Source organism: Micromys minutus (genome assembly GCF_963924665.1).
Source record: "Micromys minutus genome assembly, chromosome: 6".
In the NCBI taxonomy this organism is placed as follows: domain Eukaryota; kingdom Metazoa; phylum Chordata; class Mammalia; order Rodentia; family Muridae; genus Micromys; species Micromys minutus.
Genome location: NC_137975.1, coordinates 34,311,401 through 34,383,489, shown reverse-complemented (window position 1 = coordinate 34,383,489; position 72,089 = coordinate 34,311,401). Strand labels below are relative to the sequence as shown.

Here is a 72,089-nt window from a genome sequence, read left to right as displayed (position 1 = left end):
TCTTGATACTCATACGATATGAAATAGGCTCATACAAACTACACTCACTGCTGGCTACAGTTCTTTCTCTCCTGCCTCCTTTTATCCAACTTGCGCCTTCCCAGCCTCTAGTGATTGCTGTTTTCCTACATCCACGCTCATGTTTGTGAGACTGTGCACACGGTGCATGTTTTCTGTGTCTGGTGTCGGATGTTAACGCAGAGAAGGAAACTGAGTCTCTGTTAGTGACGTCCCAAGCCATCAAGGAAAAAGTTTCAGAGCCCAGATAGAAAATAGAACTGTTGACTATTGAGCAAATGTTCCTTCATCGGTGCCCAGCTCTCTCCCTAGGCATTTGGGAGCCACTAAAGAGCTTTGTTGCACAGGCCTTTGGATGACCTGCCTGGATTGCTTTTAGGGCAGAGGACTGAAGTAAACAGAATGAACATTTCAACTCGGGCAGCAGTTCAGAAGGATGCCCAGGAGAGAAGTAACAGCAGGCTGATTCTCAACTATTGAGAAAATAGCCTGCAACTAAAGTGCAATAGCCTGCAAGTGAAGTGGAAACATCTAGATTCTTCGGAAAGGCAGTTATGTCAAATGATGGTTTGCTGAAGCGCACAGGTGAGAGGATGTTTTCTTGAAAGAAGACACAGGTGGAAGGGCGTTTTGCTATAGCAAACATGTGAAAGGACCCGCGATGAAGGAGTAAGAATATGACCTCAAGACAGTGGGAGTGAGAGAGGAACGTTGAGCATTGATTTGGTTTGCTCTGCCACGGAGAGAAGCTAGCCGAAAAACTGCTCATGAGGTTCTTGCACCAGCTTCTCACTTCTGTGGCCTTGCCTCAGGCCAGTGGGTGAGCCGAGTGACTTCTTCAGGATTGAACTACTGCTGCTGGTTCCTGTGTGGTGTCTGCCTGCCAAAAGAGGACTGGTCTCCCACTACCGAGTCACATTTGGTGTTTGCCACGGCACTGAACTGCCAAAGAAGACAAAGCTCACGCCCAAAGAACTATTGCTGAGCAGGTCCACATCTCCTATATCTTAATGACTTTTCTCTTCCACTACCTGTGCTGGGCGATGGGTTATTAAAAGTACATTGAAAAAAAACTTACGCCTACATGCAACCTAGAAGGAAGCCAATAAAACAGATTTGCAAAGCTTCAAAATATATCCCTCATACATTTATGTCAGATATTAACTTTGTAAGAAATAGCCTAATGATTTTTCACTACCCACAAGATTTGTCCAGGCTTTCATGCTAAGTAGCTACTACAAGCCAATGTTCAGTTTGGCTGTGTTACAAGAAAATGAATGCTCAGAACAAAATATGTATAAGACTGATGTGCTGCAGACGCCATCCCAAAAGGCTGCCCAGCTCCTACATCAAGCTTCAAAAAAGACAAGCCCAGGAAACAGAAAGAACACCTAGCAAAGCAATGAGTATCCTGATCCTGATCCATGCCTCAGCGAAGCTACAAACAGACATGGGTAAACGAGGCTTAAGAAGGGGTTTGGCCAAATGGGTATTTTTCTCAAACTTCAATATAATGGTAAATACTTAACTTAAAGCTCTAGAAGCAATAGCCAAGGGACTATGTTGCACGTGATACTGCAAATTACTATATTGGGAAACAAGGTAGCGTAGAGTTTGTGGTCTCTAATCATTTTGTGAGTTTCTAATTTATTACTGTAGCTTGTAGAGCTGGGAGTCAAACCCAAGTCTCCACATATACTAAGCAAGTGGATAACTCCTGACCTACATCTCCCAACCAAATCAAAGATTTTGTATGTTCATGACTTTTGTGAGCTTTTGCAGAATTCAGAAGGGTAGAGGGAAGAGAAGCTGTCAGCCTGTTGAGCAGATCCGCTGCTGGAGACTGTTTCAGAAAGAACTGAGTCTATGATGCGGTTAGTCAGGAGCAACGGCCACAGACAATAATTAATCTAGTTGTTGCTGGGGACCTAATATCCCAATGAATGATAATGACACATTACCGTAAAGCTCAGCATAGTTTTAACAAAACCAATTAGAGTTGACCAGCCCCTGGGCTTGGCCTGCTCTTGTGCACATAAACCTCATAAATAGTACTTGAGTGAGGAGAATTTCTTAACATGTGAGTTATATGTGAGTAAATGGTCCTAAGGAATTTTTATTTTATTTTTTTATAGCAGAATGCTAACCCCAAAATGAAGAATGTCACCTTGCAGACTAGGAATGAGTCAGCAAAGTAGGATTTTTAAAAGCCTTAAGAAAGGAAAAGAGGAAAAGGAAAATAGGTAAGCACACATATGAGTGCTAAGTACACTGGAAGGGAATAAATGAATGCTTTGCACTTCAACAAAGAACTTAAGATTCAATTGGAGATAAAATTAGAAACATGAATTAAGATCCCTGGTTGTGTGAAGCTTTTAAATTGAGTTCTTACCCTGCCCTGAAAATTTGTTCTTTTAAGGAATAAGATCTCTATTTCTGTGGTTGCCTCCTAGCCTAATCCACTGACTCTCAAAAAGTATGCTCCCAGTGTGTGTGTGTATGTGTGTGTGTGTGTGTGTGTGTGTGTGTGTGTGTACACAAGTGCATGCACATACTACATGAGTATGCACATGCGCAATTTCATATGTTTGAGGTGAGGCTTCTTTTCTAAATGTAAAACAACTAAATGATTTTAATTGTGTCACTCCATGAGAAAATAGTAGAGAAAGGCTTATTTGACTGAGTTAGACAGATAAACTAACCAGGGAAAGGATGATGCCAGGAACTCCACTTATGAATTAGGAAAATTAACCCTCCTCTGCATTTTATTAGAAGTTAAGTATCTCTTACAGATTTATTTTTTTAAGGCAACATGGTAGTTAAGTTATCACACTCAGAGATGCTCAACAGTAATTTAGTCCCTCATGACTGTGTGAGCCTATATTGTACTCGACAAACAAGCTAACTACAGCGTTTGAAACCACTGCCAACTGTGGCATTTGGTCACTGGCAGACAGCTCTCCCAGATACATAGCCACTGACAAGGAAAATCCAAAACACTCTCAAGTACTTTAAAGTGCCTTTCTTAGTCTTTGGTTTTTAAAGATTCATGTGGAAACTGAGGCTTAACTTAAATGAAATTGAATCTAAGAGCAAATAGGGCTCTGGTTTCATTCCAGATGTCTGGACTGTAAGAAGGAAAAGCTAAAGAAAGGGGGAAGAATAATTGCAGCCCACATTGGTCTTATTGTTCTTTTTGAACCAAGGCTTTATAAATAAATGTCAGGTGTAGGTGTGGTGTTACAACAAACGCTCTCAGAGTTTCATATTTTGTATTAAATATGTTATGTTAGGTTGTTTTACTATTAAGGAAGCTGTGCAGTCCAGAGATGCCTTTGCCACCCCATAGTAGGCTCCACAGAGCTTCCCACAGAAACTAGATTGCCCTTGGTCATGGCCCAGGCAGTAGGATATGGAGTCACACTCCGCCTCTCTTTGAATCAGCTCAGGCATGCCCTGAAAGAAGGCAGTGTGGCTTTAAACTGGCAGTAGCTGACTGGGCGGAGCCGAGAAAGGATGGCCAAGGGTGTTGAGGGACCAAGAGGAGTCATCCTGTATCACTTGAATGCATCCCAGTCTACAGAATGCTCTAAAGCTGAGCCAGAGTCTTTCACAGATGAAGTTTCACTTTGGCAATAGGTAGAGCCAGCCACGGGGACACGTAAGGATACAGTCATCTACCTGCCGAGATCTGAGAGATGCCAAGATCTGTCTGTGGCGTGGATAGCTCCAGTACGCTGAGCTGTTGTCATCTTCTCGGTTTACCCATGAGAAGCAGAACTTTCACTTAAATAGAAAAGAGAGACAGATTCCCAAAATATTGATGGGTACATTAATCTCTTGTTGAGTGTGCACAGTAGTGGGGTGGTTGACAAGAACAATGAAGAGAAACAACTGAGGGTGGCTGTGATTGAGAAAGGGCTGGTATGTTTTATTGGATGCCCAATATAGGCCAGGCCTCTCAGGAAGGGAAACTGGGGGCAGGGCTTGAAGGAGGTGACAGAATGCAAGGAAAATGAGTGAGCCCCAAACCGAGAGGAATAAGGAAAACACACACCCTGGGGCAGAATAAAACGGGGCTGATCCAGGACATAGCAAATCCGCTGATGCTGGTAAGTTGACAACAGAGGATTAGAGAGCTAAGACAGCTCACAAAGGTGCTGGGGGTGTGGGATACCAAAAAGAAGATAAGGAAACTGGCAAGCCATACTAAGTAGTGTAAGTGTGTGCTCGATCTCCCCCTCCCCCGTCTCTGTCTCTGTCTCTTTCTATCTGTCTCTGTCTCTTTCTATCTCTCTCTGTCTCTGTCTCTCTCTGTCTCTCTCTGTCTCTCTCTGTCTCTCTCTGTCTCTGTCTCTCTCTCTCTGTCTCTGTCTCTCTCTGTATCTGTCTCTCTCTCTCTCTCAGCTTTGGATAAGAAAGCATGTTCATCATTATGACAGCTAAGAAAAATACATAGGAGGGACACCCAGGACATGAGAAAGCATAAGGCGGCAGCGGGTCAAGGGCGTATTGCAAGATTCATATCCAGCTACTGCAATAATCAAGCTGGTGCTGGTGGGCGCAGAGGGCACAGAAGTCACTAATGTCAAGAAGAAAAATGTTCAGAAGTGACTGAATTCAGGTTTGGAGGGAATGGAGTACATGGAAGATAAGATAAAGCAACTAGGGTAATGAAGGGGGGGCTGAAAATTGGGGAGAGGTATGTGTATGAGTGAGGGGTTCTGCTCGATGGGATATTAAAGCACATGTCTGCACATGACATTGTTCAGGGAAGAGGAACATCATGGTGTCATAGGTAACTCTAAACACTCCTGGGGGAACTGAGAGGAGCAGTATCCCCTCCTTCATGCAGAGAAGAGCCTTTCACACAAGGCAAGCAGCAACATTGCAAATATGGGGGACGGGTAGATGAAGAGTGTACATCCTCCGTGCACACACCCCAGGTTCAAGTCACAGGACTACATATAAAATAAGATGAACAAAAAGTAGAGAAACTACTGCACATGTAGCTTTGAAGGTTGGGATTGGGAAAGAGGATGCCAAAATGTGTGGAAGAAGTCCAAGTCTGAGCCCAGGTCTGTCTGACTCAGGATGAGATGACCCCGACCAAGCACTCTTCCTCAGGCAGCTGAAGAGCATCTTAGACCCTGAAGGATCATCATCTTCTTGAGCACAATTCTGCCTCCACTGATGAGAGGCACCTGCCTGCACTTCCTTCTTATCAGTCAGAGCCACTGCCCTGATTGTTTTTCGTTTTTGTTTGTTTTGTTTTGTTTTTACCCATAGAAATAAAACAGCTTTTTTTCCCCCGATGTAAAGCATGAGCAAATTCTCCCCCAAACTGTGGGTGAAACTCTTGCTTCACTCCATTCCTTGTCTTAGCTCCTTCCTGACTAAAATGTGAACAATTCGCCAGTTCTGAGCTTTGAGCTTTGTATGAGGGAGTGTTGCTCACAGCAGTCATGCAAATTGTTTCAGAGAGCCCATCTGTCTAAGGTACCACTTGGTGGCTTTTGCAGAGTCACCCTGTTCTAGCCCCTCTCTGGCTGGCTTACTGCATCCATGTCGTCTACCATCATTTCAAAGGGTCTTCCCAGTCTTTGCTGACAAAGCTTCCCTACCCATCCCCCCTTCTTCCATCCCACCACCACCGTGTTCTTTCTTTTTTCTTCTCTTTCTTATATATATTTTTCAATCTCTAACTATAAAGCAATATTAGGTCCTAGGTCATTGTGATGATTTGTATATGTTCAGCCTAGAGAGTGACACTATTAGAAGGTGTGGCTCTGTTGGAGTAGGTGTGTCACTGTAGGTGTGGGCTTTAAGATCCTCATTCCTAGCTGCCTGGAAGTCAGTATTCTGCTAGTAAGCAGCCTTCAGATGAAGATGTAGAACTCTCAGCTCCTCCTGCACCATGCCTGCCTGGATGCTGTCAAGCTCCTGCCTTGCTGCTAATGGACTGAACCTCTAAACCTGTAAGCCAGCCCCAATTCGGTGTTGGGTGTTGTCCTTATAAGAGTTGCCTTGGTCATGGTGTCTCTTCATAGCAGTAAAAGCCCAAGGAAGACTACATATTTGAAGCATGCACAGTTTTATCACAGAACAGTTTCCGTGACAGGCATAAAAAATTGTTAATTTGGTTGTTGAAAATTTTGTCTAAGTATGGCTTTCCTTTTGCCAAGCAGGTTCAGGAATAGATTTTTATTATTCTGAGTTCCAGCCAACCCTTACTCCCGGGATCCCAGCCTACCCTTGGTTGTTCTCTTTCATTTCTCGTGTTGCTCAGTCAGTTCCGCCCACTCCTAATCATGCTCTCCAGCAATCCTGTCAAAAAATCAATTTGCAGCTTCCTCTGCTGTTAAAGCGGCTTCTGCAGCAGCTCTTCCCTTGTATGGAAGAGAGACAGGGTAGAATCAGCTCTCCTCATCCCTAACATAGGCATGACTGAATTTCTCATGCAGGTATTGTAACCAGTTTAGATAATTTGCAGAGATGACTGCAACTCAGTCAAATCTCACTGAAATGGAAATGTTCATTATAATTCCAGAAAGCTCACTGAACAATACATCCCTATATTTTCTGAGATCTTCAGCGTAGCTCTCATGAGAATGACTGAAGGTTTGTCCTTCAAGTGTCCAGGACTAGGCCTGGGACAAAGAAACCAAGAAACACTAAATATCTTACACATTAAAAGAACATTGAGTTTTAAATAGCACAGCAGCTTAATTAAAGCTAACGCTATTTAATTAAGGTTAAAGCTCTTTAATCGAGGCTAAAGCTGACACATCATTTACCTGGGAAAAGGGTGAGGATAATAGTAAGAGCTATAAATTAAATCCTAAAACTGAGAATTGGGGGGTTGTCCTCTGAAAACAGTGAAATTGAAATTAAGATGGGTAAAAATCGCTCCTTAAGAGCAGCAGCCCTGGGTCCGAGCAGTAACTTACTGAGAGTTTGAGCTTTTCGTATCCTGTGAACAGGGGCAGCTAAAGCTAGGGCTTTGAACAGTCTACAAATCAGGGATACCAAAAGGAAGCCACCGCTGCAGGGTCCTGGTGTTGCCAGCGCCCTTTCTTGAAGACTCACCCCTTGACCCTCAGAAGCCGATTCCAGTGCACCTACCTACATGCATACATACATTTAAACATGTATGCATTTGGTCACATATATGTTTAATTATTTGAGAATTCCATACAATGGACTTGACTATATTCACGTGACGACTCTTACCCCTAAATCCACCTCGATCTACCCTGCCCTGGCTACATTTGTGTCAGTTTTGTGGGCAATTAAGAGTAGTGGCAATAGACCATATTGTTCTAGGATCCCAGGTACCTCTGAACCAACAGCTGGAGGTACAATATCTCAGACCTGGCACTGAGATTATTCAGTTTTATATGTATGGATGTTCTGCCTACATGTATATCTGTGAACCAAAGAGGCCGGAGGAGAACTTCAGACTCCTGGGACTGTAGTTAGACATAGTTGTGAACTGCCTTGTGGGCGCAGGAATTGAAGTCCAGCATTCTGGAAGAGGAATCAGCACTCTTTTTTATCCATTTTTTATTGGTTATTTTATTTATTGACATTTCAAATGCTTTTCCACTTCTCAGTTTCCCCTCCACAAACTCCCCATTCCCTCCCTCCTTCCCCTGCCTTTATGAGGGTTCTCCCTCACCCTCCCACAGCACTTTTAACCACCAAGCCATCTCTTCAACCCCCAATTAATAAGATCTTATTGCTGAAATGCAGTACGAATTGGCAACAGGAGATGGAGAAGTTAAGTCAGTACTGGCCAGGAAACTTCCTTCCTGGTAGATAGTTTTTGTAAAATTGGAAGGTGTTATGCAGTCTGCTGGGGATAAAATCATTAGTAATGTTACCTGGCTTCAAACCTTGTGAACTGAAATAATGCCTAATGTAGCAATATATGTCTATGGGTTCAATAGCAGCACAGAGTTATGGAGGTAATCAACTGCCTTTTGGGTTGGATTTTTGGCAACCTATGGGTTATGGAATGAGTATAACCCACTGTGAAGTGTAACTCTAATTAAACTTGGATGTATGATAAATATAATCTATATCATTTTTATTATTATCTAATTTATACTATGAGGTTTCCATAAGGCCTTTTCAAATATTATTAGTGGCAGTTAGCACTCCTCTGTCCTACCTTGCCATTCCTCTCTCACCCAAACCTCCCTCCTCACTATTAGCACCCCATTCTTCCGTGTTTTATCCCAACCCTCTTAAGTGTCTAGTCAGCTGGGTGAATGACACTCATTCAAACTGGTGACAGGTTAGTTCACATTCTGATAGACTGTCCGATGGGCAGGAAGCTACAAGGATGGTACAAGACTCCCTCTATACCTTTAGCCCCACCCCCCATACCTTTAACCCCAATTCTAACTTGATAGTATTTTACATTTGCTATCCATTTAGGAACTACTTGATGGTAAATTGCCAACACAGTGTCTCCGCAATCCTGTCTCCTTCAGTGTGTGTTTCTCACGTATCCACACTGCTACAGTTATCAAAATCAAAAAAATTAACATTTGTCCAGGCCTATCACTTATTCTATAGACCATGTTCAGATTTTGCCAATGTCAGTAATAGCCTCTAAAGCAGCAATAAAACTTGCACATCAGGAAGCGGAGGTGAGGGATCCGTAAATGAACTGTTTGCCATGCAAGCCTGACAACCTGGGTTTGGATCCTTTCCACCCATGCAAAAGCTAGTACAGAAGTACAAGCATCTGAGACCTCTGCACCACAAGAAATGGGAGGAAGGACCAAAAGAACCTCTAGAAGATCAGAGGACAGCAATGAGGAGACCCTGATTCCAACAAGGTAGATAGATGAGTATTGTTCCCCAAAGAGTTTTCTCTAATTTCCACGCAGTTGCTGTGGCACAGGCATGCCCACGCGTGCACACATTCACTCACATATCACCCCCCCTCTCTCTCTTTCACACACACACACACACACACACACACACAATAGCTAACAGTTATTTCTCATCACTATATGGCTGGTCAAATGGGAGCAAAATACTAAATCGTTGAAAATTCTTATTTCTAGATTTGCTACCAGTGATAATGTAAAAGCACAGAAATGATTCTCTGGGCTTGAGTAGCTGAGCGAACCCTGAACAAGGATGATCCTCTCTTAGTTTTAGATCCTGGCTCAGGTCAGTTTAACAGGTTTACCTTGTCTAACCTTCACTGAGGCCAGTTTTTAATTTGGCGTTAGTCTCCCCCAAAAGAACTGCATGCTTACACATCCCAAAAAGATGGACAACTAAAGGAAGCAGTGACTGTCAGGCTCCAGAGTCACAATCATATTTGTTTTAACATAGTGCAGTAGGTAGTTAAGCTGTTCTTCTTGGGTCCTGTTGGAGTTTTAACTATTGCTGCTCTGCTTTTATAGACATCGTGTGAGTGTGGTGTGTGTGTGTGTGTGTGTGTGTGTGTGTGTGTGTAGCCTTCAAAGTAGAGAAAATTTTTCAATATCTGATCTGGTACTACCAAGCTTCCTCTTTTCCAATCAGGCACTCGTTAGACAGGCTGGCACCATACCACTTTTGTCTCCAAATATTGACAGAGACTAAGGTGTGAATACAAAGTAAGGGTAGTTGTTTGATGGAAGATGTTCATGAGCTTACGTGGGGAGAACTGCTACAAATGGAAGGTGTAGACTTGTTTACTTGAGCAAACAGCTGGGAAAGAGCTGGGAGAGAAAAAGAACAGAAGATACAAAAGAAGGAACAAGGCGGTCAGGAAGGTCATGTCAGAAGCAGAGATATGAAATGCTCAAAAAGAAAGAAAATGCCAAGACTTATTTTCAAAATGGCTGGAGGCAGCTTCTGTGCTGTTCCTATAATCTCTTTAACTAGAAATCAACTAGAAGTAACTGCTTCAAATTTTAGAAGAGCAGAGAAGAGGGCGGATTAAACTTCAAGTGTTTAAAGTTTGCCACACAGAAGAGCTAGGAAGGGCTAAGGTATAATTAAGACAAATACCAAACAAGCCAGCCAAACCGTTTAGATTTCTTCTTGTCATGTAAGTTGTGTCTAAATGATTTGTGTGATTGAATGATGGTTTTTTACTACATTTTTTATTTATTTAGCATGTTTACATGTGTGCATGTGTATGCCACTGTCACGCGCCCACGCTTCCCGCCGGTAGGAACAGGCGTGCAACAATCAAACAGATTCTTCTGCGGATAACCTTTATTGTACAGCACTCTGAGCAGGGGACTTCTTTTTTTTTTTTTTTATAGTACAGAATAGAGTTTATTCAGGTCATGGGAGAGTTAAGAGGGTAGTAGAGGCAGAGAGAGAGAGAGAAGTAGAGGAGTAGAGGCCGGCCATGAGCACGTGGGAGAGAGGGGGGAAGGGAAATGGGAGAGCAAGGCTGCAAGAGCACAAGGGCAGGAGAGGCCAAGAGAGAGAGGAGGGGTCAAGCAGCTCCTTTTATAGTGTCAGGTCACTGGGGCGGAGCATACCTGGCCACTGCTGGGTAATTGAGGGGTGGGGTATACCTGGCTGTTGCTAGGTAACTGAGAGGTGGGGTTTACAGATCCCAACATTCCCCCATTTTTGTTTAATTAAAAAGAAAAATTAGAGGCGATGGTGGACCAGGAATAGGGTCGTTGTGATCTCTTGACTGCTTCATGCTTGTTTTGGGGCGATGTTTTTAGAGTCCAGAAAAGTGGGGGTAGGGCTGTTTGTCCAGTCTTAAGAGTTGGCTGTTTTCTTGTTGTCCAGGGTCTGTGGAACCATCTGAGGATAGGCCAGAAGTAACAGGTCCAGTGGAAGCATCTGTGTCTGTGAGAGAAGGCTGAAGCATCTGTAGGTTGTTTCTCTGGAGCTGTTCTAGATGTAATAAACACCTGGACTTGACAAGATGCTGGAACACACATATGTATACATTATAGGTAGAGATTAAGTACATTTGGTTTGGAAGAAAGAAAGAAATTTTAGGAGCAGTCCTAATGCTGCCATTCCTCCCCTTTTCTTATTATAAAAAGGAGAAAAAAGGGAGGGGGAGGCCGATGGTGAAAGGGGAATAGGGGCGTCGAGTCTCATTGGCTACTTCCTGCTGTCTTGGGGCGTCGTAAGGGGGTGCAGCTGGCTTTCACCATCGGGATCCACCTGGCAGATGTTCACATCAGGCTCCTCTATGGACAGTGGCTGGTAGTCCTGTAACAGGAACTAATTAATAGTTTGATTAGAAATTTTTTGTCTGTCGTTGAAGTAGACAGAAGATTGATAAGGTTTGGAGCAAAGTACTATAATGTGTCCCGGATATTTTAAAATGACTTGCCATGCCATGAAGAGGGATAGGGGAAAGGTGTGGAGTCATGGCAACATCAGAGTCAGGGCAGCTGAATGTTGATAGTACTTACAGGGGGGACTCTGGCTGGTTTTTTACAGTAGAGCTTACCAACAACTTCTGTCTCCCACCTGGGATCTCATGGATCTTGTATGTGGTAAAAGAGCTGCAGGTGTCTCAAGAATCACCTTAAAAGGGTCCTGGTAGGGTCTAGTAATTGGATGACAATAGAAGAGTGTTTAGCAACAGACTCGGGGGTCTACCTGATAAGCTGGTAAAGGAAACATGTTTGTGTTAATAGGTTGACTGGATAGAAGCAGAGGGGTTGCTAGCAAGCTTGGGTTCAGGCAAATGGGGGGAGCAAAGGAAATAGAGGCTCCCAACTTAGCTAGATCTCTTCTCTAATAAAGGGACAGGACATGTTGGCACTACCAAAAGGAATGACTGAGAGGTGCACTCCTAAAAATGTAAGTAAGTGCTGGAATCTGGTGAGGAAGGTAAGGTGTCTTCTTACCCGACAATAGGAAAATGGGAGGGAGAAGTAGGTCCCCAAAACTCCGTCAGGACCGAGTAAGTGGCCCCAGTGCCCAAGAGGAAGGAGATGGGCTGCTCACATACCATGATAGCTACCCGTGGCTTCCTGTTCGCGATGGCAGTGGTCAGGTCAAGGGAGCCTGGACCTCTTCAGTTGTCCATAGCCAAGCCTAGAAGGCTGGAGGGTTATTTGGGCGTGATGTCCCTCTGTCTTGCGTGACACAGGGCAATCGACAGCCCAATGTTCCTCTGGATTATACTTAGGACATGGCCCCTTGGCTTGTGAGTTGCTGGAGCGAGCTATCACCCAATGACCTATTGACCACATCTGTAGCAGGGGCCTGGTGGTGTAGCTGTGGCTGGGGCTGGTCGGGAATCCTTTGCCAGCATATGGTATTTGTTTGTGTGCCTTTTTACCTTTCCCATGGTACACTTTAAAGGCCAGCACCAAGACTTCTGCCTGTGGAGTTAGGGGTTCCCAGCAGGGGACTTCTTGAGCAGGAAACTTCTCTCTGAGCCGGGGACTCCCTACCGGGTTCTACTGTCTAGGCGACCTCTCATGCGCAGTCTCCCACGTGCGATCTCTCTGCCCAGTCTCTTTCCACGTGGGACCTCCCGTAATCTCTCCTATCAGGTCTCTCTCCACGTGGTATCCGTCTGCCATCCCTCCACGTGGGGTCTCCCGCAATCTCTCCACTATCTTCCTCTCCCCCACTATCTTCCTCTCCTCCACTATCTTCCTCTCCACGTGGGGCAGAAATGCACTGCTATATATGCCTAGGAGACTCGTGTTGCTACCTGATTGGTGCACCCTCCAGTAACTCAATAGTATGCCCCGAGAGCAGGCTATGACGTATGTGGCGCATGCGCATTAAGTCTCTTGGCTGGGCAACAGCTCTGTTTGCTGAGTTCTCGGCGGGAAGCCGGCGCCATGTTTGGGTGTGGCACAAACGGCTCCCTACATGCCACCACATGTGTGCAGAGGTCAGAGAACAACTTGCAGAAATAATTTCTCTCTTTCCACCGTCTGGGTACTGGAGATCAAATAGAGTTTATCAGGCTTGGTTGCAAGCAATTTTACCCACTGAGATAAGTTGTTGTTGTTATTATTACTGTTGCTGTTGTTTGGTTTGGTTGGGTTTTGGTTTGGTTTGGTTTGGTTTGGTATGTGAGGGGGTAGTGGTTGGTTGGTTGGTTGGTTGCTTGCTTGCTTGCTTGCTTGCTTGTCTGTCTGGTTGGTTTGGTTGGTTGGTTGGTTGGTTGGTTGGTTGGCTGGCTGGCTAGTTTTGTTGTTTTTGCCATTGCTGTTGCTCTTCTCCTCCTCTTCCTTCTTGTTATTCTTATTCCTATTTCTATTCTTATTCTTCAGTGGTCTAGTTTAGGGTAAAGAAGTCCTGAACCAATGTTTAATGGGGTTTCCAGGCAGAAATGCCATAATAAAAATGTTGTTTACAAATTTAGCATCAGTTAGTAACCTATTCAAAAGGATTGCCTTTTGCAAAACACAAATGAAATTGGCTACAGCTAAATCTGTCATTTGATACATAGAAAATGTGAAACACTTGGAAAAAAAAAAAACACATGGAAAACTGCATAGTGAAATAATCTTTGTTCCCAAAGAGACAGGAGTTATAATATATTATTGACCAGGATGTTAATATTGACTTCTTCATAGCCTGAATTGGAGATAGTTCTGTCAATGTTGAACTTGTAGATTGCAGGAAATATAACTAACTCTTGAGTTTCTGCACACATTTTAGAATCCAGGCTGGTCTAAGAAATCAGCATTGTCATACAGCTGTTTCTTAAAAGAAAAATACCCAGTCCTGCTATTGTGGAACCTGAGTTCTTCTGTTCTCTCCTTTCAGCTCTTCTTACTCTACTGGTGAATGGAAAATGCTGCACAAATGAAAATAGATGTCATTCACCCAGTAGAGCAGAAAGAGTCAAAAGGAGAGAACAGAAGAACTCAGGTTCCACAACAGCGGGACTGATTATTCTTTTTAAGAAATGGCTGCTCTTATTAGAAAAATCACAGTCCTCATTTTTTTTGTGTTATTGATCTTGTTAATAAGAGAATTTAAAAACAGAAGCAGCAGACATTCCAGGATTAATAGAATTTGAGAAAAGGGAAAAGGAGGGAAAGGAAGAGAAAAAGGAGGAGGAGAAAGAGGAGGGGAGGAAGAAATCTCAGATAAGTTGAGATTTCAGCAGCTGCACTGAGGAGAAAGATGGAGATGAGAGAAGGAGAAAGCCATGTGTTTTGCAATAAAGGTCAGCAAACTGGCTCATGGCAGAAAGGGTAAATGGGTTTCAAAAGTAAGAAACCCCAAAGTGTCAGGGAAAGCATGCCTTAATACAGGGAAAGTATGCTTGGTGGTTCTGGAAAAGACACAGGAAGAAAGAAAAGAGGGCAGGAGCTACTACAGCACTGGGCGAGGGGCTCTTGGAAGGATACCTGCATTAGCTCAGCAGAAGAAACTGGTCAGGCAGTTTAGGGGCAGGGACCCTCAAAGGCAATGGTTGCAATCCCTGTCTTTAACTGGAATCTGGAAACATCCTTGTTTCTGTCCTAAAGGGGAGCTCTGTTTACCTTTTCTTTTCCTTCTCTAGCACACTGGAGAGTGTGCCATTGTCATTTTATAACATGATCATTTTCCTTGATATCTTGTCAATAAAGAAAGTTAAATAGAATACAGTCGTTTATTAACCATTTATAAGATACTCAGACATGTTCAGTATTGCTCTGTTCTAATAAATGTTAGGACAACATAAATATTGAACTGTCATTTTATAGCCTAATCCCCTGGAGTTTGATAGTGAATGAACCTTAAGCTTTTAATCGGTATTGCCCAACAGGACAAAGAGTACACAGCTGATTTTAATGAAATAATGAATACATTTTAAAAGCTAACAAAACTCAAAAATTGCTAGTAAATTTTAAAATAAAAGGGTATAGTTATTGGCTAAAAATATTCCAGGTATAAAGGATAATATGAGGTTAATTACCTTAAAACTGATACTAGTTACCTAACATAAAGTACATGGGTAAACTGAGTGTGGTGGACATGTATTTAATCTCAGCACCCAGAAGGAAAATAGATCTTTGTCTGAGGTTTAAGGGTGTGTGTCTGTGTGTGTGTGTGTGTGTGTGTGTGTGTGTGTGTCTGTGTGTGTCTGTGTAGTACTGAGTGTATATGTCTGTGTATCTGTGTGTATGTGTGTCTGTGTGTCTGTGTGTGTCTGTATAGTACTGAGTGTGTGTGTCTGTGTATCTGTGTGTGTCTGTGTGTGTCTATGTGTCTATGTGGTAGTGTGTGTGTATCTATGTGTGTGTAGTCATGTGTGTGTGTGTCTGTGTCTGTGTGTATGTAGTGGTGTCTCTGTGTGTATGTGTGTGTGTGTGTGTGTGTGTAACCATGTGTGTGTGTCTATCTGTGTGTATGTAGCAGTGTGCCTGTGTGTCTGTGTGTCTCTCTCTGTGTGTAGCGGTGTGTTTGTGTGTGTGTATGTATGTGTGTGTGGAGCTATATGTGTGTGTGTCTCTGTGTGTGTATGTAGCAGTGTGTCTGTGTGTCTCTGTGCGTAGTGGTGTGTCTGTGTATGGAGTTCACAGTTGTCAGTCATTCTTCAGGAGCTATCTACCTTAGATTGTTTTAGGCAGGATATCTCACAGGGACTGAGGCTGGCTGATCAGGTTAGACTTGCTGGGCATCGAGCCCCAGGGATGTGGCTCCTCAGCACTGCTATTACAGGTACGCCTCCCACTCTATGTGGGACCTGGGGATCAAAACTCATGTTCTCACACTTAGACGCACTTCACTAAGCTGTCTCCCCAGCTTACGTAAACATGTTTTGGGAAGTTGTCCATGAGCAAGAGACTCTTAGGGTGATGAGCCAGCCAGCAGAGAGCCACCCTACTTAGCCCATAAACCAGTGCTGGTGCCCTCAAAGAACTAAATGTTTGGGATTAAGTAAGATAAATTAAGAATGATAAATAAAGAGGAAGACTTTACAAAAGTGATCACACCATATAAATGAGCTCTTTTTTTAAACTATTCTTAGTTCATTATAACATACCCTGAGAAGCTAGAAATATCCCCCACTGAGGGCTCTGAAGCTTTTCACCCATAGTTTCTCCTATGATGAGAATAATGTCCCTAGATATCCCATTCCTCACTTCTTTCGAGGTTTAAGTTCGCTGTCTGTGTTCTTGGTACCTCAACGACAAGGAAGCTACAAATGGAGAGGGATCAAAAGCCAAGTACACCCCTACCCCAGCCTGCAACACCAGGCTTTCTTTGTAATGTTCTTATAGCAATGCTAAACTAGACCAATGCCCTGGACTTTCTACTTTCTGCAAAGCCTGAGCTCCTACCTTCTCATTCATTCTGTAAGAACAGTGTGGGAGAGGAGGGATGAGTCACGTGCTCCTGAAGAGCACCCTGCCCTGAAGGACAGAGAGGCCAAATAAGAAAAGAGGCCGGGTGACTGGCTGCCTGAACAGAATAGGAGATGGGCCTCTGGTGGTGGCTTCTACCCTTTACCAGTCCTCATGTTCGTGTTGTGTCCCCTTCTCTCTCCCAGTGCAGTAGAAATGAGATAACAAGGCTGAGCACTTTAAACATGCTAAATAAATAGCAGTGGTGTGATTAATTTTTAACAATTTAAAGCTTTATTTGTGAGTTTAAACATAAGGTGGGAGGAATCCAAGCCATCTAAAACACTCATCGGAATCTGCTCAAAGAATTTCGATTTAAATTCTTCCTCATTCCATTAGGGCTGGGACTATGTTTGCTGTCTCTCGATGTTCCAGCACATTTTACTGTGCAACCATCAAATGCATTCATTTGAAAAGCAATGATCTAATGACAAAAAATGTCATGGAAGACACCATGGCATTAAAGCCCCAGCCATAGACTTGGCTGATGTTTGAGCATGGTGACTAACTCCATCTTGCTCTAGATCTGTCGTCTAGTTGAAATGAATGATGTTGCTGGTTATCCTAGAGAGCAGCCGTGGGACGAAATGCACGGATGCGCACCAAGGGGAAAATGGAAGGTAAGGCACTGAAACTGTAGCACATCCTACTTTCTCTAAAGATGGTAAGAAGGGAAATAAGCATGTTAGCACCTCCCTTCCACAGAGCTGCTTGGAGAACTGGAAAGCAAAAAGAAATGTATGTAACCTTCTGGCAAGAAGTAGAAGACCAATAAATTACAGCTATTATTCTTTATCACCATTATTCCCGAGAGACTTTTCAAAGTAATTTCTGCCTCCTGTGAAAGGAATCTGACAGCTGTGCAAACAATGTTCAAGTTCCCTGAAATTAATAGGAAAATGTCTGGGTCTCGACTTTCAGGAGTCCATTGTGTTCTTGTTTGTCAAGTGAGAACACCATGTGCAGAAGTGAGTCAGTCCTGCTCAGGCCTCCCTGGGCTGCTATAAAGTTCGCATGATGCTAATTAGAACTCATTGCTCTTGAAGGCTCACAGCTATGTGTTTCATCAGAGTCACACGATGAAATAGATAGGGTATCTGTTTTTATGGCATGCCTTCCATTGGAAATAGTATACGAGTCGGCCTATCGCTAAAACACTTGCTGAGCAGATGCAAATATTCCCATGTGAGCTCGTCAGCCTGCACATGTTAACGTGAGTTCAGATGATCTTGTTTGAAATACATACATGAGCTACATACATGATACATACATGAACTGCAAAACTATGCTCATCTATCACGATTCTTGTCACTATTGTTGTCATCATTTTATCATTGTGCCACCTGTATGAAATATAGAAGCAGGTACTGAGATCTCTGTTTCTCAGATTGAAGCACCGAGGCATCATGAGCTGGACTGACTTCCGTGAAGTCAGCAATCCTAGTTTCTGGGGCGAGCTTCTTCCCACTCCATGCTGCGCCGCTCAAGGCCCCGAGAAAAGAAATGCCCTAAACCAACTCCCATTCTTCAAAATGACCCCAAGTAACTTACAGGGAAGACAACATCTTATTCTACAATATTTATCTCTTTTACAATTGATGATATGGAAGATAAAAACAACTTTACATCTCAGATAAAAAAAGCTTCCAAAGTCGCTAAAGGTAAAAGATTCAGATTCCATATAAGTGTGAAGGCAGCAAAAACAGCTTTGGGTCAGAAGTCTGGAACCATGGTTTCTAGATAATTTCATCTTGTAAGTTTAAATAGGTTCTTCTTATCTGTACAGTTTCTGGTTTATCATCTACCAAGCAGGGGGGATGAGCTGAATGTACTGCACAGAATATTAAAATTGTCAAATAAGAAAGTCAGCATTTGAGTCCGGGGCGATTTCCCCTTCTTTAATGGTTCTTTAACAACGTAAACACAAGTATATATCAGGATCAAAACTAAGAAAGTCTACTGTAGAATTCTTTTCGTTGTTGTTTGCTTGCTTGTTTGTCTGCTTGCATACTTGAGACAGGGTTACTCTATAAAACCCTGGCTGGCCTGGAACTCTCTCCATAGACCAAGCTGGCCTTGAACTCACAGAGATCCATCTGCCTTTGTCTCCTGAGTGCCAGACTAAAAGCAAGTGCCATCATCCCTCAGCTTACAGTAACATTCTGTATGATAAAATATATGAACATTTCTTTTACAGTAGCATTCTGTATGACAAATATATGAACATTTCTTTTACAGTAGCATTCTGTATGATAAAATATGTGAACATTTCTTTTACAGTAGCATTCTATATGATAAAATATGTGAACATTTCTTATTAACAAGCTGCAGTAAACTGTCACATTCGTAGGCATCTTAAAAACGTATCAAGTTCACAAGGAAAGACGCCTACGGCCAGTGGGAATAGCTCAGTAAGAACAGATTGAACATGGACTGAGTTCAATTTCAAGCACAAATACACAGACACCCATTTACTCAGCTAACCAAAACGTCCTTGTCACTGCCATTTTCTACGTTTAAGAAATAAATGTTCCTTTTTTGTGCTTAATTCATCCGGTGGGTCCTAGAAATAAGAGACGCGGTCAAGGTGACATCATCATTGCCCGGAAGAAGCTCCAATGCTGGGAAAGAGCCAGCCAGTCTGACCACCACCCAGCGGACATAGTGACTTCTGTTTTCTCACAGTCCTCAGGACATGTGTCTCTCTGTTTGCAGGTATGTAAGTATGTATGTATGTGTGTTTATTTCAAGGGCTTCTATTTCTGCTTAAGCAAATTTCCAGAAATCTATTTAAACCTGATTGCATCTGGCTCATGTCCCAGAAATAACCTGATTTTCCCCCTAGTATACATGCCATTTACAATAATCAAAAATTCCTTTTTAAAAAATTCAGACTCAGTAACTATAATGTTACATTTATGGTGAATTTTGATAAGTTTCTGCCAAATCTTTCCCTTATCCTAAGAGAAATAAACTGCCATATTCTAACAATCATTTTTAGCAAGACTATTATCTGAATGATAATACATCTACCATTAATGTTACCCTAAAGAAATAAAAGAAATTTCAGATGATAAAAAAAATAATCATTTATCTTTTGCTAAGAATTCCAAACAATTCACTCATTAGCCATTCTAGTCCAGTGTGCCTAACATAAGCACATTTGATGAGTGGATCAGCAAAATTATTAACACTTGGAGACATAAAGCATCACTAGCATTGCAGGATTTCCTCTTCTTCCTAGACCTGAGGCCATTTACTTCTCTACATTGTCATCATTTTGGACTATCTTATGTAACCACATAAACATGGAACACAAATATTGTTATAATTGGACATAAAAAATTATGACACCAAAAGTCCTGGCTATAAACACAATCTAAACGATAAAGCCAAAGGGCTTAGAAAAACCATAAAAAACACACTACTCTTGGGAAAGAGATTTTTTTTATTGTATGTGAATGTACCCATTTATGTATGTACCCGGTTATTGGTGCATATGTTGATCTGTCCCTGTATATAGAAATCATAAGTTGACAATGAAGCCTTTTTCAATTGACCCCACTTGTGTTGTGTTGTGTTGTGTTTGCTCTGCTCTGCTTTGCTTTGTTGAAGACAGGGTCTGTCACTGAACCTGGAGCATATCATTTGGCTGCACATTTTGGCTAGCAAGCACCAAGGCTCTTCCATGTCCACCATTCCTGGGATTGTACACATGTTATATAGCGCATGGCTTTCTGTGTAGCTTATGGGAGGTTGAAGTTGAATCCTCATACTCACAAAGCATTTACTGACTAAGCCATCTCCCTAGCCTAGTGAAAGGGTGATGAGCCACATGAGACTTACGATCTTAAGTAAGTCCATCAGCTGAGGTATCAGAGGACAGTAAAGGCCTTTGAAGTTGAGCTACTGGGAACCCAAAATGTAGTTTAGCTTTAAATTTTTGTCTTTAAATTTGTTTGTTCTGAGTTGTTTTGTATTTACTGTTTTACAGTAACAATGAACGTCACAGTGTACTTCTGCTGTTGCTTTTTATCAGATTTACGTAGTGACATTTATTTTCAAACATTTTGTGATGAAAGATATTTTTCTTTGTAATGATAAAATGTTAAATTGTTTCTAAGGGAATAAAGAACTTGAAAAAATTACTTCATAGTTTTAATAATTCTGTTAACTTAAATGTTCTCAATCTGTAGCTAACCAAGAAAAATAGTTTTTTAAACATGCCCTCCACAAAAATCTGGCCACAGTTTATGCAGTCATTTATGGTTAATTTTTAAGTAAGCAAATATTAAAGTATCTGTCTCTATACATATGTAAAACAACCATGACTGCTGTCATGTGGCTTTTCTTAAGAAAATGTAAAGAAACATCAACTCATCACACATAAAGCAATCATGGGCTAAACAAACAGCCTACTTGGTAAGCCAATAAGTTTGTTGGGGTTATTTATAGAACCAAAGGGTGACAAAAAGACATGTGTTCTATCATGAAGTCACCTAGGCAACTTATGGTAGCTACCTAATGCACAAGTTGCCCCTTTCATGACCCTTTGCTATTTGTATAGCCCCAAGAAAACAGGGAACCTCATGAAGACATCCTAAAAGCTTCTGAGCATCTGAAGAGTCAAAACCTCTTCCTCTAAACCAAGGGGATGTTAATAGGTCCCATCTGGAGAAGAATAGATAGATTACTGTTGCTCTTCTCCGAGGTGGTGACAGGCACCTACCACCTGGAAGGAACAACTGCATGACAGCTGCATTAAAATATTAACTGCCATAAACTTTGTAAAGACAAGAATTGAGGGGTGAGAAGGCAAAACTATATTTAGAAGGTCTTTAACCCACTAAATTAGACTTGTCAGGAAAACTAATGAAAGCCGGGTTTCTAGGCTACCAATATGGGGTTATTTAGAATATCTGAAACAATGTTCAGGACTCTTTTTACAGAGGCTTGGGTTTGGCTATGGATTCTTTAGACAAATCCCATGAAGCATTCTAGGTAGTCAGCAATTCCATTTTCTCTGCCTACTCTCACTTTTCAACTAAGACCAATTTGCCACCTGCTCAATCATGAAAGTGTTCATCTTTAGAAAACAGTGTGTGTGAATCTAGGACTTCCAATGTCACAGCAGAGGCAGCTCACATTTCCTTATGGCTCTAAGAAACCAGACATTCTTTTTTTTCTTTTATTGAATATTTTTTAATTTACATTTCAAGTGTTATCCCCTTTCCCAATTTTCCCTCCAGAAACCTGCTATCCCATCACCCCTCTTTCTGCTTCTATGAGGGTGCTCCCTCACCCACCCACTCTCTCCTGCCTCCCTGCCCTGACACTGCCCTACACTGGGGCACTGAGCCATGACAGGACCAAGGGCCTCTACTTCCATTGATGTCCAACAAGGCCATTCTCTGCTATACATGACTGGAGCCATGGGTCCCTTCATGAGTGCTCTTTAGTTGGTGGTTTAAACCCTGGGAGCTCCTGTGGGTCTGGTTGGTTGATATTGTTGTTCTTCCTATGGGATTGCAAATCACTTCAGCTCTTCCAGTCTTTTTTTTTTAACTTCTCCATTTGGGGACCCCATTCTCAGTTCAATGGTTGTCTGTGAGCATCCAACTCTGTATTCATCAGGCTATGGCGGAGCCTCTCAGGAGACAGCTGAATCAGGCTCCTGTCAGCATGCACTTCTTGGCATCCAGAGTATTTTCTGAAACCAGACATTCCTGGTGAACTGAAACATTTACTGTGAAAGACAATAAACTGAAATAACTACAAAATAGGCATATTTTGTTTCTTTATTTGTTTTTAAATTTTCACTGCACCTGTATTTGATCATGTTCTCAAAAGCAGCTATGGCACGCATTTTCTCCCTGGTGAGGCGAGAGGGATTCAGAGAGAAAAAGTCTTCGCTCTGGAATGATGAGGCCTACAGCACATGTAGCTTAGACCAGCAACAAAGGCTGTATGTGTTCAGAAGACTTCCTAGGATTCTGTGATCATTTTTAAATTAGTATTTTAAATATATGCATATAAAATGCCGGGGTTTTTTTATAGCCATGTGGTCATGTATCTGTCATTATAGTTTATGTTTTTTATAGTATATGTAATTCTATAGTATATATATAGTATACATAATATATACTATATAGTATCTATATAGTATATATAATATGTAATTATAGTATATATTGTTCATCTCCTCCTTCTCTGCCCCAGTCCCCTTATCCTCCTCTTTCCGGTACTCCCCCTTCTCGTAAGTCTTCCCAGCTTCTTCTTTCATGTAACATGCATCCCACCACCTGCTTTCTCCTGCCTCCTCTTTCATTATGATTTCTCCACCCTGTCATGTTCCTCTCTCAACTTTCATGACCTAGACACACATGCATACATTTAAATACAGGCTTCCTTCTTAATTGTTTTATTTATTCATATTTCAAATGCTGTCCCCTTTCCAAGTCTTCCTTCTGCAAACCTCTGTCCTCATCCTCCCTCCCCTTTGCCTCTAAAAGGGTGCTGTTCCACCCATGCACCCGCTCCCAGATCACCCTTCCACTATCCCCCTTAGGTGGGGCAACAAGCCTCTACAGGACTAAGCACCTGCCCTCCCACTGATGCTAGATAAGACTGTCCTCTGCTACATATGTATCTGGAGCCATGGGCTCCTCCATGTGTGTCCTTTGTTTGGAGGCTTAGCCCCTGGGAGCACTGTGAGGTCTGTTCTTCCTATGGGGTTGCAATCTCTTTCAGCTCCTTTTTTATGTTATTTCTTTTTTAAAAATATTTTATTGGATATTCTCTAAATACAGATTTCATATGAGAGAAAACATGTAGTATCTATCTTTCTGAATCTTATTTATTTCACTTAACATAATGATACCCAGTTCCATTTATTTCCCACAAATGTCAAAACATCATTTTTTTATGGCTGAAAGAATCCACTTGTGTGTATGTATATGTGTGTGTACTACATTTTCTTTATCCATTCATCTGTTGACAGGCACTAAACTCTTGTTACATTTCTTTATTATTTCGTTTTCTTGTAGATTCATGTACCCTCTGCTGAGACCTTGAACACCTGATACACCCCCCAACAAGTAGAATGAGAGGCATGAACCTTCACTCCTTCCTGGCTCCACTTCCTGGGAGGTATCTCTGGAGTGTACTGACTTAGAGTGTTCAATCACAGACTCAGCAGTGGTATCATTGAATCATGTGATATTTCTACTTTTAGCTTTTTGAGGCAGCTTCATTGACTTCCATAGAGACTGTATCAATTTACATGCCTAACATCGGTGTACGTGTGTTCCCTTTGCCATACATGTTCACCAGCATTAGTCATAATTTGTTTTCTTGATGAAATCTATACAAGGATCTCTTATTAAAAGTTTTGTTAGTTTGTATGAGTGTATACCTGTGTTAGTGAAGTGTATGTGTATGTGTGTTTGAGTGTGAATATGTGTATGTGTATGTGCTTGTATGTATGCATATGTGAATGTGTGTGTATGTGTGTGTGTGTGTGTGTGTGTGTGTGTGTGTGTGTGTGTGTGTGAATGTGTCTATATGTGTTTGTTCTTTGGGATTTTAATGGGGAAAAGAAAATCTCAGAAGTAGTGTATCTCAGTGTATGATCCTTCCTTCTATATAAGTATTATTTGAGCATCTCAGTATATAAACAGTCCTGAACCCCACCCCAGACCCTCTGAATCAGGGCTTAGATTTGAACCTGGAAATTCTAGTTTCTATCAATCTCTTTGATGATTCTAATTCAGTAGGTTAATGTCTAAACTCGTTGACATCCCTATAAGAATTTCAGTAACAAGCTAGAAAAAGTAATTGTGTGGAGTCTTCAATAAGTCATATACTTGATGACAAAACCAAATCAAAACAATTTCTCATTTTCCTTTTATCTGAGAGCTCATGGATGAATTCTGGCCTTGAATTGGCGAAACTGCTTTAATAATCACAAGGGATTGAAGAGAAAAACAAGAAAACTAACAAATCACCAACCAGTACTCCAAATACCTAATATGACCTTCACACACTAGAATAATCAGGTCAAAGAAATGGCTCATTTGCTTGCCTGTTTGTTCCTGGACAGGTTTGTCATAAGCTGGCTTCCATTCACCCCCTAGGTGGTAGGATTTCAGGTCTTTACCATCACTAGATTGTGTGCTGGTAGAGATGGATCCCATGCATGCTAAGATGGTGTTCTTCAGACTGGGCTGCGTCCTCCATCCAGAAAGTCTCTTTGTAAGAGTTAAGACTTTACTTTTTGTTAAGAGTCTTTGTTAAGACTCTGCAGAATGGTTACAGTGGGGATTCTACCTGTGACAGTCCAGTGACCTGCAGATCACAACTCTGCTATACCACAGAGGCTGTGGAGAACCCACTCTGTCCTTTCTGGTTCCTTTACCTTTCCTTGCAAGCTTTAACAGAGCAGCTCAGCTGTGGGCCCACATGTGTGAAGCCTCTATTTGGACTAAATTTGGCAAGCAGAATGGAACAACAATGTTAAGACTATAAATCACCTTCTATTACAATAGGGCTCCTTCTATTACAATAGAGACTTCCATATAAATTAAATTGAGCTGAGTACCAGAAATGAGGTTGTTGCTTTTAATTTTTAAAAAAATTAACAACATTCAAGACTATTTCAATTATTTGTATTTTTCTGAAGCATTTTAATAAATATTTTTATAAAGTGAATTACATGGTTTGCTTCCTGATAATCAAAAGCTCAGATTAAAGAAAGGTGCTTGGCAAGAGAAAGCAAAAGGCTCCCAGACTCCTTTAGTTATGGTTTTTATATAAGTACTCAAAAGCACTTGAAGGAGATAAAAAATTATATAATAAATCAGAAGCAAAGTTTTTGTTACTGTGTAAAGAAGTTAAAGCAATATTTACCAAAACCATAACGTAAATCACATGAAATTTAACTTAGATCATATAAGGGGAAAATATGCTGTTTATGTTTATATTCATTGTCTTTCCAGAGTTAAAGACTCGGTGTTTGCTTTTGTTTCTCTGTCATAACACAAACCGAAAGAAGGAAGATTAAAGTCAGACCTGCTGGCACAGGCCTGTGAGGCCAGCTACTCACAGTTGAAGGCACAAGTACAAGTCTAGACCTTATCGCAAAGAAACCGAGGGCTACAGGCGGAGGTTAACAACGTAGACAGACCTTCTATAGCATCCCAGCCAACTGCACACACACACACACACACACACACACACACACACACACACACACATACACACACACACACACAGGAGAGTAACCTTGAGCCTGGTGAGAGGACAAACACTGTCATCCTAGCACTCAGGAGGAATGCTGAATTTGAAGAAGACTGTGATTCTCAGGCCAAAAAACGGCTGTATATAGTAAGACATTATCCCCACAAACCTAAGACCAAAACAAAATTAAGCAAAAACCTTAATTCACGCAACTCTTGGCTCTTATAGTCAGTTTTGCTTGTTTTCCTATTTTTAGCTTTTCTTGATGAATTGCATACTGGAATAATTGTTGCTTCCAACCATTTCCTCAGCAAGGTTATGTAATTTCTCTCATTTACAGGGAAAAAAAGTGTTTTCTTCAAAGGAATAGGGGTAGTGACAAGAGATCATGCCTGAAAGTTTACCTTGAGTGCCCTCTACTCCTGGATAAAATTTAAGTCTTATTTGGCAAGTCATTCAAGAAAAGCTGTTTTCAGAGGGAGTTGAAGGTACAGAATCCTTGTCTTTCTGCCTTCTACTTCCACGTTTGTTAGGATGTAGTTTATTATGTTATGTCTATAGCAGAAGGAACGTGTAAGCACGTGTGCCCATGGAAGTCACCGCTGTCTTATCTCGCAGAACTGAAGTTAGAGGCAGTTGGGAGCCACCTGATATGGGTGATGGGAATCAACCTTCAGTCCTCTGCAAGAATATGAACTCTCGACCACTGAGCCATGTCACCAGCCTCTTTCCATATCCAAAGTAAACTCTTTGAAACAGATTCTCCATTCTCATTTCTGACCAGGCAAAACTACCCTGTGGCAGCTTGTCTGCTACATGTCCCGAAACATCAAAATGACTCATTTTACATTCCTCATAATTGATGCCACTATCTGATAACTCCCCTTTACTAAAATTTCAAAGATCATTTCCTGAAGCTTTTAAAGGCTGTTGCCAAAATGCAAATATCCAAAACTATGCTCATGATCTTACTTCAGAACCTGCTCTGTTCCTTGGCAAGTTTCTTCATGTCTTTCAGAATCTCCCATTTTAACCTTGTATCTAAACATGATTGAACACTCATGTGACCCTGATTGCTACAGATAGAGTATAAAGTATCCCTCTAAAAGATTTGTGTATTTGCAACTTCATTTCCAGCTGAGTACTATTTCATAAAGTTCCAGAAACTTTAGAAGTGTGGCCTACTTAAAGGTCATAAGTCACATGTGTGTGTTTGATGTTGGCTGCAGGTGTTTTGTCCTAGGTTTTCTTGAGTGGACACTCATATGTCACATGTTCTGGCTGCCATGATGTGCTACTGCCTAACTGCAAGTCAAGGAGCATTAGAGAAGTCTCCCTGACCATGGGCAATGGGTTTACTTCGGTCTGGATAACAGCAGTGGCTAAAACACAGAGAGAAATGACTCCTCTCCTTTAGAACCAAATACTATCCAGTAGCCTATCAGAGAGTCATGGGGGCTAATGAGCCCATCCCCAATCTATAACATAATACTGAAGAGCCCAGTTCTGTGCTGCTCTTGAGCAGGAACTCAGCATGCCGCACTCTACCACAAAACATGCTGGGCAGACATATGTTCAGCATGGAGAGGATGGAGAGACAACTGTCTTCGCAGTAAGCTTTAGTAAACATCTTTATTTATTTATTTATTTATTTTTGGTATGTCAAATACTACTGCTGCGAATAGGATTTATTTTAAGAAATGAATGACAGCTTGTACAATATGTTTGCCTCCAAGAGGAATGGGACACTTATAAGAGAGAAGGAATTAATAATGAACCTTTTCATTGTTCAATGGTTTGAATTTTTATAAGGGTTTTGGTAAGTCTCATAGTCACTAAGTAGGTTTTTTTTTGAAAGGTAGGCTTCATGACCCTTTTGACTTCTTGCTTTTATATGAAGTCAAAATATGGCAAATAATTTTCTTCAAACTATGTTTTCCAACAGAAAGGGTTCTGTGCTAGTCGTCTTTGAAAGTTTCCATAGCATTTCAGAACCACATTTGCTGGGACGAACATTTCCGATGGACTTGGTGTCATCTGGGCCTGAGAGAGATCAAATGATGAAGCAATGTTGTAGAAGTCGTTCAACATCTTCTGTGTGAACCGCGTAAAGGGGTCAGTGGAGGACACAGCAGCACTGTCTACAGGAGTCTGCTGACCAGACTGTCCCACAGCCCTACCGAAATTCCAATCTGGTCAACAATATTCATGGCTCCAAATGGGTGCTGGCTTCCTTCTTCGGCCTCCCCATCACCAGGAATCCAAACATGGCAGCACCCTGAGCGCCTCTGCGCGGACAGCAGGCACCTCCGGTTGAACACCAGGAATTCTGCAGCCACTGTCCTAATTGAACTCAAGAACCTTCAGTAAACATCTTTCAAGACAACAACAAAACCAAGTTCACCTTCTTACTAGATCAAGAAAATCCCTCTTACATTTTCTCATTAAGTCAAATTCCTACTTAATAAAAAAAACAATGTCTGCAGTAGCAAGAAGGAAAAGGCACATTAAGCAGATTTCAGGAAAAATTCACCAGGTCTACATTAATAAAGCCAGTACTATACTGAGTGCACACCAAACGTAAGCAATGAGATCTAATCTAGGTACTGACATTGAAGGAGTGGACATCTGTTCTCTCGCTGATTTTCAAGAAAGAAATGAAGGTTGGAGAGGTAAAGGCTGAGGCAGTGCTGCACTGGATAATTTTCTCTCACCCCATTAATCCACCCATGAACGCTTACGGAGTATCTGCTGTAAATAAATCCTTGTACGAAGCACTGTGCTGGGACTTCCAATTGTAGGAGGCTAGCTTGCTCCCAGCTCTGTGTCCTTCAATGTTTGATGCTCATGTATACTTCAAGACAGATGAAGGGTGAGCTGGCAGAGACCCTCCTATCTATCTGAAAAGATGAGGTGAACAGAATACAGAAGCCTGCATACATATGAAGCACAGAGGGTGGCCTAAGTTCTCAGGGTGAGCCTATTAATGAACCATGGCATATTATTGGAAACTAATTAATATTCACACTCTCGTTAGACCAGTAGCTCACTTGAGAGAAAAGTGACCTGAATTCTGCCTTTGATTTCAATCTTGGGGTCAAAGAAGAAACAAGGGCAGCAGGAAGGAAACCACTTCCAAAATAAAATATTGCAAAAAAAAAGCTAAAAGGGAATTTGCTACTGTCTTTTTCAATGGAACATGCTTCACTACAATGGGATTGTGTATGTATTAGCTCTTTATTAGAAAAAGCATTAAACATAGTAAAAGCAATCTACAGCAAACCAGTAGCCAAGATCAAACTAAATGGGGAGAAAATTGAAGCAATCCCACTAAAATAAGGAACTAGAAAAGGATGGTCACTTTCCCCCTACCTATTCAATATAGTACTGGAATTACTAGCCAGAAAAGTCAGACAGCAAAAAGAGGTCAAAAAGATACAAATTGGAAAGGAAAAATAATCCAAATATTACCATTTGCAGATGATTTGATAATATACTTAAGTGACCCCAAAAATTTCACCAGAGAACTCCTACAGCTGGTAAACAACTTCAACAAAGTGCTGGTTATAAAATTAACTATAACAATTCAGTAGCCTTCCTCAACTCAAAGGATAAACAGGCTGAGAAAAAAATTAGAAAATTGACACCCTTCACAATAGTCACAAAGAATATATAATACCTTGGTGTGACCATAACCAAGCAAGTGAAGGATCTGTATGACAAGAACTTCAAGTCTCTGAGGAAAGAAATTGAACAAGACCTTAGAAGGAGGAAAGATCTCCCATGCTCATGGATTGGAAGGATCAACATAGTAAAAAGGGCCATCTTGCCTAAGGAAATCTACAGATTCAATGCAATCCCCATCAAAATTCCAATCCAGTTCTTTATAGAGGTAGAAAGAGCAATTTTCAAATTCATTTGGAATAATAAAAAAATCCCAGGATAGCAAAAACTATCCTCAACAATAAAAGAACTTCTGGGGGAATCACCATCTCTGACCTCAAACTGTATTACAGATCAATTGTGATTTAAAAAAAAAAAACAAAACTGCATGGTATTGGTACAGAGACAGGCAGGTAGATCAGTGGAATAGAATCAAAGACCCATAAATAAGCACACACACCTATGGTCACTTGATCTTTGACAAAGAAGCTAAAATCATTCAGAGAAGAAAAGACATCATCATCAACAAATGGTGCTTGTTCAACTGGCAGTCAGCATGCAGAAGAATGCAAATCAGTCCTATCTTATCTTCTTATATAAAATTCAAGTCCAGATAGATCAAAGACCTGCACATAAAACCAGGTATACTGAAAATAATAGAACAGAAAGTGGGGAAGAGCTTAGAACACATAGGCACAGGGGAACTTTTCCTTAACAGAACACCAATGGCTTATGCTCTAAGATCAAGAATCAACAAATGGGACCTCATGAAATTGCAAAGCTTCACTAAGGCTAAGGACACTATCAAAAAGACAAACCAGCAACCAACTGGGAAAAGATCTTTATCAATCCTACATTTGATAGAGGACTAGTATCCAATATATACAAAGAACTCAAGTTATACTCTAGAGAATCAAAGAATCCTATTTAAAAAATGGGGTACAGAGCTAAACAAAGAATTCACAACTATGGAATATTGCATATCTGAGAAGCACCTGAAGAAATGGTCAACATTGCTAGACATCAGGGAAACCAAAACAACCATAAGATTCCACCTCACATCAGTTAGAATGGCTAAGATCAAAAACTCAGGTGACAGCAGATGCTGGCAAGGATGTGGAGAAAGGAACATACTCCACTGTTGGTGGGATTGTAAACTGGTACAACCACTCTGAAAATCAGTCTGGCAGTTTCTCAGAAAACTGGACATAGTACTACCTGAGGACCCAGCTGTACCACTCCTGGGCATATACCAAAAAGAATCCCCAACATCTAAGAAGGACACATGTTCCACCATGTTCACAGTATCCTTACTTATAATAGCCACAAGCTGGAAAGAACCCAGATGTTCTTCAACAGAGGAATGGATACAGAAAGTGTGGTACATTTACACAATTGAGTACTACTCAGCTAACAAATACAATGACTTCATGAAATTCTTAGGCAAATGGATGAAACTTGAAGCTATCATCCTGAGTGAGGTAACCCAGTCTCAAAAGAACACTCATGGTATGTACTCACTTATACGTGGATACTAGCCCAAAAAGATCAGAATACCCAAGAAACAATTCACAAAAATTATAAAGCTCAAAGAGAAGGAAGGCCAGAAAGTGGATGCCTCAGTCCTTCTTAGAAGGGAAAACAAAACACTCATGGGAGGAAATAAAGGGACAAATAGAGGAGCCAGGATTGGAGAAAAGATAATCCAGAGACTACCTCACCTGGGGATTCATCCCATATGCAGCCACTAAACCCACACACTATTGCTGATGCCAAGTAGTACTTACTGGCAGGAACCTGATATGGATGTCTCCTCAGAGGCTCTGCCAGAGCCATACTGATACAGATGGGAATGCTTGCAGCTATCCATCAAACTGAACACAGGGACCCCAATGAAGGAGCTAGAGAAAGGACTGAAGGAGCTGAAAGGGTCTGCAACCCCATGGGAAGAACAAAATGATCAACCAGCCAAACCTACCACAGCTCCCGAAACTAAAACACCAACCAATGAATTTGCATGGAGAGACCCATGTCTCCAGTTGCATATGCAGCAGAGGATAGCATTGTCTGGCTTCAATGGAAATAGAGGCCTTTGGTCCAGTGAAGGCTCATTTTCCCAGTGTAGGGGAATGCCAAGGCACTGAGATGGGAGAGGGTCATCGGGAGAGGGAGCTCCTTAATGGAGGCAATGGGGGGAAATAGAATTGGGGGAAAAGGGGATAACACCTGAAATGTAAATATAGAGTATATCTAATTAAAAAAAGAAAAAACACATAAGAAAAAATAATAATGCATTAGTATTTAATAAGCTGAGCATATATCAGAAGGCTGAGCTTCAGATATGGCTGATGAGAGAATCATTTGCAAGTCTTAAAAGTAAATTAGATTCCAAACAGAGAGCTACTTGGTGTTCCAATATATTGGCTTTCGAATCCCCTTTAACACGTCCTCCCTGTAAAGGAAATGAAAAAGCAATCACACACAGCTGTCTTGTGAGCATAGGTTTGACACACCAGGCTGCACGAAGTGCCAAAGAATTCTTCAAGTCTTAGACACTCTAACTTGGTAATTCCAGTACTCATTCCTGTCTACATTTCCCTTTGGAAGCTAAAATTGGTCAGGACATCGTCAAATTTCATGATGATTAAATAGCTGAATCAAAAACCCCCTTGGTCATTCTTGAGGAAAATGGGTGCATCCAGGCTCTTTCAAAGACAGATAAAGTCGATGATCCTTGTACATCGTTTGTGATACAGGAAATCCAAGAACAAGGAAGAATCAACAACTGTGTCTTTTCTTGTGTGGACATTGGCTGTTTTCTTCTCTGCGGGACAAGATATTAACTGAAACGTTTTTTCTTTTCCAAAGGAACTTGTGCTTAAGGGGCATGTGGAACTTGCACAATTTAAGCTTCAGAAACACGTTCAAAGTTAATTCTTCCATAACAGAAATGGAAAGAGTATGATAGCATCAGGTCCGTCTCCAAACAATGCCCCCGGGTTCAAGTCTTCCTTCTCCTTGTGAGGTACAAAAGAGAAAGTAGGGCACTTCTAGGCTGCTTTGAGGAGGACACAGCCTGTGCCAAAGAGAAAACACAGGCTTTCAAGTTGCAACCCAAGACACCCAGAGTTGAAGGGATCTTTTTTATGTAGATCAAGCACAGGAACAAGTTCTCAACACTGAGGAAGTCAGGGTTACAGAACAGCCACCCAATTCCAGGCCAGCTCCCAGGAGGAACTGGTTGGGCAGAGGCAGAGGGGGGGGGGGGGGGGGGGGGGGGGGAGTTGCCAAACTTGGTGACTGTAGGTCAAAACCAACAGGATGTGGCAACTGTTCCTTACTACCATCACCCGAATCAGTAGTAAAAACAAGAAATGAAGAAACACCTTCTTTGGTTTTTGTAGCTGACATTTTCTTTTTACTTTTCTTTATTATTATTTTGTAATCTGAAGATTGAGGAATTCATGCTTTCAGCTTCCTTAGTCAAGCCCCGGATTGAAATGAGCCTTCTTTCCTAATATACTTAGTTCCTCAAATGAAACACAACTAATGTTGTGATGGCCATATGAAAAGGGTACTACTAGTTGACAAAGCAGAATGGGTGAATTCCCACCACGCAAGCACAGCAGGTAGAATCTTCAAAGATGAGGACACCCTGCTCTCCACATCTGGCCTTTCTGATACCTTCTACCAAAAGCACCATGAAGAATTTAGGTTATAATTCGAGAGATTGGGCAAGTCTCAGGGGCTGCTTCGATGTTCTAAACAACACCAGCGTGAGGGAGACTGGTACATCCCCATTGGCAGCCTATACAGCTCCCCTCCATACCCAAGCATCCAGAGCACAGGGTGCGAGAAATGTCTCTAAGTACCAAATCACTGAGTTTGGAAGATGAGGGTAACATAATGCAAGGAAGTCAGAAGGAATGGGTTCAGATTCTAAGCTTATCCTCTTTCTCACAAACGAGGCAACCTAAAGCAAGCTCCTTAAAACTGTCCAACATTTCACTCTCTCATCTGAAGTTCAATCTCAAGGAAGTTCGATGCAAGTCACCCCAGTCAACATTTACAAAATAGTATATAGACTGAGCTGGGGAGAACAAAAATTACAGAACCAATAACAGCCAGCTGGTCTTGGCAGAGTGAAGGGAGCCACAGAATTCATACAAGCAGGCTGCAGATTGCCTGAAGCATGTGCCCAAGCCTCAAAAGGCAAGCTGTTTGGGTTATGAGATTCTCCAGAGCCCAGGAGAGTTTGACTACAAACACCCACTGTGCCACGAGACATGAGGAGAAGTCATGTGACCCTGTCCCAGCTCCCAGGAGAGACTGATTGTTCTTCAGCTGCAGATGTCCCCAAACAGCTCAGGAAACTAACTAAACAAGAGAGTTAAAAGGGAAACGTGCCAGAAGCTTTTGCCAAGTTTGGAAGAGCTCAGACCTGGCTTCTGCCTCTAGAAACCACAGCACACCTCTCTTTTGGATAGAAGAAATAAAGAAAAAGGGAAGAAAAGAAGGAAGGAAGGAAGGAAGGAAGGAAGGAAGGAATAAAGGGAGAAACAAAGAAAAGGAAGGACATGAGGATAAAGGCAACTTAACAAGTAGAACCTTCTGGATACACAGAACCATCTCCCAGAGGAAGAGCAGTGCATCAGACTGTCTTTTTCACTTTCTGGGAGAAGCTAGGAAAGGTTTTAAAAGGCAAAAGCCCCTCTCCAGATCTCCTCTGTCTCCTGGCCACCAACACTTGAAAGTAATTGCAACATCAGCACAACCAAACACCGAGCAACAGACCCACAAAGAACAAAAGTGTATGCTTGAGTTGTAAAATAAAGACACAGTGATCCATGAATCTTCAAAGGCCATACACAGAAACACAGTATGCTTGTGGTACTAAAATTTATTGGAGGGAGGAGGAAGTTGGCAACAACTTAGGGAAAATGATCTCTATCAAGGTTAAAGGATATGGCATTTTTTCCACCAAGAAAAACTATCTGCCTGTCCTGCCCAGTGGAGGGGTTTATAAATAAAGGAGGAAGTCGGTTTCTCTTCCTAAAAAGAGAGTAGGAGAGAGTCACCACATGACATACTGTGTACGTATCTTATTTCTCCTCTTAGTTATCTTCATGTCCATGTCCCAAGCTAGGGTTTTCTACAGCTGATGGCTGAAGTAGCAGTGCCTGTTAGAGACCAGCAAAGATGCCCAGGACACATTTGCAGAACAGGTGAGCAAAGACATGGAAAGACAGAGATGAGGCCTGGCCTCACTAGAGACAGTCACATGTGCTGCAGGAAGAACAAGGCACAGCTGGGTCATGCCAGTCTGTACAGTAATCCAGACCCAGGCAGACAGAGACTGTCCTCAGAGGAAGTGCTGTTTCTTGTATGATCTAAAAGAGGAGGAGTTGAACATTTCTTTAGGTGCTTCTCAGCCATTCGATATTCTTCAGTTGAGAGTTCTTTGTGTAGCTCTGTCCCCCATTTTTTAACAGGGTTATTTGTTTCTCTTGGGTCTAACTTCTTGAGTTCTTTGTATATAATGGATATGATTAGCCCTCTATCCGATGTAGGATTGGTAAAGATCTTTTCCCAATCCGTTGGATGTCATTTTGACAGTGTCCTTTGTCTTATTTTATGAGGTCCCATTTGTCAATTCAGCATCCCTAGTCATCAGGGAAATGCAAATCAAAACAACCCTGAGATTCCACCTCACACCAGGCAAGATGGCTAAGATCAAAAACTCAGGTGACAGCAAATGCTACCAAAGATGTGTAGAAAGAGGAACACCCCTCCACTGTTGGTGGGACTGAAAACTAGTATGACCACTCTGGAAATCAGTCTGGAGGTTCCTCAGAAAATTGGACATAGTACTAACTGAAGACCCAGCTATACCACCCCTGGGCATAAACCCAAAAAATGCTTCAACATATAACAGAGACACATGTTCCACCATGTTCATAGAAGCTTTGTTTGTAATATCCAGAAGCTGAAAAGAACCCAGATGTCCTTCAACAGAGGAATGGATACAGAAAATGCGGTACATTTACACAGTGGAGTACTATTCCAATATTAAAAACAATGACTTTTTGGCAAATGGTGGAACTAGAAAATATCATCCTGAGTGAGGTAACCCAATCACAAAATAACACACATGGTATGCACTCACTGATAAGTGGATATTAGCCCAAAAACTCAGATTACCCAAGATACAATTCAACAGCTCAAGAAGTTGGAAGACCAAAGAGGGGATGCTTCAGCCCTTCTTAAAAGGGGGAATAAAGTATTCACAGGAGGAAATACAGAGACAAAATTTAGAGCAGAGACTCAAGGAAGGGTCATCCAGAGACTGTGGGGATCCATCCTATATACTGTCACCAAACCAAGACAATAATGTGGATGCCAAGAAGTGCACGCTGACAGGTCGCTGATATAGCTGTCTCCTGGGAGGCTTTGCCAGAGCCTAAAAAATACAGAGTCGGATTCTATCAACCAGACACTGGACTGAGAATAGGGTCCCCAATGGAAGAGTTAGAATAAAGGTTAAAGAAACTGAAGGGGTTTGCAACCCCACAGAAAGAACAACAATATGAATCAACCGGAGCCTCCAGAGCTCCCAGAGACTAAACCACCTACCAAAGAATACATATAGAGGGACCCATGGTTCTAGCAACATATGTAGCAGAGGATGGCCTTATTGGGCATCAATGACAGGAGAGGTCGTTGGCCCTGTGAAGGTTCAATAAGCCAGTGAGTGCAGAGGAATGCCAGTGCAGTGAGGGGAGATGGGAGGGAGTGGGTGGGTGGGAGAACACTCTCATAGAAGCAAGGGGAGGGGGATGGGATAGGGGATTCCAGAGGATAAACCTGGAAAGGGGATAAAATTTGAAATGTAAGTAAAGAAAATATCCAATAAAATAAAAATATTAAAAAATAAAAGAGGAGAAGTTAGACAAACAAACAACAAAAACAAAAATGTCAAGTTCCATGTGAACTATTTACTGAAAGGACTAAAATCTCTTCCATAGAGATGTTTTAACTAAGTAAAAGAAAGACTACAGCAAAACTTATAACTTTAAATTCTCTTTAAACACTCAAGGATTTGAAGAAATCTGGGTACAGTTGAATAGCAGTGCAATTCTCAGTAAATGTTGCTCCCTTACAGACCCTGAGACTGGGTAGTTGGTGTTACTCATCCCAAAAAAATGTTAGAAGACAAACACTTATAATTATAATTATAGCTGTGCGCTGTGCACCTAATAGGGCTACAGGTTCCAAGAAAAGGAGAGCAATAGATTTGTGTTGGGGGGGGGAACACTGAAAGTTTTTGGTTTTTTTTTTTGTTGTTGTTGTTGGTTTTTTTTGTTTTTTTTTTTTAAATGTTCTATACAGCATTCTTTTGACTTGACAAATCAGTCGAGTTGTTTATGAGTTTTTAGGCTTTTGTTAAATTAAATCTTGTTATTGTTAACATTTCTCCCCTCTTCACCCCCCTACAAAGAGAAAAGAATATAGGGCCTGCATGACGTCTAGAAGAGCATACAATCCTGGAGATTATATTCTTAATAAGAAAAACACCCAACAATATTAGCTTGGTGACCATGTCTTAATAAACCAGTGAACACTTTCATTTTAAACTGCAAAGTTACTTTGCCACATGTAAACATACTCTGCATACTAGAATTTAATATAAAAATAAAATGGACAAGATTATTATACCTTATCTTGCCACACTAAAGCAGAGAGAATGTTCTTCGGTAACCAGAGAAACCCGCTCAACCATAAATAAAGCGCATTGTAGGAGCCTCAAACCAAAATTCACAAATCTTACCTGGAGAAGCAATTACATCATGTGAAACATACCCTTTCTTCTTTAGCTAACCATTTTGTCCAAAGAAAATCACATTAAATGAAAAATTAAATCAATCTCTATAAAGAAATGAAACTTTCAAACAAATCTGGTAAATGGATTTTGTTGCTTCTTTTTTGTTTCAGTCACTGAGTACAAAGATTTGCTACTTATTTCAAAAACTAAAACTATTCATCCAGTCCGAAGAAATTCAATAGCATTAAGTGATGTGCAAAATACAAGGTTAAGACAAAGCTAAGCAAATTTTCTTCCCATGAGTAATAAAATAAAAGTAAAAGAAAGGACATTGGGTTAAGAGATCTTGCTAGCAGAAATTTAATTTCTTTAAAGATTGCTTTTGAAGTCTTTACAGAAAAAACATCAAAAACAAAAAACAGAAAACCTCCCTCCATGCTAAGAAGTAAGCTAAGAAATCCCACTGTTGTTGCTATGGTGATAATGTGGCGACCTCTTAGTATTGAAAGTATGACCATGCAAAGGTCAACACAGTGTTCATGCTATAAAAGCAAAGTTAAATAAAAATCAGGATGATAAAATAGAAAGAAAATTAGATACTTGCTGAAAAGAAGCCATGCAACCACCATAAAGTCAGATAAAAGTAGATGTCGTCAAGCTATGCTGCAATGAGATAAAAAAACCAATGTTGACGACAAGTGACAAACTAAAGCAAAATGAGAACAAGAGATATCACTTCTGAGTATCCCTACAGTTTTCAGGCATGGTTAGTTTGAGCAGAACTATGTAATCGCTAAGGTTTTCCCTCTCTGCCTGGCAGAGTTGATGGATGCTCATCTCTAGTGTGAAGCAGGTTTGCTTTTCTGCAACTGTATGGCAGGCAGTTTCTATGCCAATAGAGGAGAGAAATCCTGAGTGAAAATAAGCCAGCTATTGATTTGCAAAACAAAGAATGTAGCTACAAAGACTTGAATGCCAGCAAAGTAATTTCCTAACCCAGTATAATAAAGAAGGCCCAAGCTGGGCACTGTGGTCACATGCCTGTAATCCCAAGAGTATGCAAGAGGCTCAGACAAGATGATTGCCACAAGTTCAAGACCAGGCTGGGTTCCATAATGAGTTCAGGACAGTCTGGACTACAAAATGGGACCTTGTCTTAAAGGAACAAAGTTGACAGTTTAAGCATTGGACATTTAGATCCTCCTATTTGGCAAGGCCGTTTTTGTTTTTAAACAGAGCTGATCCCGTTTGATTTTTGATCACCTTGAAGACTTCCACTGAAAATAACTAAACTTTTGCTATCATCAGCCTTAAACTTTTGACTTCATTTACTTTCAGCCCAAACTAGTATATTGAAGTTCACTCCAAGTGCTCGGCATGCAGAAGTAGTGCAGACTCCACAGGATAAGGTCCTAATCTACCAAATTAGTCATTTACAAGGCACCTGCTTTTCCAACGATACATCTGGGTGTTTTCATCACTGGCAGGTGTGCTGGAGTATGTGCATGCAGAGATGGCTGGCCAGTGTTACGACAGGAAGCTGTTGCTTTTCTCTGCCTCGGATTCCTCTTCCATTTGTCTTTCTAAAACTTCAAAATTTCTAACATTACAATTTCAAAAATTGTAACAGGTAGAAGATTACTGAGATACTCTAGACAAAAAAAATATCACGGTACTAGATACAAAGTAAGAATCCCAGAAAAGAAAACCAGGGGAATTTTCAAAATTTGCTTATAAGGAGCCTGGTGTATAACTTTATCATCTCTGTGAGTTGAGGCCAGCTTGAACTTCGCAGTGAATTCCAGAGGGGGAAATATTGCTTATTAGGAACATGAGCAGGAGGCACTGAAGATGATGTCAAAATGAGTGCAGGCCTAACTAGGAACAGATGCCGGTGAAAGAAGAGCTGGTCATGGGGGTGCACACCTGTCATCTCCACACTCAGAAGGCTGAGGAAAGAGAATGCTAATCCTGCATCCAACCTACAGATCACAATCCTCATTGTCATAGCCATGGTAAACAGAAAGCTTAGCAAGAGCAATTTAGAGAGTATCTGATGCAATCCCTTCATTTTCTCCAAGTTGATGAAACTGGAATGTTTGATTTGTCAAGACACATGATAGTCAATAGCATAGTTTGGAAACCTCCATCCATGATCAATTTTCCCTCAATTCCAAGAGAGTGTTTCTGTAACTCACAAGTACCCAATTGATCTCTTTACCAAGCTGACCTGTCTGGGTTTAGCAATATACACATGGGCTCTGGTGCTCTATGGTCTAAATCCAAGTGGAAGTAACAGAAACAAACTTTAAATCTATGTAATAAGGACATTCAAGGACTCTGGAGCAATATAAATTACCTATGAATAAACCACTACACTCATAATAGGAATCTGCACCCTCAGCATAATTCTCATGTTATTAACTTGTCCTTAATGTTCTCTTCATCACTGTTTCTAATAAGCCTTCTTCCGTGTTCTTCAGAGGTAATCAACTTAGGGATGTAACTCTTCAGATGATGCTCTGGTATAGTGTACACCTTAAACCTTGCCACTCAGCAGTCTTATAAAAGATACCTAATTGGGGGGAGTGGAGAGATGGCTCAATGGTTAAAAGCACTGACTGCTCTTCCAGAGGTCCTGAGTTCAATTCCCAGCACCCACATGGTTGTAGCACCTCATGGGGCCCTGTCTCACTCACAGATCCATCTGAAGTTCTCTTTTCATACTCACTTCTTTATCCACTTAGTGCGGCTCATCTTTGAGTTTGCACATGCTTTCTCTATATGGTCCTTTTGAGACTATGAAAAAGTTTGAAGTGGGACAGCATCTTGAATATACTATGCCATATGGTGGCCATGACTCATTTCCATGACTTTTAGACAGTAAGAGCATGAACTTTGTTCTATTCTGTTTCCTGCCTCCACATGACAATACATAGCATGTGACTGCATGTTAAACAAAGAATGTAAGTATATCCAGGCAATTCATCAATGATATCTCCATGCCCAAATAAATACATGTGAATGCATAAAGCAATATATTTGACTATTTTTCCTCTGCTTTCTAGTGTCCTGGAGCCTGTTATTCAAAGATCAAGTTTGAAAGTCATGTCTAGACCTTGCAGAGAAGGTACGAACAAAAGGTTGTAGATGTAATTAACCCCTTTTACAAAACATGAGCTATTTTTAAAGCAGCCCTTTGAACCATTCTCTGCAAAGTAGAGAGCATTAGAGCATTTCATGAGCTACGTGGCTGAGCTGATTATTTCTGAAGGAAACAGGAAGGTTTGCTAGACATGAAATGATGGGAAATGAGAAACAGAAGAGTTATGTAGAAATGGACACCAAGCGAAGGATTCTGAATATTGAAAGATGATTTGTGTTTGGCACTAAAACAGATAGGCCATGTTTCTAAAAGAGGATAAATATGATCAAAGAGATCAGAAAGAAAACTCATTTGAGTAGAAAAGACTAGAATCTATTAAATTAGGAGTTTCATTTGTTCTAACTCAACTATATTTTTCTTGAAAAGGCAAGTTCCTAATACCACAGTGGCTTTTGATGAACACCCACAGCAAAGGAGGCTTTGTTCAGCAGTGTCTAACAAAACACTCTGTAAATCATTCAGCAACCACGGCCAAGGGACCAGAATGCCAGCAATTCATTAGAGCATCCTTTCATTCTCCTTTCCAGGGTTAAAAAGTTAGAAATCTCCTGTCTAATAAATGGAAACCCTTCATTCAGCTGCCGTGACTAGAAGAATCTGTTGTCAAAGATAAAGCATGTCAAAACCAAAGACATCCAGCTCCTATGTTGTCTTCTTCAGTACTTATAAATATACAGTTTCTGACAAGAGTGTAGCCACTCAGCAATTTCAGAGACAAAGTTAATGGCTTTATAATCTTGAGAGGAGACAAAGTGGGGGATGAGAGAGAGAAAGGTAGCAAATTTCATTGTAGAATCTTGTGCAATATCCTGAAAACAAGCATATTCAGTACTCATAGCAGCAGCTTCCTTACAAAGGCTTGGTCAGTAAGCACATAAAAACTCCACAAATAAAATACTACTGGGGACTAATGGAAATATAAATTTATATGGGAATATAGAGAATGGGATCTCAAGTAAGTACTGTGAAGTTGGAAGCTGAAAGAGAAAAGGATCCTAATCATTTATGATCTGTTTTGGTCATGGGAGAGAAGTAAATAGTGCTAAGATATTTTAATGTTTTAAGGATCCTTTTAAAAAACAGTTATACACCAACATTCATGACTTAATTCTTCAACCTAAAGGCTACCTCATTTTATAAATCTGCCACATGTTAGGAATTAGGCAAACACATCACAAGAGCTGCTCCAAAGGAACTCACACTCTCATTGAAAAACTCAACATCTGAGTAACTGCCAAATAGAGCGACCATTGCAGAAAGCATGATAAAGGTACCCAAAGTCAACCTCCAGTTCTGCACCTATGCTCACAGGTGAGCACATCAGTGGGCACATTTATACACATGTGTCTACAGCTCCCCCCCACACACACACACACCACGTGCATGCACACATCTAGGAGTTCATCCATTGCTAGCATCTTCTCAGGCCAATTTCATTAGACGTTCATTGCTGTGTGGAAACAATCTGTGTAAATGAGATTGCCTGTTTCTCTTTTTTCTTTTTTCTTAGCCCCTTTGGAAATTAATAAATTTTCACTGCTGTATGTAAGCAACTGCCATAAGATATAACACATCTTCTTAGAATTTTGAAAAATAATCTCTGTGAGAATAAATAGTTCACCTTAAGAAATGTGTTTCATCCCTCTTTTTCATCATAAACTATTGCTGTTCTCAGAGGGTCCTTCGGATGGGTGAATGTGTTCCGGAACCTTACTTTCTGTCCACTCTACACTCCATTACAGCAATGGATTCAGACTCAAATATCAGTGCAATTGCTGAGGCCCAAACTTCTTCACTAGAAGGCCGCTGTGAATTTTTAGTTCACCTGTGCACCTCTATTATGAGTCTAAGTATACAGAAATGTTTGGGGGAAATTATACATTATTCTGTAATGAAATCACTCACTGTACAATAAGCAGAGCTCAATTAGAAGCATTGCTACAGCAAAGGTATGTCTGAAGATCCTAGAGCAGAAGGTGGAAGGTGTTTGAAAAGAGCCAAGTGAGCTTTTGTCTTGTTTGTCAAACAGTAATTTAAACACATTTGAATTTGCATTTAAATTCATCGTATTTTAAGATATAATCACAAATAGAAGCCGTGTAGTTAACAAGAGGAATGGTTTGATCAGAGCCTGGTGGGGAGAGTCAATGGCAGTCAGCATGCAGAAGAATGCAAATCGATCCTTTCAAATCTCCTTGTACAAGTGGATCAAAGACCTGCACAATGAAACTAATAGAACAGAAAACAAGGAAGATCTTAGAACACATAGGCACAGAAGAAAGTTTTCTGAACAGAACACCAATGGCATATGCTTTAAGATCCAGAATCAACAAATGAGACCTCATGGAATTACAATGTGTCTGTAAGACTAAAGACACTGCCAAGAGACAAAATGGCAACCAACTGTTTGGGAAAGGATCTTTACCAATCCTACATCTGATAGAGGGCTAATATCCAATACATACAAAGAACTCAGGAAGTTTGACTCTAGAGAACCAAATAACCCTATTTTAAAATGGGGTATAGAATTAAACAAAGAATTTTAAGCTGTGGAATAGCAAATGGCCTTAAAGCATCTAAAGAAATGTTCAACATTCACAGTCATCAGGGAAATGCAAATCAAAACAACCCTGAGATTTCACCTCACACTAGGCAAAATGGCTAAGATCAAAATCCCAGGTGACAGCAGATGCTGGCGAGAATGTAGAGAAAGAGAAACACTCCTTCATTGTTGCTGGGATTGCAAGCTGGTACAACCCACTCTGGAAATCAGTCTAGTGGTTCTTCAGAAAACTGGACATAGTACTACCTGAAAACCCAGTTATTCCACTCATGGGCATACTCCAGGAGACATTCCAACATGTAACAAGGACACATGTTCCACCATGTTCATAGCAACTTTATTTATAATAGCCAGAAGCTGGAAAGAACCCAAATGTTTTTCAATAGAGGAATGGATACAAAAATTGTGGAATATTTACACAATGGAGTTCTACTCAGCTATTAGAAACAATGGCTTTATGAAATTCCTAGGCAAATCAATGAAACTAGATTTCATCCTGAGTGAGGTAACAAAAGAACACACAGGTTATACACTCACTGATATTCAGATACTACCCCCAAAAGCTCTGAATAGCCAAGAAATAATTCACAGACCATGTGAAGTTCAAAGAGAAGGAAGGCCAAAAGGTGAATACCTCAGTTATTCTTAGAAGGGAGAATAAAGCACTCATGAGAGGAAATGCAAGGACAAATAGAGGAGCAGGGATTGAAGAAAAGATCATTCAGAGACTGCCTCACCTGGGGATCCATCCCATATGCAGCCACCAAACCCAAGCACTGTTGATGATGCCAAGAAGTGCTTACTGGCAGAAGCCAGATATGGATGCCTCCTCAGAGGCTCTACCAGAGTCATACAGATGCAGTTGAGGATGCTTGCAGCTAACTATCGAACTGAACACAGGGTTCACAATGAAGGAGCTAGAGAAAGGACTGAAGGAGCTGAAAGGGTTTGCCACCCCATGGGAAGAACAACATTATCAACCAACCAAACCCTCCAGAACTCCCAAGGACTAAACCATTGAGCACACATGGAGAGACCCATGGCTCCTGTTCCATATGTAGCAGAGGATAGCATTGTCTGGCATCAATGGGAATAGAGGCCTTTGGTCCAGTGAAGGCTTGTTTTCCCAGTGTAGGGGAATGCCAAGGCACTGAAGTGAAGAGAGTGACTGGGAGAGGGAGCACCTTCATAGAAACTAGTGGAGTGGGAGGGGATGGGAGTGGGGGGAAAGGGGATATAATATTTGAAATGTAAATACAGAGAATATCCAAAAAAATTTTTTTAAATTCTGCTTGCATGGTTTAAAAGTACAAAAAAGCTGTGTGCTGCTTGTATTCTCGGGAAATTCTTGGAAAGCTGAGGTGAAAGAATTGCCGTGATTGATTTTTGAAGCCAGTCAAAACTATTATTAATATAACACGGTCAACTCCAGATTGAGCAGAGGTGGTTATGTTTTTAACAGCCACATTCAGTGTAGAATGATTTCATATTTCATTGATTATTCACATTTTTAGCCAAAATTATTTAAAAGAATACACTGAAAATATCTATACATATACTGACTGTCACATAAAATGTTAGTTATAAATTGGCCATTGGTAAGAGCCTTAATTAGTCTGAGATATTTTGCTATGAGAAAGTCCAAGAAAACTACATCAAGAGAGTATGTGGAAGACCCTATCTAGCAAAAACACTGAGGCCTAAACATAGGATCCCAGCAGTTTTGTCAGCCAGATCTCAGACATTCTAGATAAAGGCACAATAAATCTAAGAAGTAAACAAAACTTACAAGGTTCAGGAAGTAAACAAAACTGTACAGTCTAAGAAACCTCCTAAAACAAGGTTCACAAGTCTCCCCAAGGGTGTAGAAGCATTAATAATTAAATAAGGCCCAGATTTTTGCATGTGCCAATCTGCCCACCGGTTGTTTAGGGAGCTCCAGGGATGCTCGGATGGACTGTTCAGTGATGCAACCTGTCTTTGAGACATCCGTGCTCCTGTAGGAAACCCTAGCTACACTCCTATAAATAACCCTCTCCTATACTCCTTCAGGTAACCACAGGAACTACATTGACTGAGTAAAATAGACTAAAATGAAATCATTTATTTGGTCTGTCATCAATGCTCTATCTAGCCTTGAATTTTTGAAGCCATGAAATCCTCCCATATTAGCTTATTAAAGACACGTGCTACCATGCTAAGCAATCCTTCATATATGACAGGATTTATAAGTTCTAAAGAGCTTACATGTTTGTTTATTACATTCTACATATACTAATATGGACAGGTAAAATACTAAATAATTTTATTCTGTTTTAATTACATAGAAAAGCCTGCACATAACCAAATGAAGACCCATAGCAATGATGACAGTAACAGCTTCTGTCTGTTAAGAAGCCACAGGGATCCAGATCCTTGGCAATTTTCCAGAGTATTCCCATTGCCTAGAGTAGAAAAAGATGCAAAAAAAAAAAAAAAATTCACCTTTTAGAATAAAACCTCCTTTAAGATAAAATGTCTGATATATCTGTGTATCTCAAAATTATGCACAAGATCTGGCACTCGGCAAACATGGGCAGATAAATATGTGCCATGTCCCAGAGTAGTCTCACATTTGGAATAAACATTTGCTTGGCCTATAAAGCTTTGGATTACCCTGCACTTGCTTTCCCCTGAGGCCGTTTACACAGTTCCCTGGATAGTAACCAAGCAACCCTACCTTCTTCAATTCCCCAGCAGTAAGAAGCATTGGGCAATAGACCTGAATGCTGACTACAAGTATAAGCTCACGACTTGCCCTGCTACTCCATCTTCCCACAGGTATGTCCTCTCAGGTAGATGGCTTTCAGTTTACATTCCAGCTCCTTATACAATCTGCCCAGGTCTGGAGAGATGGCTCCGCAGTTAAGACCATTTCCTGCTCTTCCAAAGAACCCAAATTCAGTTTCAAAGGTGTCTGTATATATGTAGGTACACACACGTGCATGCACACACATACACACACACACACACAGAGAGAGAGAGAGAGAGAGAGAGAGAGAGAGAGAGAGAGAGAGAAAGAATGATCTCCCTAACTGTCAGTATGAAATAGCCAGTTGTTACTCCCTATACCTTGGCTTAAATTTGTGTTTTTCATATTCCAATGCTTTTTTTTTATTACCTCAACACTTACAGGCATTCTCCTCTGTTAGGACAACACACTTACTCATATTTTTTTTCACTTACACTTCCTAAGTTTAGTAGAAAAATAAGGAAGTTGGTTCTTCATTTTCTATACTGAATAGAGCAAGGCTTGTCCTGTTCAGTACTGGGTCTCTGGGGAAAAAAAAAATAGAAAGTCTCTGCCATAGAATGAAATCTCTGTGAGAGCAAACCGTCAGTGAAGAGTGCTGTGTTTCATGCTGTCTTAAAACTCCGGCCTGAAGAAGTAAATTGTGTACAGCCCTGCCTGAGTGGCCTGTCATGTGAAATCAGTCTGAAAGTCTCTAGCTCTTGTCCGTACGGTCCTCTTCTCTCTAGCTCACAGCAGTGCCTGGTAGCTCAGAGAAGTTATGGAAATTAACAGCTGTGACAGTAATTCCTAAGCCCTACCAGGGTATTTCCTAGCAGGTGCCAAGTTTAAATACAGGATGCAAGGGAATGCCCTGCCGCCAGCTTGGAGTATGTTACCCACAACTGTTGTGCTCCGGATCCCGCTGGGCCAACTGTTTGTTGGCATCCATATCTGTCGCCATGCAGAACCAAAAGAGCATCTCTTTCTCAAACCATCGCCCCGCTACTTTTATGGTGTTCTAAGTAAAGATCGGACTGGTTATCTCAGGTAAATTGCATGAAATTGTATTCTTCTGTCCTTTTGGACTTTAGAATTCCTCAAATGTTTTGTTTCTAACCCCCAAATCTCTGCAACTTGAATGCAGCCTTTTTACTGGATTACTAAATTCTTAATCTTGCAAACAGCTACAAAAGAAAAGTTCTTTTATTTGTTTATAAAGATTCCATGAAATGGCCTCAGCTCCTCCCCCAGAGCATCTGTGAAGGAAGCCCAGGCTTCTTGCAATGCTGGGTAAAGCCTTCAGAACTGTAAAGTAACATTTGAGCAGATCTCCCTGCAGAGCTTTGAACGTGACATTTTTATAGTCCCAGCTCAGGACTACCATTAATTAAGTGCTCCATGAGCCTCTTAATCTGAGAGTAACTGGAAAATCAGAATATCTGTGTCCGCTCAACAAACAAGATGGTCACAAAATGGTCACTTTGGACACTGAGGAATCACAATGTCCTGAAACCAGCCAAGAGCAAAGTTCTTCAGTTTCCCTCGCCAGTGCCTCTGTCCGGCTGCTGAAGGGAGGCTCAGGAGCAGCAGTAGAACCCAAACTTCTCATCTACATAGCATCTTACAGTTTTAAAACAATGAAGCTTTTCGACTTAGTTTGGTTTTGTTGTTGTTTGTTGAAAAAGGGTCTCCTGTAGCTGAGGCTACCTCAAAGCTGGCACCGAGCTCCTGCTCCTCCTGCCTCCAGTCCCCAAGTGCTGAGAATGCAGGTGTCTGCCAACAGGTCTAGATTTTAATTTGTAGTCTAGTGTTAGTCAGGGTCTCTATTCCTGCACAAATCATCATAACCAAGAAGCAAGTTGGGGAGGAAAGGGTTTATTCAGCTTACACTTCCACATTGCTGTTCATCACCAAAGGAAGTCAGGACTGGAACTCAAGCAGGTCAGGAAGCAGGAGCTGATGCAGAGGCCATGGAGGGATGTTACTTACTGGCTTGCTTCCCCAGGCTTGCTCAGCTTTATTATAGAACCCAGGTCGACCATGAGTAAGTAGTTCTAAGACCAACCTTCACTCCAGAGTAAGACTCTGTCCTGCAAAGCAAAAATAATAAATAAGTGAAATTGTTCTTCTTGGTTAAAAGAGAAATATTAACACCCATCTTCAGGCTGTCGCATAAAACACAGCTCTGTCTTGGTGTTTGATTTTAATTTTGTTCTTTGAGGCTTTTATTTTTATATCTTAAAACATCTCTGCTATTGGTGTGTAGAGTTTAGCTTTCATAAAATGGTCTAATGTCTCAGTAAGTACTCCCAGGCCCAATTAATATGAACAGGTACAAAGGAAAACTTGTGTGGGCAGGAAAGGTGGTAACGTACCTCCAAGTTTAAGTGCATTTAAGCAAATTGGCCAATGTTTCCATAAATTGTCTTGCCAACCCCAAACTGGCGTGCCACATGGGGAAAGATGTATGGAAATGATCCAAAGAAAAGGGGAAGAGCAAGAAGCATGTATATTTCATTCATGGTTCATTCAACAAGTTTAAACTGAGTCAGCAATTAGTGTCCACCACAGTCTTCCTGAGAAAGACATAGGGCATAAATTGTGCTACGTGACACAAAGCTCCAAGAGTTTGCTTTGTGTGATAATGGCTCCAGCCACGCGCTCTAACATTAGGGAAAGCAAAAGGAACACACGTCACTGGCTGCTCAGACCGACAGCGGCCCACTGTGATTCATTATTTTGGCAAACATAACAGAGATAGGAATGTTTTATTTAGAAGTTTTGTACAAGTTTAGCAATATCCAGAGGTCATGTTTCCCAGGACTTCACCACTGGTACATCATGTAGTTTTTACACATGTATCCAAATCAATAATTAATGATTTCCTTAAGTGAAAGTATAATATAATGGCCAGCTTCCTTAATTTTAGTACTGACATTAAATCTAAGAGTCACAAAACATCCCACCATAAACCTTAGTACATTTATTGAACTGATTTGCCTATTAATAGATCACATTTCACTAGTTGCGATGCATTTCCACATACAGACAACTGAGAGGAAATTATGAAATTCCTTCCCACTATACTTCAGTTTGGTTAGAGGAAAATATTATGCAACAGCTACTGACCTTGAGGAAAGGCAATATTTTTCTTCCACAGGCTTCTGAGAAAAAATGAAGCTCTTTTAGGAGAACACAATGACACCAAAGCTTTGATCACAGTTAAGCCTGGAAGTGTATGAACCTATTCTAACCAGAATTTCTTATACCTAGCAACTATAAAAAGTGTGTGTGTGTGTGTGTGTGTGTGTGTGTGTGTGTGTTGGGCCTTTTACATATTTACATCAGTTTCCTGTGATGCTTTTTCTCCCTTTTCTCTCATCTTTTCCATTATTGAAGATAAACAAAAAATTAATACTTAAAACTATCCAACTCTTTGGTTAAAACTGTTCAGTATTACAAATCTTAGTTTAGGAAATTATAAGACTCCACATAAGACACTCTAAGCCTAATTCAAGTATTCAGTGCTACACTGTAGCTATTTTATGGTATAGTAATGGTATATAGTTGCTTTTTCATTTTATAAGAATGAGCCATGCTTATGAAAATATAAACAAGGCAGAACATGAGATAGAGATTTAAAGACCCCCTCCTATTCCCCTTCCCTTTCTCCTCTACTCCCCCCACTCACTCCCACAATGTTACAAGAACACTAACAGCGCTACCCAGCTATTATGCCTGTGAACCATGTGAGTACTGCTCATGGCACAGGTGCAGTAAGGGTGCGGTAATGCCATGTATACACGGTGGTAACCAACAGCTCTTTATTGGAACGGAAGACCTATTCTAGCTCTTTCTAGTCTTACAAGATACTGGGTGAAAAGGCAGAGAAACCGGATACAAAGAAGAAGAAAACTGCAGCCAAGAAGGCTGACAGGGATGCTCCTGCCTCCAGGGCCCAATCTGCTATTGCAGCCAACAAAAAAAAAAAAAAAAAAAAAAAAAAAAAAAAATGGTAACCCTAAGGTTAAAAGGTCCAAGAAGGCGAAGCTCCATTGCAGCCGAAACCCTGTCCTGGTTAGAGGAACTGGCAGGTACTCCCGATCCACTATGTATTCCAGAAAGGCCTTGTACAAAGGAATACTCAGCTGCCAAGACCAAGGTTGAAAAGAAGAAGAAAAAGGAAGTCCTTGCTACTGTCACAAAAACAGTTGGTGGGGACAAGAACGGTGGCACCTGGGTGGTGACACTTCGAAAAATGCCTAGGTATTATCCTTCCTAAGATGTGCCTCAGAAGCTATTGAGCCAAGGCAAGAAGCCGTTCAGTCATCACTGAGCAGGTCCAGCATCACTCTGGAACTGTCCTGACCATCCTCACCAGGCGCCCACAGGGGCAAGAGAGTGGTTTTCCTGGAGCAGCTGGGTGGTGGCTTGCTACTTGTGATTAGACCTTTTCCCCCTCAACAGAGTTCCTCTGCGCAGAACACACCAGAAGTTTGTCATCGCCACCTTTACAAAAGTTGGTATCAGCGAGGTTAAAATTCCCAAACACCTGTATGAAGCTTACTACAAAAAGAAGCAGGTACGCAAGCCCAGGCATCAGGAGGGCGAGATCTTTGACAGAGAGGAGAAATACGAGATTACAAAGCAGTGAAAGGCTGATCAGAAAACTGGACTCCCAGATTTTACCAAAGATTAAAGCTGTTTCTCAGCTCCAGGGCTACCTGCAATCTCAATTCTCCCTGACAAACAGGATGTATCCTCACAAACTGGTGTTCTAAATTGTTAACAACTTAATTAAACAGCTTCATGTGTCAGAAGAAGAAGAAGAAAAAGAAGAAGAAGAAGAAGAAGAAGAAGAAGAAGAAGAAGAAGAAGAAGAAGAAGAAGAAGAAGAAGAAGAAGAAGAAGAAAGAAGAAGAAGAAGAAGAAGAAGAAGAAGAAGAAGAAGAAGAAGAAGAAGAAGAAGAAGAAGAAGAAGAAGAAGAAGAAGAAGAAGAAAAAGAAGAAGAAGAAGAAGAAGAAGAAGAAGAAGAAGAAGAAGAAGAAGAAGAAGAAGAAGAAGAAGAAGAAGAAGAAGAAGAAGAAGAAGGAAGAAGAAGAAGAAGAAGAAGAAGAAGAAGAAGAAGAAGAAGAAGAAGAAGAAGAAGAAGAAGAAGAAGAAGAAGAAGAAGAAGAAGAAGAAGAAGAAGAACTACATACCTGGTACTGAAAACTTAACCAATTACCCAGGGCTAGAGAATTTATGGATCTTGGAAGAGAACTTCAAACTGTCAATTTGTCTAAGCCAGCAGAATCCCGAACTACATTCTAAATATCTGTCCTTAAAACTACAGATAAACGTAGTCCTCACCCCACATCAAGAAAGTCTCTTTGCCACAGACAGAAATCAGTACGGAAAGGCACAACTAATCAGAATGCGCAGTGGTGACGTGGAGCCCAGCCTCAACTGATACATCAGGAACACAACCCTTGTACCTACAGTTCTCTATCATTGTGAAAGAAGGGACAGGAAGATTCCAAGAGCCAGATGTTCAGGGTGTTTGCTGTGAGTTTGTGTGTTCCAGTAATGTCCAAAGCTATACCCATATGGTCTTACTAATGTGACAGCCTAAACACAAACTGAGCAAGAACAATGACAGCAGACATGTTTATGTGGACAGAGGAAAGCCCGTGAGGTTTCAATCCTACACAAGCACCACAGACACCTAAAGAATACTAAACTCAGGAAACAGTTTTCTGAGAAAATAGCACTCCAATTGGCTATCTAATGCCAAATGGTCTGGTCATCCCTGAATATTATATTATATTATATTATATTATATTATATTATATTATATTATATTATATTATACTATATTTACTGAGAATGTTGTTTTATGTACTTAGAAATATAGATTTATACTAACCCATACATGTCTAAATTAATTTATAATTTATCTTAACTCATACATGAGTAATAACAGTGTACATGAATTTGAAAGAGAGCAAGAAATCATAAGTGGGAAAGTTTGGAGGAGGAAAAGGGAAGGGAGAAATGTAATTATATTATAATCTCAATAAAATAAAATTTAAAAAGAAGTTAAAGAGGAAACATGACTTGTTCAAAGCAACAATACTGAGCTACACAGTCCTGTTTAAAAACCCAGAGGCACCTTAGTACACAGCACTAAATTACTCTGCGGTGTAAATTTTCAAAGGAGACAGGATGAAGTATTATCAGTTACTCAGGTTTTAATGTTCATGAGCTAGTTGAAGGTGCACCGAAAGGATCCTCAGTAAAAGAGCATTGAGGGAAGGTTGGGATATGTTTGGCTTGTGAAATCTGATTGCATTGGGCCTCCTGTATTAGAAAGAAGACTCCAAGAGTGGGGAGGTGTAAGCTACAGAACTTAAAATTCTTACTTTGAGCTTAAAATTGATTATGAAAAGGATAAATAAGTCACTGACTTCTATGTGAATTTCTCACTTAAAAAGTCATCTGCGAATGGCCTAGTGTCCTTTCTTTCCCTATGTTATGCACAGTAATGGATTACTAAGAAAGCTAACTGAACTGGAACTTCCTATTCAAACCAGGCTGACCTCAAACTCACAGATTTTCCTACTTTCACCTATCAACTGCTGAAATTAAAGGCAAGTATCACCAAATCCAGCACAGAGATTCTTGCTTTCAACACAGAAAAGGATTTCTAAAATTATGTATAAGTCCTTGTGTAAAATTATGTATAAGTCCTTGTGTATAGGCATAGACATGTGGAATTTAAATGAAGTTATTCCACTTTGGCTAACAACTGCTTCCCCACACTCCCCTATCTCACTGAAAATCCCATGTCAGGCATGAGAAACCCCTTCTGAGTTTTTGGTCAAGGGATTTCAGGAGAGTTCTAAACTAATATGACCTGCTGTTGTCCCCCTTGGTTACTTCTGAGAGGTTGAAGATTAAGTCCCTGTTACTGAACACACCATATATTTTAAGCACAGGACATGGAGTATCTGTACTGCATCTAACCTAAAAGGTTCCTCCCTGAGGATTAGCTTTCACAGTACCAAAAGGTGCTATGCAAGCTTCCAAAGAAGGGAAGCAACTTATAGTCCTAGCCAGCTGTGTTGCCTATGAATAATAATGACCAGTATGATGCAATCACCCAAGGGTACAGACAGTGACATTCATATCTTGATAGAAACCAATGGCTCCACAATTGATCATGAAAATCTAGCCAACTACCCAGGGCTAATGAGGTCATGGATCTGAAAGAATATACTACCACCCTTACTAAACCAGCATACCTACCTTCATTCTGAGTATTTATTTTCATATGCACAGTTAAGTGTAGCTCCACCCCTCATCAAAGAAACTTCTATTTGCAACAGATAGAGACTGTTACAGGAAACCAAAACTGGTCAAAATGCAGAAAACAAGTGATCACGAGGTGCTCAGTCCCAAATGACACATTCACGTTACAACACCTACACCTAAAACTTTGGGAACATCAAGGAATAGAGTTGGAAAGATTGCAAGAGTCGGTGGACAAGGAAATATGAGATTGTTTCTCCTAGAAATGACAGGCAAGCTTCACCCATATACCTCAGTGATATGGTTACCTAAACAAGATTTGAGCAAGTACAAGTAGCAAGGGACATGAAACCTGGAAGGTAGAGTAGGAACTGGAGAGTAAAACATCTGGACTCACATAAGAAAGAAGCCAGTTGGTAGAAAAAGACCAGAAGCTCTTCCTATTCTGGGCTTCATGGAAGGAACCGCTCATGCTCAAAAACAACATGTGCTGTAGAAACAGAAATGGCAATGCTCTGTAAATGTCCTGTGAAGAACTGAAAACCTCATGGTCCAGTGTTTTGGGGGGCTTTCTCCCTCGGCTCATGCCTGAGGAGGGCTTTTCTTTTTGAAATAACAATTGTATCCATATTTCTAATCAATGAGTCTAGGAACCAGTCTAATATCAGGTGTCCTCTTAACCCAGGTCTATTTTTTTACAAAGCTATTTAAGGACCTGAAAGATGCCTCACCATTTAAGAGAGTGTGTTGAGACTTTGGTTCCCAGCACCCATATCAAGTGGCTCAGAGGCATCTGTCACTCCAGCTTTGGGGACTCCTGTACCTCTGGCCTTCACAGACACATCTATCTGTTTCCACATACTCCTCCATCCATCCATTTATCTGCCACTTGGACTTCAAACACCCTCTCTCCTCTGCCACTTTTAAGATCTCTTTGCAATCTTTGGCCTTCTTAGCCCTATTGTAGTTGTTCTGTAAGACAGAGAGGTAGACAATCATAGTTAATAGTGAATAAAAGGATCTGTGATTGCCAAGAGACAGCTATCAAAAGGAGTCTGGATTATATAGTAAATCATAACCACCCAAACTGACACAGCTTGGGAATTTACTATTATTCAGTGAGTTCTACTGTTGAGGAAAGACATGCAGATGTCTGTCTGTTCTTCAAGAGGATCATACAAGACTTCATCCATGCCATTACTCCCTTCTATCCTTGAGTAACTTCAGAGTCCTTACCTGAATTTATGAACCCTCACAGATGATCATAGAAAAGTCAAATACCAGAATTGGCATAAAAAAAAGCAGTTCCCATACCTGTGCAAGTTTGGGAGCTGACAGTATAAAAGGAAGAATGGCATCTTTTCACCAATAAGAATATTGGTTGGTTCAAGTTTGGCAATCATGACATGAAAAACCAGGGACTTATGCTTATGTAACTTGGGACTTAGGTTTATATGACTCCAAAACCTAAACTTTCCCAGGAATATGTCACAGGTCCTCTTACCAACTCCATCACAGAATGGTAAGCCATGAGGTAACATCTAGTGAACAGAGCAGGATTGGCATGAGCTTTGTTGTATGACATTTCCTGGGCAGAGATTTCCAAAGTATCTGCTCAAATAGAGAGGGCACCAACTGATGAAAGAAAGGATTCTGCACAAGTCCAGATTGGTAAGAAATTGGGTTTTGAGCATGTGTAACTCAAAGGTAGCTACATCACCAGAAAGCCCCATCTCCAACATGTCTGACTGATAGGCTGTTGTACCACTGAAGAGTTCTAGCTCCTTATTAATCTTCCATTCCCTATGAAGTCTAGCATACTCCAAAACTGTGTGGTTCTAGAGAGTGGTGAATGGAATCTAAAGGAGTGTCTGGTGCCCTTCCCACCTTCTTCCTCAAAGAAGTATTAACAGCCTCATGACAATGACCATAAGACACTGGCAGTAACTGTGATGTTTACTTATTTCATTGGAGTGATTTAGGTTCTGCAGGTCACTGCAGCAGCTCTGCTTCATGATTACAATAGTCATGTCCTGTCTGTTTGGCAAAAGTAGCTGCATCACAGTCTTCATTTGAACCCTGAGAAAAGGATGGCTTATTTAGCAAGTGAGCTCAGAAAACACCAGAGGAATGCAAATCTACAGAGGGTACACTAATGGCAAACTTACTCCTGTGAGACAACAGGAATAAATCTGTCTTCAATGTTAGGGGAAAGGTAGACCAGTTCACTCAAAAGAACTATCATCCACTTTTTTCTTTACTGGTTGAGACTACATTCAAAGCCCCTGCTCCAGCCCCCTATGGACTTGGATGGGTCAAAAGAAAGCCCCAGACAGAATCTATATTGCTCTAGAGCCTTTTTTTTTCTTCAATAATCAAGAGCTTTTAGTTTAGACAGCTAGTATGAGAAGAGTGTGCACCAAGACAATATGGACTAAGGAGGGACATCTCTATAGCTTAGGAAACAGACAGAGACAAGTTTGGGCTATTCTATATGCTATATGCTTTATGACTATGAACAGAGATTCCAGCAAAGAACACACAGTGTTTGGTGATTTTTACCCACTATATCTCTTCATCTAAAATACTTCCTCTTTTTCTTTCAGGGAAATTATTATTTGACTGAACTCAGGACCATTGCCTTAAAAGAGGTTGGATTTCATATTTTAGGCCTCTTCTTTCTTTGTTACATCATATTTCAGCAGATTTTCTGTTCCACATATTTCCTGCCAGTTGTTTGTCAGATATACAGACATGATTGTATCTGCACTAACTACATTGGCGGGAATCCTTCAAAGGACAGTTCTGTGCCTCACATTATGTTACATCAGGAAGCTTCCTGCATTGAGGCTGTAGCCATTAGTTAAGCTAAGACTCATCTGCAGAGTAAGGTGGTTACAGCCAGTTCTCATTAGTCATAATACAGAATAAAAATAGCTATACTGCTTTGTTCCCATGAGAATTAGATGGTGCCTAATATGGCTCGAGAACACAATGCAATGCATTAAAGGAAAGTCTGCTGCATTAGAACAATGAGAAAAGGAAAGGGGAACTCTGAACTTAACCCCCCACAAAAAAAAAAAAAAAAAAAAAAAAAAAAAAAAAAAACCCTGTGGTTATTTTTAACAAGATTTTAATTATTCTTTCTGGCTAACATAAAAAATAAAAAAACAGTGAGTTCCATCATGATGCCTTCACATATGTGCACTGATATACTCCATGCCCCCTCCCTCACTCCATCTGGCTCCTTTTCTTTCCCCAGTTATTTCTTGCTTCCTCTCTCCTGTTACATGGATTCTATTGTGTCTTGATTTTCTACCTTCCCTAAGTTCTCATATTTCCCTCTCATGATCCTGTCTGTAGTTTCATGATGTACAAACACACACACACACACACACACACACACACACACACACACACACACACACATATATATATATATATATATATATATATATATATATATATATAATTTTAAATCTTATTCCATATTTGAGAGGTCCTTATCAGTCTGACTTATTTCATTTAACAGTGATTCCCAGGTGCACCTTTTTTCCCCTGAAAATGTCATTTTTTTTATGCTTGCATATATGGTTGTGTATATACACCACATTTTGTTTAGTCATTGACAGATATATAGGCTGGCTCCATTTCCTAGCTATTGTGAATAGTACAGCAATAAACATGGGTGGGTGTGTTGTGTGTGATATGTTCATTTAAAAGTTCCTTGCATATATAACCCAGAGTAGTTTAGCTCAGTTACATTTCAGTTTCATGCTCAGTTTTTTGAGGGATCTCTTTCCTGGTTTCTCTAGTAGCTGCATGAAGTTTACATTGCCACCAGGAAGGAATAATGACTTCCCAGTCCCAAATACTCATCAGTGTTTGTTGTCAAACGTTTGCTCAATGAAGGCCATGTGGACTGAGGTTTAATAAAATACCAAACCAAATTTAATTTACATTCTCTTGATGGCTAAGGATGTCCTGAAGACTTTTTCATATATATATTTCATATATATATGCGTATTTCTACAAAAATAGTAAATGAGACAATGAATTGAAGAAATAATTCTCAAAGGGAACTATGATTGAATGTGCCTTTTACCAAAAGATAATTTTAAATGGGGTTGTAAAAATAGATGAGGTAGAGTTGCTTAATGATCTGAGTTACAAAGGAAAACAAATTTCACACAACAAGGTGGCAAAAATATCCAAAAATCAGCGCGGGATAGATGTGATGATGAGGAAAAAGCTGCAAGAGTATTTAAATGTTGGTTAGACTAGTTTGAATTTTATTTCATCAGTAATGGGAAATCATCAAAGATGGAATTTTGTTTAGTTCTATCATTTGAGTAAACCTCTCACTGGACATGATGAGGATGAATATTAATGGTGGTCAAGATCTGAATCAGACATTACTCTGTCCTTAGCCTCTTATGCAAAGAATGTAAAATAAGGGCTCACAGATTCACAAAAGAAGCAAGACAGCATGGCAAGAAGCCAAGAAAGTGCAGGTTGGAGAGAGAGATGCTGCCAGTAGACCACAGGATTGTGAGCAAGGAGAGGATTTCTGTGAGTCCACAGCCAGCCTGAACCTCAGGGGAAGACTTTGTTTAAAGGGAAGGGGAAGGGGGGAGAGAGAGACAGACAGAGAGAGACAGCGAGAGGAGGGAAAAGAGGGAGGAGCAGCAGAAAGGAATCATTTGGCTTGTGTTTGAGAAATACCCATACCCCCAAAGATTTTTCATTTCTCCTCTCCCCTTTCTTCACTTGTTTCCTGCCCTTAAGAAGCTGATACCAAGTAGTGCTTACCGGTAGGAATTTGATATGGATGCCTACTCTGGCTCTGCCAGAGTCATACTGATACAGATGAGGATGCTTACAGCTAACCATTGGAGTGAACATGGGGGTCCCAATGAAGAAGCTAGAGAAAGGACTGAAGGAGCTGAAAGGGTTTGCGACCTCATAGGAAGAACAATATTATCAACCAACCAAACTCTCCAGAGCTCCCAGGAACTAAAACACCAACCAGTAAGCACACATGGAGAGACCCATGGCTCCTGTTGCATAAGTAGCAGAGAATGGCAGTGTCTGGCATCAATGGGAGGAGAGGTCTTTGGTCCAGTGAAGGCACATTTTCCCAATGTAAGGGAATGCCAAGGCACTGAGGTAAAGAGAGTGGTTAGGAGAGAATGCACCTTCATGGAAGCAAGAGGAAGGAGAGAAGAGGGGGAGAAAGGGAATAACATTTGATATACAGAGAATATCCAACAAAAATGGGGGGAAAAAGAAGCTTTCGTGATAGTCAAGTGTCATTCTTATACTTGTCACCCCAGCATGCCAAAAACAGGGGTGATGTAAACTCCAGGCCACCCTGGCCCTTGAGCAGTGAGTTGCAAGCCATCGTGAAACCATGTCTCTAAACAACAGCAAAAGAAGCTATAGTGCATGACCATTCCAAGAAGCTTTCCCCCTATGGTGCCGGTGTAGATTAAACAAGCGGAGACTGCTGCAGCATCAGGAAGAAAGAACAGTCAGTCAGGTAAGAACACAGCCCCCAAGTCCTGCTCTCCTGGGTCACTTCAGGATGACTTTGTCTCTCCATCCCATAAGTAGCTCTGGAAGCATGGTTTTCCTGAATCCAAGATTATGGGAGCAACTCCTTCCTTGATATATCTTGGGGATACGCTAGTCAAGTAGTCTGCAGAATTCAGCAACTATAGCCTGGCTCTTCTGGTCTTTGTGATCTTCTCTTTATTAATTGCTACTTGAATTACATTTGAGTTGGCACATGTGTCCTGCTGCATCTATTATTAGTCCCCATAGTGACCTCAGGAAACAGACACTCATATTAAGAAGCTGGGACTGATTTGTTTATTTATTTTAGGATCTCAGAAGAATGAAAGTTTATGTTACCAGGAGAGAATCCCTGTCCAACTGCAGTGCTGGCAAAAAGATAAAGAGACAGGAATAGAACGTGTAGTAGAAGAAAAAAAGCACACTGTGATGAGCTGGGTGCTCAACTGGTAAAGTGTTTTCCTTGCAACTGTGTGGGCATGAGTTCATATTCAACCAGGACATCAAAGCAAGGTGTGATGCTGCCCACTTATAATACCAAAGTGGAAACAGATGGAGCTCTAAGAGTCACTGGCCAGCCAGCCTACTTAGCAACTTTCAGGTCAGTGAGGGACTCTGTCTTTAAAGAGAGGTAGAAAGATGCCCAAGGTTGTTCTCTGACCTCCACATGCTTGTCCACACAATTCATGCACACACTCAAGTGCACACACACACACACACACACACACACACACACAAGACTGTTGCTGAACTTGTGCCGTGCCCACTTACTAATGAGAAACAGCAACTGCTATTTGTACTTGTTCCCTTTCTTTTGATTCCTGCTACCTTCCTAAGAGTCCCAGTGACCACTCATGTTTTCCCATCAGGCATGGGTGTGAAAGAATTAGGTTCGCCCCCTCATGATTCAGTGGCCAGTGGGCTTTAATGTGCTTCTGTGGTAGACATGAAGATTTCCTAGAAACAGGGATAGATGCTGGGGACAAACGGGAATAATAGCACAGATGGCATGTCTACCCTCCAGAGACCTGTTCTCTGTGGATTGTACTGACTGAACTAACTCCTCCTCCTACAAGCTGGCTGGGTTTGTGTCTCGTCCCAGCAGGAGGTCTGAGAGAGCCAACCTGTGCTGAGAAGAGTTTCTCTCCTACTTCCATCCTAGAGGCAGCCACTGACTGGCTCCTTTTATGTCCTATCGTGGAACATGTTTCTACAAGCCCCTCTCTCTTTTAGATTCTTGTGAAAAACACTGAGATACTCTGTCTTCTTCTCACCCACAAGGACTCTAACATTCCCTGTTTACGTATGTCCATCTTAGTCTTACTTTACATGTGTCATCTTTTCCCTGAGGCACCTTCACTGATACAGTAACTCCAGAATCCAAGTTACGAATGGACTGGTGCCTGTAGGGGGTTAGGACCTCCAGAAGAGAGACTGGCCTCTTGAGAGGCCCGACACACTTACTCATGGCTTCTACTACTCTTTCCTCCTCTACACATGCTCATGGGTAAATACACTCTACAGTATTTCTTTAATGAACTCCAAGTTTGCAGAAGAAAAGAAAGAGGTAGAGAAGAAAGAGAAAGAGAAAGAAGAGGATGGACAAATCTTTACTATCAGGAATATATACCCTGCTATTGGAAGAGTCAAAAGACTTAACATTTGCCAACACATAAAGCAAGTCTGCTTCTGACTATTGCCTACACTGTGAAGGGAGCATTGTGAGAAGGTGTGGAGTAGATGGGGTTGAAACTGGTTTTAAAAGGTTGGTCCAACAGTCCCTCATGAAAAGATAATAGGAAGGCATTGAAAAGGTGGAAGCAATGACCCTTGTTACTGATGACATATAAGAAATAAAAAGAAGAAGAAAAGAACCGAGGATGCTCCTCAGATGTCTACCTGAGGGATTTAGCAAAGAGCTCTGCATGTGGTAGATATGAAATAGGACCATGTCCTCAGGCATGAGTCGAAAACTCTGGATTTGTCTTCTTCTTTGGGTAAGGAGATGTTAGTTACCAAAGCTTAGCATTCTCATTGGTTTATTTTCTGCCTGGAGAAACTTCCCCAACAACAGGGGTGAGTACTCACAACACACTACATGGCCAGCTAAGCTGAAGACTTACACAGCCCTCTGCAGAAAGTCTTTGTACTAAGCCTTGCTGCTAATGTTGTAATTTGTAAGATCTCGAAGGCAGTCCATTCCCTTTAGGAATGTTTAGGAGCTAAAATAATGGTGTATTTATATAACTAACATCTCCTGCCTTTCAGTGAGTAGGAGAAATATGTATAGTCACACTTAGTCCATGTAGGAGAGATTGGGTAACCATCCCTCACACTCAGATAGACTTGTCTAGGAGTGCATACACACACACACACACACACACACACATGCACACTCACATGTACCTGCACAAACTTCTATACACACACTTAAAAGCAAGAGAAGTAGAAGAAATGGGGTAGGGGCAGGGAGGAAGCCGATACCTATAATGAAAGCTATCAAACAGCAAAGAAAACTGTACTCCTCATCCCCAGATTTGTCCTCACCCTGATGCTATTTTTAAGCCCCTCCTCATCGCACTGTTGATTCTAACTGCTATTACCTCCCAACATCTACATCAGAGACAGTAATTGGAAACAGAGGATGCTCTCCCCACCTCCCACCTTGCTAGACCTCTGAAGAAGACTCTACCACCGCAGCTTAGGAAGCTGTGGAAACCATGGGCTTTCAGTCAAGGGTGTCCCTTGCAAGTGTATCTGCTGTCAGACTGTGCCAGCTACACAGTAACTTGTTTGCAAAGCTGAATTAACATCCTCCCCAAGGACAACCTGCTGTTTGAAATAATGTATTTTATTTCAAAATAATGCTCTGTCCACAAGCTCACCCCACTCCTATTTTAAGATCCGAATCTAATAAACAGTGCAGTCTGCCCAGCCATGGTTTGCTTACTTCTTGCCCCATCTCCTTTTTCTGTCTTACTATTTTTAGCCACGCGTTTATCCACAAGAGTGAGTCTGAGAGCAGACAGATGTGGATTTGGGACAGATAGATCATGGGTTGAATTTATGCTCAAAGGATGAAAAGCAAAACAGCCCTTTTGTTTTCAAAGGAGCATTCAGATGCGTGAGCAAACTGCCTATTTGAGGCAACCTTTAGTTACATTGTTCACGTTATAGAGCTGCGTTTGTATAGCCGTGCGCTTACAAACTTCACAGACAAGCTCTGTACAGATTAGGAGCAGAATGAAAAGCACGGGATTCATATATTAAATGACCTGCTGTAAACTTCACCTCTACCCCTGCTGTTTAGTCCATTCCAGACAGGGCTCTTAACCTCTTGAGACTGGGATTCCTGTTTAGAAAATCAACAGCCGGATTGAGTCAACAAAGCACTTTCTAGCACTAACAGCCTATGACTTGCTCTCGGATCTAATTTAATCCCTCATTTTACGCCAGAAGCCAACATACACAAAGGCAAAATCCACCACATGGTGCTACAGTGATGAATTTAGAAACAGACATTTGATAAGCGTTCAATAGTTTACTTTGTATTAACTCCAAGTTTGTGTGTGTGTGTGAGTGTGTTGTATATATGTGTCTGTTGTGCGTTTGGGGCACATGCAGGTGCATATGAGTGTGGGGTGTATGTGTGGTGTGTGTGGTGTGTTTGTGTGGGGTGCATGTATGTGCATATGAGTGTGTGGTGCATGTGTGTGGTATGTAGTTTGTGTATGTGTGCATATGTGTACTTTGTCTTAGATTTGAAGATCTCAAAATAATAGAAAACAATACCCATGGGCCTGAATCTATCTTTGTGTGACTTTTACATCATTTTGCTAGAAGTTCTGTCCTCGGGACATGTGGAAACATAAGACGCCCGTTTCATGGACAAGAACTTGGGAGCCATACTGGCTAGAACATGAGACCTGGGAACGTAAAACTGGGAACAGCTGATTCAGAACCTGAGAGCCTGAACAATAGTAGACATCGTACTGACATTTGGATCTTAAGTATTTCTCAAGTTTTCTTAGTGACAAATGACTTACATACAAAGCTGGTGATTAACTGTCATATTTTGTGTTTTATTTAATTAAAGACCATTTTTGAAGTCACTCACTGCTTAGTATAATGGCTTTATTGTGGCTTTGCTTTAATTTTACTGTGGAAATAAGATTATACCAATTTCCTTAACTTTAGAAGTCTTTGAGTGGAAAACTCTTTTGCAGGCATACATACTTGGTAATAAGTTTGACAATAAGATTGTGTTTCTAAATATCATAGGTCCCTATCACATGAATCACACTGTTAAGAAACAACACTAAGAAAATGTGCTCAAGACAAAAATCAAAATTTCATCCAATGTCAAAGGCAGTTCTGCAGTTTATTGCTCAAAACATACAGCATTTATCCAGAATACTTTGTTCCTGAATAAAATAAGTATCAGAATGTCACTGCACTGGAAGTAAATTATGTATGTTATAGATTAATCAGATGTATTGTGCCACATTCATAAAATGAAAGACTATCCAAGGTGTGTTTCATAGGGTTTTTGGAGGGGAAGCTTATAACAGATAAAAATGTTCGTCTCTAGTTAAAAGTTGCAAAACTTCTTAAACCTTCTAGTCCCTATTTTCTATGTGTATGAAGCTCTGAAGAATAAATCATATAACACTGTAGTGTCGGGGATGGAGAGATGACTTAGGGGTAAAAGTGCTACATGAGCATGAAGAACTGAGTTCGGATCCCAGCATCCTCCACACGCCCATCACCCTAGACTGTTGGGGAGGAGACGAGAAGATAGCTGGGGCTCGAGCCTACCAGTAAGTTCACCAAGACCCCTGCCTCAGGGTAATAAGCCTGACAGTGACAGAGCAGACTTTATCTAACCTCCCTGTGTGCAAACAGCTACACACACCCACTGCCATACGTATCTATACACCGCCCCACACACACACCACAACGCAGCCCACACACCCCACACACACCACACACACACACCCCACACATCCTATAGACACAACACACACCCCCACACACACCCCACACACACCCTCACACACACCCCCACACACACACCCCACACATACCCCTCACACACACCTCCACACACTCCACACACACCCCACACATACCCCACACAACCCCCACACCAAAGAAATATGGAATCAATTTGGAGCAAAATGTTTTCCTTTACTTTTAATGCTACCCTGCTGTTATTAGGAGAGGTCGCACTCTTCATAATGATTTGTTCTCATCTCCCTTACTTTTGCCTCTTAGCTCTGTGTTATCCTTACCATAACTCATAGGATGCTAATACTGCATTATTCCGTTTCTTTTTACACTTAATGCTAAAAACGTCATTCTTGAATTACAGTTAAAATTTGGGATCAAGAATAGATTCGTCTCTGGTTTGTTTTTCTACTTACTGAGGAAGTATGCTTATCTGAAACTGAGTCAATATGAATCAACTTGCAAAATACTGTAAGTCACCGATGCTACAAGTTCAAAGCTGATGTCACTCCCATTGATAATGGGAAAATAAGGACACCTACTCACACTTTGGCTTAATTTCTGGCCCTTAAGTATTGTGGAGGCACTCAGCCCCATCTAGGAGAGCCATGAGCCTAGGGCAAGGAAAAGGAATGGCAAAGTTTGGCCTTTATGTGTAAAAGCCATGAGATTTTGTGATGGGCCCTGGCTCTGTTTTCTGGTGTGAGAGAAGTGGGGGGGGGGGAAGAGATGCTTGATCTGAACACAACTAGCTGAAAGAAGAGGGGCATAGCTATGAACTGCACAATAATAAATATATCCATGCACTGATACTATGGTAGAGTTCATAATGTGCTTGCCTGGTGGTTCCATTTCACTGTCTAAGCATCCACTGGCTGCTAGGACTATTGACTGCCACAGGCTCATATCAGCTTCTCCTCTCCAACCATCTACTGACTGGAGTCTAGCCTGAGCTACTTCTCCCCTTCTCACCAAAGTCTCTGGCTCATATCTCTCACTGACATGAAATCACAACCTTCCAGCTCCACTGCTTCCTGTCATACTTTTCCATCTCGGGGATTCCCTTCTCAGTAGATTGCAGGCACCTCAGCCTCTGGCACGGCCCTGCTTCTAGAGAGATCATCGAAAGATGGCTATTTGGTTTGGGGAAATAATTTTATTTCCTATGTGCATTGCACAGTATCTGAGAATGAATATTTATTTGTCTTTGGATCTGTGCATATCTGGTAGGCTGATTCACTATCAGGTGATGGTGCAGATAACTCAGCCCTTCTATTCTTCATGGTTGAAGAGTCCAGGTCCTGGACTGCCAGAGTCTGGCACACTGCCCACTCATAAATGGCTCTGATCACCGTGTTCCTTCTGAGAAGGAAAAACTCCCAAAGCATGACAAACCTAGTAGGAATGGGATGTGAGTTCCTAAAGGAGACAGTGTTGGAAGATTCTGTGTATGGTGTCTGTATCTGGCATGTTTCTAAACAAAATAAAGCATCTGGACTTTACCTATTTAACTATTCTTCCTCTGCAAAGCATTCTTCATACCGCTTCTCTGAATTGGACCCACACCTTTCAGGGCTTGTGTGCTCCTGTCTTCCAGCCCTTAGATCATCCCAAACTCCCCTTGACTCAGAAAGCTCATCTTCCTCCAACATCATACACCTGCAGTGGCTGAGATCATCTCTGAGTACCACTCATGTTACAAGGTTACATGTTACATTGGCCATTGGACCCTTATATGTGTCCTTTCTCTCTAATGCCCCTGGGTGTCTGTGTGTTCCCCTTTCTTAAGTCCTACCCCTGGTGTCTGTATAAATGTAACCCTTCTCTCTAAATTGTGTCTAGGACATCTTTATGTGTGTGTCCCTTCCCTCTAGCTCCTCTCTCCAGGGGTCTATATGTATATGTCCCTACACTCGTGAGAAAGGGTTTATGCTTTATAAGGAATCTGTTCTCAATCTGTGGGTAATGACTCCTTTGGCAAGCCTCTATCTCCAAAAATATTTACACTAGGATCCATAACAGTAGCAAAATTATAGTTATGAAGTAGCAATTGAAATAACTTTATGGCTGGGGTTCCTCACAACATAAGGAACTGTCTTAGAGGGTCGCAGCATTAGAAAGGCTGAGAACCAGTGGCACAGAATCTTCAGAACGGCACAGAACAGAAATATTTATTAGCAAATGTTTGTTAATGGAACTGACATGGACATTTATTACATTTAGCCGTCAAAATAGTCTGTTTTAATGTTAGTATCAGGATTTTGTGAGCTACTTCTAATTAAGATATTTTCCTGCCTTTAGGAATTACAGGATGATTGCTGGAATTGGCAAGAAGCTGTTGTTTTCTTAAAAGCAGAAATATTACACGTAAGCTCAAGGAGAGTTCAGCTCTTGTAGCTGAAGTCCTGATTTTTCCCTTAGACACAATATGGGATGCTCAAAATCTGAGCTAAGTTCAAGGAGAGATTTGCTTTTGCAGTTCCGCTGTTATTGTTATTGCTTACAGAGCACTTTAAAGATTTTATGTTTCTTAAGCTGTGTGTACAAGTGTGTACATGTAGACAGATACACATGAAGGCTAGATGGGGCCAGGCCCCCGGAGCTGGAGTTACAGGTGGTTGTGAACCATATAGTGGTGAATGCTGAGACCCAAAGTCCAGTCCTCTGCAAGAGCAGCAAACTCTTGAAGCATTAAGCCAGCTCTCTGCTTTTGAAGTTCTTGAGGATCTCCACCATGGTGGTGGTAGTACCCTACCTCTGACTGGATGCCTTCTGAAGTATCAGAATAGTCAGTCTGCCACAGTTAAACCAGAGCATGGTACAGAATTACCATAGGAGAGTAAGCTTGATCCCTGCCCATGAGACACAATATGGACATTGCCAAAACTGAGTTCACGGTGGACACTTGGTTGGCCCAAAAGTCCTGCCTACTTCACATGAGAACTGTGTGACACCATCAACTAGAGGGCAGCCAACGTGGTTGCCAGGCCCTGGGGAGGACTAAACTACCTAGGAGGGATCTGTGAGATGGCATTCCTCAGCACAAGTCCTGGGAAGGGGCTCAGCCTGCCCACCCTGCATCTATAGAATTATGGCCAGCAAGTGACAGCAAAGAGTACTCTCACATTGCTACCACAGGGATATCCCATCACTACTTTTCTTCATCATTTAGTGTTAGAATCACTGTACTGGGGGATAGTCAGGAGGTGTGGGTTGACACTCTATTAGGTTCTAAGGATGCATGACATTTCCAGGTACCTGCTACCCTGGGACCTGGTTGCCCCCAGGTTTCCCCCTTTGCATGTGTCCCAGAGTCTCCAAGGCACTGCAAGCACAACATCAAGACATATTCTCACACCCCAGTGCAGTTGGCTAGGCATTACTGGCACTGCTAGGACAGGGCAGAGGCCACAGAAGAGAGGGCAATTCATCTTTCCCTCTCTGCTCCTATGCTGTTACTAGATTTCTGATCCCAGACCAAGTGTGTGCCTTCCATCACTTATAATACAAATCTGAAGGCTAAATAAGGCGATACCAATCAATTGCATTTGTTCTTCTCAAAAAACCTAGATAGACTCCTCCTGCCCGGACACAAGGAGCAACAACCTACTAAACAAACTATGACTCAGTAATTTTCCTGAAGCGCAGATTGTCTGTCCCTAAAAGATAGTTTTACCAGCAGCGCTGCCTGCTAAGATCCAGTTTCATCCCACTTATATGGGAATATACTGTTTACCCATCGAAGCGGTTTGGGCTGGGGCCCAGAAGTACTGAGACAGGCCAGTAAAGGCCCTTAAAAGGGCAGGAACAGAAAAGCCCAGGAGACAGATAAAAGTCAAAATTCTAGCAAAGAAAACACTTTAAAAGTGATTAGGAAGGTGTTATTCTTTGCTAGATACATGGATGATACCATCTTAATATAAAAAAAAAAATTCTGAGTTCAACACAGGGCTATTATACAAAAGGTTTCTCTCTCTCTGTCTCTCTCTCTCTCTCTCTCTCTCTCTCTGTCTCTCTCTGTCTCTCTCTCTGTCTCTCTCTCTCTCTCTCTCTCTCTCTCTCTCTCTCTTTGTTTGCTGTATAGAGAATTTAAAGGTTTTTTTTTTATCTGAAACATATTCAGTAAGTAAGGTTCAAGGATTTAAACGATACACTTTCCATTAAAGTTAGAAAAACAAAGCAAAACATCTGAACATGAGTGTTTGGACAGGCGTTTTTAAAGCAAAGCTAAACACAATAATTTTAAGAATCTGAAGGGTCCTTGTAAAGGATACAGTTCACACCCATTATTCCCTAAACATGGTTATTTAGTATAGATAAGTAATCTGCCCTGGCTGCCACCTCGAAGAAGATGCACGGCCATCACCCCCAAGGATATCAGTCCAAACAACCATTTAATGCATACATATGTATCTTTAGAGTTGTGACTGTCCATACATTACACACTCACAGTAATCTCATGCATCCTTTTATATTTGTTTTATATTGCATATACACGGCAAAAAAAAGCCATATAGAAAAACATATACACCTCGGCAAAAAAAGCCATATAGAAAAACATATACATCTCATGCCATTGCTGTTAATATAGATGTAGATGTGCTGGCTCATTAAGTATGTTATGAATGACTTCTGTATTTCCTATGGCACTTAGCAGACATCATGTATGTATGTTGATCAGCTTTTGAGAATTAGTAAGTTAAAGCCAATCATCTTTTAGGGTTCTCAATATGCCAGGTTTGCTGCTTAAGACAGCACCTAGGAAGCAGCAACAGGGTTTCTAGTCTCCACATGGGTTCTATTCTACCTCCATGCCTTCTGATGAAGAAATGGAAACATAGCCACCAAGGGTGACAGTGCATCAGTGGAATTTCTGGAAGCACACTTTGTCATCGGGGCTTTTCGTGTGAAACATACGCTTGCTTATCTTTTTGTACGAAAGTATTATCTTCCCCAAATTGACTGTGACCTCGTTGAGGACAGATGAAGTCGTTCTTTTCTTGTACACGCGTACTCTCAGTATTTACTTCCTTACCAACTTAACCATGGTATTAACTAGTTTAAAAAATATTATGAGAATTAGAGAACATGATGATCTTAAAGCCTTCCCAGAAAGGGGGGTCTAATTCACTGCTGATGATAGGCAGCCTCATAAGGCCCCAAAAGCAAGGTTGCTGAGTCAAGGTTAGGAAAGAGACAGGGCTCCAGCTGACACTCTCCTGGGACGCGTGGCTTAGGAACTCCTTGCAGATAAGTTTGGCTCCTATGAAACTGCTTTACTCGACCATATGCAGAGATCTCATAAGGCTAAAGAGAGAGACACACAAGATGCCACACAGCCTAGGTCTTAAATGTTTGTGTCTCTGAAACTCTAGCCCCAAGCTTTACAACCTTTACTTAGTGTACCTCAGGGGAATGGAGATGAAAGTTTCCCCTGTACCCCACTGAAATCACAACCCACAGAAACCAGGAAGAGAGCGCAGGTCTGTATTGCACCTCTGCTGCACGACTTTCAGTAACCAAACGAGCCATTCAATGACTTTCCAAACTGACGGAGTAACACAACCAAAGCCCTGCAGTGATGCAAAAAGGAAATGTGATTAAAACGAATCCATTCCTTGTCTTAAAACTAGAAGATATATTATTAAACATAGTCTCAAGTCTTGGATTCTTCCTTAGTTTTATCATGATCTTTTAAATTATCAGTTACTTCCTTTGATCTAGCTTTTGGACTGAGCACTTAAACTGTCTCAGGACAAAGTGAAAAAAATTCCACGCAGACGTGTGAGAAGGACATGATCATCAAAGGGTAGTGATACCCACTGAAGCCTGACATGACCACCAACTTACTTTTCAAAAGAATAAACTGAGTTATGGAGATACGAAGATCCTTGAAGTCACAAATCAGAATAAGGAATTAGATGACGTTTTGTCTGAGATTGCATCCAATATTTTGTGTTCTATAGCCAGCATGATCCTTTATAAAGTAATTATAAATAAATACTCTACCACAGCATTGTAGTCTCAGAAGAACCAAAGAACAAGACAGATGGATAATTCATCACCAACTCTTTTATTAATAGCACTTAAATTAGGATAAATTTAGAACTCTTTCAAAACGCTCTTCAAATTAATAAATATTTAACCTATTCTTAGTCTTGATTCATTGGTTACAGAACACTTCAAAATAAATTAAGAAGTATATGCTGTGCTAAAGTGAGTTCCAAATGACACTGTTATAGCAAAATGCAAATGCACCTTCGGTTTGCTGATGATGCTTTAATTATGCAAAACCTCTACTGGCAAAAAGTAACCTGACACCACAGCCTTCAAATGCAGATCCTTGGAGACTAGGTTCCTCTCCAGACCTGCTCTCTTCATCTGTGTGTTTAATATCATTTACAGGAAGAAAAAGTATCATGTGTTCAGTTGTTTGGGGGAAAGAAAACTGATACTTTTTAATAGATTCTCAAAAGAATCCAAGATTCAGAGAAGGTCAAGAGCTTCTGTCCTGGAATATAAATAGAAACAGAAGCAGTGCAAAATGTCATCTTCCCCAACTCAAAGTTAATCCTGCCCAGAGTTTGCTGCAATACCTCCAGAAATATCACGCAACCTGTCCCTTCACAGTCGATCCCTAAGGAAAATCAGTTTTTCCTACAATTTCATGCAGCCCTTGGGCTGAATTCCTGCACCTTACAAAGTTGTTCCAAATTTTAACACTTTGTATTTACAAGTCTGAACTTGTGTCCACATTTTCACCTCTAAATCGCCTGTAGACAATGTCATGCTCTCCCCTCTGCCTGGCTCTGCCTGGTTCATACGACCTGCTGAAAAAGAGCCTCACGAGAGTCCAGTGCCTTCCGGATATTAGCAGACCAGGTATAAACAGTGGTTACCATCCTCGCTGGTGAACACAAACCACAGTTTAATTTCTTGTAACCAGTCTGTGGATATGAACCTGACATTCTAGCATTCTGTGTATATTAACAGGGAAATTCCACTGCATTTGTGTAATCCCAAATTAAAAAATAAATAAAAATAAGAGAGATAGAAGGTCATTGAAGGGTCAGATTTACAGGAAAATAGGATTCTTATAAGAACAAATAAGAAAGAAATTTCCATAACTTATTTTCACAGTTATTAGATCTTTCAGGTTTTAAAAGCCCAAGCCCCACCACACACACAGTCTTTCTACCCCCCCCCCACACACACACACAGTCTTTCTACCCCTCCCCCACACACACTGCTGCCTATGGATCAGGATGTAAAGCTCTCAGGCACTGCTTCAGTGCCATGCCTGCCTGCTTTCCACCATGATGGTCACAGACTACTGTAGTTCGAAATAAAAACGGCTCGTATAAGCTCATAGTGAGTGGCATTATTTGAAATGATTAGGATTTGTGGCCTTGGTGGAGCATGTGTGGTCTTACCAGGGCAAGTGTGTCACTGGGAGTTTGAGGTTGTGGGCTTTAAGGTTTCAGTTTAAGCCAGGCCCACTGGCTCACTCTCCCTACCTGGGCCTGCGGATCCAAATGTAGAACTGTCAGCTTCTTCTCCAGCACCATGTCTGCCTGCATGCTGCCATGCTTCCCACTGTGCTGATAACTAAACCTCTGAACCTGTGAGCAAGCCCCAATTAAATGCTTTCCTTTATAAAAGTTTTCATGGTCATGGTATCTTTTCATAGAAATAGCAACCCTAACAGAAAACAACTATCCCTCTAAAACTGTAAGCAAACCCCCAATTAAATGCTTTCTTTTCCAAGAGTTGCCTTGGTGGTATGTGACAAACTACTCCCAGGGAGAGTCTATAAACATATCTACTCACCCCAGATAAGAAACAACCATAGGCTAAAGTACAAACACCATGAAGGCCAACTTGGTGAACCAATAGATTGTACTGGGGTTACTTAGAGGAATATGGATGACGGGTTACAACAGACTGCTGGAAAGGGGAATAGAATGGTGACCCCACCGGGTAGACTCACTAGAGGGATTTAAGAGGGAAAATTACAGCAAGGCTGTGTGATATTAGGAACAATTCTTTACAGAAGGAAACTGAAGGATAAATAATGAACATGATAATAACAGGACAGTTCACCCAGAGGGACAGCAGAGAGAGCAGAGTGTGTAGACACAACATGCATAAAAACAACAGAAGCAAAACAGGCTACATGTGGAGTCATCTTCTAAATCATTTGCTTCTAAATCATCACTCAAAAAAGCAGCACCAGAGGGGTAGGTGAGTTTGAAAGAAAAGTCCACATTTAGGGAGAGAAGAACAAATAGGTTATGTTGCCAGAAGTTCTGAAGAATGAACTAAAGTTGATGGTAAGAAGTTTAAAGGGAGACAAGTCAATGTGTTTGTGTGCATATTTCTTAACAAGATAGGTAGTTAGATAGATGATGATAGATGGTAGGTAGGTAGATAGATGATAGATAGATACATACATACATACATAGCTATATAGATACATAGCTATATAGATACATAGACACATAGATTAGATACATGCATACATACATACATACATACATACATACATACATACATACATGATTAAATGGACTTAAATAATTGGTAAAATATAACTGAGGTTTTTAGAGTTTCAGGTGAAGCATAAAATGGAGCACTATACTCCCCCAGGACT

At 41.1% G+C, this 72,089-nt stretch overlaps 1 pseudogene across 1 annotated transcript; it reads left to right on the top strand.

Moving 5' to 3' along the window:
- Positions 1-49,813: 49,813 nt before the first annotated feature.
- Positions 49,814-50,336, top strand: LOC308422109 (large ribosomal subunit protein eL6-like; annotated as a pseudogene). The gene has a single exon. The product of its transcript is annotated as a large ribosomal subunit protein eL6-like (transcript).
- Positions 50,337-72,089: the final 21,753 nt, after the last annotated feature.